Consider the following 71,466-nt stretch of genomic DNA (forward strand, 5'->3'; position numbering starts at 1 on the left):
GGATATATTCGCATATTTCTGGTTTGGCACAAACATATAGTTGATACCGACCCAGGGACATTATCAGCAACTACAAACACCAATTGTTTTTCACACTTGCCACTATCGGTTGTGTCCATGTGTGTGTGTGTATCTCCTTGCATAGTTGTGACATAACAACAAACGGTATACAAATCCACATAAACAAGCATATTTCTTCATGGCAAAGTCCTTGGGCATAAAACAAGCTACTTTAAATGCACAAAGCACTACTAATAGAGGAATGTCCCACGAAGAGAGAAGTGAGTGTGTTCCACAACAGCAGAGAACACATGTGTTCACACATTTGCATATATTATTCTCTGTGCATATCCCAAAAAACAGAAAAAAAAAATAAAAAACAAAACGCCAAGGAAAAAACGAAAAGAATTACAAAATATAAAATATGGCCAAAGGCAAGATGTCTACATTCTCATACAAAATATACATTTTTCTCGCACTCCTTGCCTCTTTGCCCAGTAGAAGTAGCAATAGGATTCTCTTATTGTTGCACAAGGCCATTTAGAGAAGACAACATGGGGCATATCATATGACGAATATTGTTTACGCCCCAACAGTGGCAAACTACATTAAGTGAAATTATACAAAAATAAGAAAGACAATTTTTGCTTTTTTGTTGCTGTTGTTGTTCTCATAACGAAATTATGGTTTCCGTAAAAGAAAAAGAAAAAAACAAGAATTAAATAATGTATGCTCCGCAGGCATTTTAAGAAAAATATGTGAATATAGATGCAAATCACTCTTACATGTACATTTAACGAAATCAAAAAAAAAAAAAAAAAAAAAAACAAAACATATTTTAGATATTATCTTTTAGCCGTAAGGTTTTTTTCTCTACAATTTTGTATGGAAGGATATGTAGTGGTGGAAAATCACCAATTTCATGATACACAAAAAGAAATAGAAAAGAAAACAGATGAAATAGTATATTAAAACTGTTAGGTCTTTTTTTAATCTTCCAATACGACATATATATTAAAAAATATCTAGTATCTCCTAATATTATTTTTTAAAGAAAATTCTTTTTTTTTCAGAGTGAACGAGACAATGTTAGGAAGAAAGAGTATCTGGAACGATGTTTAATATGAAATCTATGCAATATATGTTAAAGATTTATATCAAGTAATACTCTTCCACATATAGGAAGTCTGACAGGAATAAAACCCAATAGGACTAATTCGTGTAGAGGACTATAACTTTTTAATATTATAAATTATATATATTTAAAGAATATCTGCTACATGCAATATATGATCTTTAGGATACTTGTGGATTTGCATTTTATATTAGATTTTACATATTACAAAATATCGATCTCAATAAGAAAATCACATAAAGAAAATATTTGAAATGTGTTTTATAGTCGAGATAATAGAAGAAATATACGAAATCCACGAAAGCTATTTTCTCTGTGAGAATCTGCGAATCTTACAGAACTCCTGGAGCACTTTGCCAAAATATATGAAAACTTGTTTAACCGTGGAAGACTTACCCTAACGGCATTTTTTCTTTATGGAGAGATATTATGAAAACCCATAGTATTATTTTTTCTTTACTAGTAATTTTTTTATTCATGCATTTAACAAATTAAGCATTCCATTTCAAATTATTTTAGAATTGTATTGAATGCTAGAAATTCTTATCCCTAGCTGCATAAAACAAACTTATCTACTCTCTAACGTACATGACTAGCAGTTGCCTCCGCAAAAATATAACTTTTCTTTTGAGTCTTCTTGCTACGACCTCATAAAAAGGTGCTTTAAACCTGCAACTCACGTAAAATCTCTCGCGTAAATGCATCACAAAAACAGAAAAAACGACAACTTTTAGTTTTCTTGTTTCTTTTTCTGTTGTTGTTGTTGTGCAACTTCAATGCGACATAATGTCTATAGAGAGATTTATGCAAAAATTGTTTTTCTTTTTTTGCGAATTGAGCAACAGCAGCACCAATGACGACTGATGGGGAGGGAACGTGGAAGGAGGCGGAAGGGGTGTTGGGGACAACAAAGCTGACAACCACAATTGTATGCGGTTCGTTGTGTGGTCTACCAAAAGTGCCACAAAGGAAAAATAAAAACAACACAATGTCCTGATGTTAGACATGTTAGAACAACGACAACAAAAAACAACTGCTCATAGAGATTTGTGTAGATGTGTGTGTGTGTGTGTTTGGATGTACACAACATCAAATTACAGTGCAGTCAAACAAATGTACGGTCACATTGGTGTGTAAATGGAAATTGTGTTAGTTTTCCAAAAGAACGAACGAACCAAACAAAACAAAGAGAAACACCAAACATCGAAACATCTGTGGAATAAAAGGAAATAAGCGGCCTTGATGATTCTTAGTAGCCGACACTGTTAGCCCCAACATGTCCTGAAAATATGAATAGGAAGCTGTAAATAAAACAAAATAAACACAAACTTGAAACATGTCAGACTGGGACCAAACATTTTGTTTTTTTTTTCGTTTACCTATAAAATGTCACTGACGCTATGACTACGACGATGATGCTGATGATGACTTCCTTCGGCTGAAGTTGTGTGTGTGTGTTTGTGTTTTTTTGTGCTACACATATCTATTTTGTTTCCCAACAATTTTTGGCCATGAGGTACCATTACATGCTACACACAACTGACAACAGTTTGACATGATTTTTTGCTTTTTTTTGAACTTTGACATGCGTTCGAGCCAAGTGTTTATGGGTGTAAAACTACTCGTGTATAAAAATTCACAATTTCAGTTGCAGTGCAAAAGGGATTAACAACAAATTATTTTACAATTTTCAACGAAACAGATCTAGAGACTCCAAGGAACATATGTTGGTATCCGCACAGGTTTTATTGACAAAGTGTATAAATTTATTCGGATTTGATAGAAATATTTATATATCGCAGCAGTAAAATATTGAAAATATGTATTATATATTGTAGCAGTAAGGCAGTATTAAAACTATAAAATCCTTTAAAGACCTACCATGTCCAATTGAGAAGCAGTTCTTGATATTCATCTAAAATCTCATACCAAATAGTATTTTCTATCATGCCATTTCGTTCCGATATGGTTGTTCGATTTCTCGTTTTGTTTTTGTTTGAAAATATTCACACAACAACATTGCCCCAAAGGACATTCAGAAATGGGATACTAACTATACACAAAATGTCATTGTTATGTACAAAATGTCCATTACAGAATATTTGCATGTTCCTTGTTTTTTTTCGGTTATCATCCAGCTTGCCCTCTGTAGTTATGGTCTGCATATTCCCTTTTTTGCGTGCCAAAAACTAAACGCAATTTACTCACATTCTCCTCTTGCCCAGATTATGAGTGTTCATATTGGATTTTATGTTGTGTAGTTTTTTTGTTCGGTTCGGTTCAGTTCTGTTCTGTTCTGTTATCATCGCATGGGTATTTCATGGTCTTCATTTTGGTCATGTCTTGTCGTTGATTTGGCAAAAGAGAAGATATAAAAAATCTATTTTTGTTTTTTTCCTTTTGTGGTATTATAAGTGCTAACATTTTGAACTTTAATGTATTTAGGGATATTTGAGCAATACACAATGTTCTCAATTTATTCTCTCTATCGTGCTACGCATCTGTAAGATTCTGATCACCTTGTGTGTTTGTCGAATTTGAAAATGCATTTAGTTCTCATCTCTTAGCTGATACAGTATTTTTATTATTTCCTTCGTCGCTACCTCTTATTTAATTCTCGGCATTCCATTACCATTTCTAAGGGACTGAAAACACATTTTTATACATAAATACCGGCTTATTTTTTTTGTAAAGAATGTTACCTCAGTCCATAAGGTTCTCTTTTGTAATATCAATATATAGGGGGTCAAACGGACAAAGATCAAAGTGTATATACCTTCAATAGCCGTAAGATAGACTGAGGGTACAAATAATGTACATGTAAATGTAAATTAATATAAATCAATAAAATATATATAAAATACATGTTTGTGTTTTAATTTAATGGAAATGCTGAAAAGGTAAGTAAAAAGCTAAACGAAGTTACGTAGGTAGCTATTAAATGCGTTTAAAAGATCAATTTTTATATAGTTTTCCAATCAGAAGTGTTATTTTAAATTGCTCGGTATTTCGCTATATTTCCCTTTTGATTTATTAAAATTTGATCATTAGAAGCTACTCCCTTTCTAAAAACAAATCGAATGATCGAAAAAAACCTTGGTTTTTAATGCCACACAAACACATCTTATTGAAAAACATGCTAAAACCCGAGTTCAAGTCAAAAAAGGGTGGTTAGTTTGGCTAAGCAACAGGGTGCCTCGTGAAAAATTTTCTGAAAACAGGGCGATTCATACACATTTATTTTTAGTTGAAAATCGCCTTAGCATACTTCAAGGCGCCAGAAATTGCCAGTTACTGTCTATTCAATTCTGGTGGCCTGGTGTTTGGCAATTTTTCAGTAAAGCGCAATTTTGTTTGGAAGACTTAAGAAAAAAACTTGAAACCACCCCAAGTGCCGTTGAGCGAAATAGAAGCAGGCACACAACGATTTTGAGTGTTTTAAGAGGTAGATAGCTTAAAATTGATTCATTTTTTCCCCAACCACCAAAAATAGAACAAAAGTAGTTTGTTCCATAAATATTTTGTTGTAGTTTTTTATATTTGTCTTAACAAAACAATTAAATAAATGTTAGGACATATTATTAAACGAATAATTTATGTTTTTTGTAATAATATTCGTATTGAGAACATGATTTTTGTATGTATTATTCCTATTAATAATAAAACTTAATAAAAAATAAATATTTTAATTAGAAAAAAAAAATAAATAAAAATATGCATTCTTATTTATTTATTTATGTACACCTTAAAACAAACATAAAAGGACAAACATATATTTATATATTCTGGGCTTATTTTTTTTTAAAGAATCCATGAATATTTTCCTTTTGCATTTTGGAAAAAAAAAAACTGTTTGATTTTGGTGTCAATTCATAATTGTCAATTATCATTATTGCTGTATGTTCGTTCACTCAAGACAAATACGTGACCATAGATTTGTTCATCCGCTCTTCCCCTTGCTGTTGTTAATCAGAATTTATGCTTTCAATATGTTCTGCCATAAATTCTCAATTTATATTTTGTACACTTTCTGCCAATGACACCACCAATATCGCTGCGAACAAAATTAGAAATTATGTTAGCAACGAATTTGAAAATGCAATGACAATAACTTGATTTGAAAATATGCTGCGATTCGTTTATTTGGTAATAAAAATATGTCAACACTTGCCAAATAAACACATACCCACTCGTATGATTTAAATCGAAAGCCAAAAAGGATAAAGTCATTTTCATCACCAGCAGCAAAGTCATCGTGGAACAAACAAACACTCTGTTGAAAAATCCTAGTTAGACAGCAACGAGAATAGAGCTGACAGGGGAGATGGGTTCATGTGACGATGCTACCGCTTTTTGTTGTCGTTCAGTGATGGGAATGACATCAACAACAATGCTGATGCTGCTGCTGATTCTGTTGTTGTTGTTGATGATGATGCTGATGCTGACGACAACGTCAACAATGACAAGAATATTGTTGTTGATGTTTAAATGGCAAACATCAGTCAATGACAAAACCAACTACCTATTCTTGACGAAAAGGACATACCCATCAGAGGGTCAGAAGTGTAATGGCTAAAACAAACAGAAAATATAGTTAACACGTAAATACACACGCTCCAACGGACACTTATGGTACACATTCATACGTACCCGGCCACCATATATACAATACGTAAACCAACAGTTATAGCTCTAAATGAAGATGTATTCCTCAATGGACATACATATGCATGTATGTATTCACGTGACCATTGTGCTATCCTCCTTAGTCATATGGTAAGCAATGTGTGTCCGGCTGCAAAATACAAAGCAGGAAGGATGGCTAGAGAGACTCAAAAAGAGTGGGTACAATAAATTGAATTCTTCAGCACAAGATTCGTGTGTATTAAAGTGGGTCGATATGTTTCCAAAAGTTCATATTTTGAGACCTCGATTAAATATTTTTCATAATAGAACACGGCGATAAATATGTGTTGATATTTCACTGCATGCCAATCTTTCAATGCGATTGTCATAGAAGCAAACTGCGAATATACCCGTCGCTAACAATAGTTCAATTGTCGTACCATTTCTTTGTTTCGGATGACAGGTGTTGGACTTTCGATTTTATATATGATGAACCTTCTGAAAAATGATGAACCTTCTGAAAAATGATGAACCTTCTGAAAAGCTCGGCAGCGATTTCAAAGGAAGGATACGTTTGAAAATAATTGTTGTGATAGTACACCTCCGTGCAGTGGACCCGACCCATCTGTATATAATCCAGCATAACGACCAGTGATGATGATACTTTCAACTGAAAATGATAAAAATGAGAATGATGATTAGTTAATGGTACTTCTGAAAGATACATTTGTACAATAACGTTTTTTGTTTGTGTGTGTGTGAATGTAAGTAGTGTGTGTGTGTTGACTTTACATTTGTTGTTTGTATCTCGGTACAACAATGACGTTAAATAAGTACCTAATAGTTAACTTTCTGCCACATAAGGACGAACAGATCAAAAAGGTTCAGTTCATTTTGGTTGTTCATACCAACTGAGCCAACACTAATACCAACACACAAACGAATACTAACAATGATATAATTTTGCTCTTTCATTGAAGTCATGGCAGTGGTTTCCAAATGAAATAATGACTATTTTCATTTAATTATTTATCCAAACTGCAGCTGCAAAACCGACCAATTAGCTCCACATATGGTTTTGTGTTCATTAAGGCATTTCTGGATCATAACGAAACGTTGCTGTAAAAGAGAGAAAACAATTTGATAATTAATCATCAGCAATTGCAATATGTGTGGGTTATAATTTTTAAAAAAGATTGCAAAAAGATTGCAATAATAAGAATTATTTTGTAGCTTTTAGGTCAGTCAATGTGATAAATCAATTCTTTATGATATTATCAAATTTTTCGCATTCCCTTCTATATTCTTTAATTTGTATAAAACGTCTAAGCCTTTGCTAACATTGTTTAACTCAGAACCCGCATCTGCAGCCACACATTTGAGTATATAAATCATTCCTTAAATTCTCCATTTTCAAAGTCAACATATCACCTTACAAATGTCACTTGCAAAGGTTATGCCGAGGGAGAACTGCTATTCACACTAAATACATAAACAGACACAACATGGCCTCACAGACGTAAATATTTACATAGCTATTCCGATATATGTGTGTGTGTGTGTGATTGTTATGCTTTGTAAGAACCACTCAAGGCATGTGAAATTCTGAGAAGAGAAGAAGTCACAAATACTACAGTGAAGATGCCACACATAAACTATGGGTTAAGGATATATACTATCCTTCTATCACAACCAATCACCTGTATAATGTTAAAACAATGTAAGTTCCGTTCGGAAATTGTACTAGGGTTATACTATTATTTCCTTTTATGGTGTCCGTTATTTTATTTATATATTAGATTAAATTTATACAATTTTATTGTAATTAAAGGTAAGCTTTTCCTTTAAAATTTCGAAAATGATTTTATGTACCAGACCAAACCAACTATGATTTGTTTAGATATTATTTTAAAAATATGAGATTCTTGCAGGTTCTGGAGCAGAAAAATTTTAAGCTGCCAAAGAAAGTATTATAAAATTTAGTTTTTTTTTTTTTAAGAAAACATATATTTTATAGACATTCCAATTTGTTTTTTTTTTTTTTCAAATTGTACCAACAAAATATTAGTAGCCATTGACCAAAGGGAACTTTATAAACATTGAGGCCTTTTTTATGTTACATACTCATATGCGAGATGTATCATTTCACTTTGAAAAAAACACACACACACACAAAGACATAAATGTGTTCATTTGTAGTACAAAGACTGTATATTTGCTTATACTTACGACAATGTTTATCTTCTTCTGCAAAAGACTGGAAAAAACGTTCAAACAAAAGAGGCCTAATAAACAATAAAAAAGAAGTACTTTGTTTTATATCAGTTGCAAGAAATAACGAACAAAATATTAAGCACATACCGCCAAAAGTAGCACATTCGATACCCTTCTTAAGCAGTAGTAATTATTTTAGTTTGTGAATAAAAAGGGGAGCTAAAATGTGCGGAACTGGCATGACTTATTGGCCACCAACTATTGTTCCAAATTTGGATGTTTTTTGAACGAAGAATGTATTAAAAACGTAACTTATCTGCAGAGTATCGTTACCGTGAATGTGTTGTTGATCCATAAAAGCCTTAATTTTACATATATAAAATTAATTTAATTTTAAATATAAGCTTAAATTAATTTTAACTATAAAATTAAATTAATTTTAACTATAAAATTAAATATAAAATAAAATATAAGATATATTTTCAAAACAAATCCTATAGTATTACCCAATAAAAATCCATATTTTTCGAATGCTAAGCTCAATTTTCATTTTAACAATTAATGTGTCCCTGTACGTATTAGTGTTATTGTAATGTATACGCCCATCTGGCCAAAATATTTAAAACAATGCTTATTAAAATTCTCGAACTATTTGGAATATTACAAATTTGTTAAATAAATTCAAAATATTGCTCTCAAAAATGTAGGGTACAAAATATAGTCCTATGTACTCTTTGTGTATCTTATTTTATACATAAAGACATTCAAGCATATCTTTAGTTACTGTGAAATGAAAATTAAACAAGCGTGCCAAGAACAAAAACCTTTCTCATACCCCAATGTCATGACGGGGTTCTTGTTATTGTTGGCGGTTGCTGACTAGCATGATTTTTGTTGTTGTTGTTGTTGCTGCTTATTTAACAAAATAAACATTTATTCAGCTTGAATAAGTTTGTGTCGTAAAATACCTAGAGATATAAGTGTGTATATGTGTCTGTATAGAAATATAACTTTATGTATATGATAAGTAATACTGGTATGCGCTTGAATAGGCTTTAGTTGTGATTCTTTTAGGGCCTATCGACAAAGCAATATTTGTACCCTACATTCCTACCTATATATTATTTGCTTACTTACTTATATTAGAAATGTAATTTTATGAAAATAATTCAATTAAAAAATGTTGATCGGTCCCTACTAAAAATATCTTGTTATCAACAATTTTTTCCGAACAAACTAAATGCCTTTCCAGAAAAAAAGTGAGGCTGGCTAGGCTTTCTATTTTAGAAAAATAATTTTTCCTGTTGGTGGGATTATATAAGCAGCATTCATATGCTTTTTCCTTGTCCTTTTGTATACACAAATACACATTATATAATCATTTGCTGCTTAATTGAAATACAAGCTACTCTGAAAATAATTTAATAATCATTTCACCAATCATTATTTCAAAGCGTACTTAGCTGAGGTACTTAAGTACAGCTAACGTATTTCACGTTGAATGTCAGCGTCGATGAGTTTTTATTTCCCCATTCACATGATGAAATCTCTTAACGAAAAGGATGCCATTCTTTTTATCCCCTGCTACATTTATGCACAACACATGCACACAAACGAACACTCACACACACACACACACATGAAGATTTATACAAAAGTATATTATCATGAGATAGATATACATATTCACAGAGGTTATGGTATCTACAGCGTCAAATTGTATACGCGTATAAATTAGACAAATACTTTGTAATGAGCTTACGGATATATCCGCCATAAGTAAAAGAAAATTACTGACGAATTTACAAGGGATAAATTCCATTCGGTGGAGCATCTTTAAGTGTAGGTGAATGTAGTTGATATTACTTAGATATGTAGAGTGTTGGAAAAATATGTTCATTTGCTCTAAACGCACACACAAATACACATATGTATCGCCTTAAATGTCGTTGAATTTAATGAGATCTACTTGCAGAGCAATCTCGTTTGAACCTCAATGTATAACATTCTACTGTATACAATCATGTATATATATATTTGTATTAACAATGTAAACGTTTGCATATCCTTTTACTTAACAACAATTTTCAACAATCCTACATTCTGCGTAACATTGTTTACGCTTGCGAAATACAAATGATATTTTTCCCGTGGTTTCACATTCTTATTACGTAGAAAAACAAGTGAAGACAAGCAGTTTCATTTTACTTTTATGCGATTCGCTTAAAACACAAATAAAAAAACAGCAACAAAAATGACATGCAAAGGGGAACAACTTACATACTCGTATGCTTATCTTTTGATTTGAAATTATTTCAACAAAATTCTCTTCACTTGAAATTATAACCGGATTTTCCCATCTTTGAAATTATAACCGGATTTTCCCATTTTCCCATAATTTTTGAAAAACAAGTTCAACATTTTGGGATTTGTCGGGTCAAAAGCCATATATCTCCGATAAGCTAACCTACACAATTACCGGTGGGCTGTAACTTTCTGTGAAGCTAATTTCCGAATCTGGCAATATTTCCACAAATATGTGACGTCTATAATGGTAATGGCAATACTAAACAATAACAGAATTTTTAGATTACTAAACGTATGTTCATTTGGCCAGTTGACCGATTAAAATCAAACCAATCATAATTATTTATATATTTACTCCTTGGTCAGATACCACATACACGATTAGCGATGTTTGAGTCGTAATTGTGGTACCTAGAACGATTACATTTTAAACGATTATTACGAACTTCCGAACTTGCACTTTTGTATTTTCTGACTTCCAAATTCCAAGCAATTTATATTCGGTTATCCTGGTACTCCCAAACACTATCACTAGAAATGAAAACAAATGCTCATTATACTCGGCATTGCTTCGTCGAAGAAATGGGATTGTTGTTGCAACTGATAGCATAATAAACTGTCATGCTGACAGTTTATTTGTTGTTTAAACTTTGTTTATTCTCTATTGTTTTGTTGCTACTTTTATTATTGCCATTGTTGTGGATGATGATGATGATGATGATGGCATTTACGTACACTCACTCCATCGGATGTAAATGTTTGCTGTGTTAGTGTTTCAGTTTACCAAAAACCAAATATCAAAAATTAGTAGTATTTGGAGTGACAGCAGCTTAACTGCGAGCTCAGCACAACAAATTGGAGGAAAACAACATTTAGCATAGAAGTGAATGAGGTTAGAAATATGTTATATATCTGTGTAAGTGTACAACACACAATGCATTGTGGCTGAAGTGAATTTAATCCGGGATAAATTTGATTGTGGCCTAGTAAATGTTCATGGAGCTACCCACACAAAGACACATTTCTATAGTTCGTTATGATATGATATTAAATGTATTTGTAAGAATGCAACATGTTTTAGCTTCAGTTGAGGTTTTATTAAATAATCACACACCCACATACACAAACCTACGTACATTTCTAGTTAGTGAAACCTCAAGCTGTCTCTATTATCTCTTTCTTAGGTTGCCGTCTACTGCCATTTTGGGCTATAGGAATGCATCAGCAGCTCGTGGTCTATTTGAATTGTTAGTTCCATAAAATGCCCATGTTATTGTACAATATCTATTGTAAAGTGACGTTGTTGTTGTTGTTGGCACCACATATTCTTGCAAAATCACTTACACATCAAATACGAGGCAAGTTAATATGTCTCTGTTTGGGTGTGTGTGCGGATAATACAAAATGCATATGAGAACTGAAATTCAAATTACTTCGGTGGAAATTGGTGGCGATGCAGAGCAACGATAGCATGAAAAGGTTGTTAATGAAATGAAGTTTCATTGTTCGTCGCTTTTAATTAGATTTATAATTTGTTACTGTTCGCCAAGCACATTCTTGTAAAGGCCGCAAGTACAGACACTTGTGTGCACTTAATTAAAAGATGCGGTTAATTAAATAAACGAAATTGCAATATATAGTGAAATGTGTATATGGGCTTTGCATTTTATGGACAGTGCAGACAAATGAGGTTTGAAAACAGCAGCAGGAAAACCTATCAACAGAGAATTATCAATTTAATTATATAATTATTATGAAATCTATGGCCAGATTCAGAGAAATCAAAAATTTGTGTACAAGGGTCACCATGAACCAACATTCCAGAAGGAGTGTTCACCCTACTAAAATGAAACCAGTATTCAAAGCATTTATGTTTCTCACAATGTTGAGAAACTAGCAAACAATCCTGCCAACAAAATGAATTAAAAATACACGAACCTTATATGGACAATTTATTAAAGAAAATATTTATTTCTAAAACAGACAATTTTATCAAAACAACAATATAACTCGAGGAAGACATATTTTTCCAATAATAATGAACAAATCCCACACAGGCACAACACGTACAACATACTTCATTAAAACTACCACACTGCATTCTTTGGTTTGTTTTTTCTCCTCTATTCTTTATTGAAATATTTTCTTGTTCTTAATTGTATAAATTTTGTTTGGCTTAAAATTAACATCATTTTGTGTTCAACTTTTATGTTCATCACTTCCAGTTTTCTTACATTGTCTAATGGCTTGGCAGAGATCTTAAGCTATGCGAAAATTGAAAAACCCACAAAATAAAATTCAATAAAAATATATGCAGCATTTTTGTGTGAATATTTGTAGATGATTATCACATAAACACGCACACACACACACACGCAAACACATATACATAAGTCTGTCTATTAAAATAGCATCAGAATTGTTACATTCCCTAACAACAGGATATTGTAATTAAAGAATTTATGCTTTCAAAATTCTCGACGCAATGCCATGTCAAGATATTTGAGTACCTGTGTGTTTGGGTGTTTATGTGTAAATTTGATAATTTTTGATTCATTTTTTTTGTTTTGTTCTTGTAATCCTTAAATATTTATGCATGCATATATGTACGCCAGTATGTTTAACATTGATTTGATTTCGAGTTAATTCTTTTTTTCCAAAAGTTATTTCTATGAATGTACGAAGGTGTATGGAAAATATTTATTTGTTTTTTTTTTCGATTTATTGTTTATTCCTACAAAAAGATAAGCTTTAAGATTAAGCTTTATTTTGTTTGTTTCTTGTTACACTTAGAAGGTAATTTGTTGTTGTTGTTTATTTTTGTTTGCCTATTCTAAAGAAGCTCTTTTGTTTATGCGTTTGGAGTAGTAAATATTTTATGTTCTTAAAGCAAGAGATAAAATGTATTTCAAGTTGCTCTTGTTTTGTTATTTACTTTGGAGAGTTCACATTATATCGGTATTTTATTTATTTATTTTTTTTCAGGGCAATGAGGCAATTTTGTACATAAATTGGTAATGGCTGGGTTCGATATTTATAACTGTACTCGAAAATTAACATTTGACTTTGTAAGTTTTATTTTAGTAATAATAAAAAACAGAATTTTATCACTAGATATGCACGAACACAATCAATGCTAAACGGGGGCAAAGAAATCTAAATGACATTTCTTGACAATGACAAAAAAAAAACAAATACTATTTTTACAGGTACCTGACACTTAATTGTGGATACATATTTAGTGTTATATATGCATACAAATACATACAAATCTTATTATTAAATGTATAAGAGAAAGAAACAAAGGAAAATTTACTAATACCAAGCAATGTAGCAATAAGCCATGTATTGTTTACTATTCTATTGACTAGAGGAAAGTGATTTTTTAATTATAAAATATTAGAAATACATACGAACAACAGATTGACTACAAACTATTTTGTAGAACACAGATAAAAAATTTAAATTTTATTTTTTTTTTAAATTTTAATTCACTTACATTAAATGGTCTATACAAGGAATACTCATTTGAAGGATTTTGGAAAAAATATTTTTTAAAAAAGGCCAATATAAATTAATCAACAATTTTCCCTTGGTTATTCGGGAGTGGGGGTAGAGTCATAAACTGCCTTAAGTTTTTCATATTGTATTTTAATAAAATATAGTGAGAACCTTGAAAATACCAAATATAAAGTTGGTTCAAATCGGACATTTCATTCGCCTGATATTGGATTTATGAATATTGAAAATGTTGACCCTTTGTGGGGGTAGGTACCAGAAGGAATGGACCAATGGGTCCCACCTTCAAAATTGATCTAGGCTTGGTAAAGGTAATAGGTTGTACAAAGTTCGTTTTAAATCGGATAGTTCGTTCGCCAGATATTGGATTTATAAATATTGAAAATTTTGAAACCTTGTGTGAGAGGAATCAGAAGGAGTTCTTTGGACTTGATCTAGGCTTGGTAAAGATAATAGGTTGTGCAAAATCTGTTCATGATTTTATAAAATTAATTTTTAGCACAATTTTGACCATTTTTTGAACTAAGCTTGGAAGAAATAATAAGATGTGCAAAGTTTGGATGAAATCGATTGTTCCCTTCGAGAGTTATCGTGCACACCAGCCAGCCAGACAGACGGGCAACGGACTGACGGACATTTGTAAATCCGCTTCAAAATTTCTGAAACGAATTTGGTCCAAAGAAACATGGGGTCTAATACCAATATTTCGATGAGGCACATTTTCACCGCATAAAAGTGCATATACCCTCATTAGCTATAAGGCTGAGGGTATACAAATGTATTTAAAATGATTTTACTTTAAATTTTGTATTTCTCTGAATTGAAATAAAAATTAAAATTTTTAAAAAAAAAATACCTCCATTGATTATCTTATGTTAGACTGGCTATGATCAAAAAATTATGAAATATGTAATTACAAAATACATAAAAACTACATTTTTAAGACATCACATTACGAAAAAGAAAACAGCTAAAGAGAAACATGAAATACAAAGAGATTCTATTTACACATGCATACAAACTTACAAAATACTACAGCATACAACTAACTACACACTTATACACTAAACAAAGATACAAAGATTTCGGTAAAATTACTTCTATATATATATATATACTTCTTTTGTTCAAAAAGTTGGGTAATTCTAATTTTTTTTACGTTACAATTACTTGACTATATTTAAAAAATAATTGGAGTCGATTTCCGGTGCTTGTTTTTTTTCAATAAGTTTTCAATATTTCCTAGAAAATACATTGTTTTTTCTCTTCTGGTTGTTGTTACTGTTTTGTTCATTTGTTGTATACACAAAATGTAAGAGTTCTCCACACATACATATCGAGGAAAACAGTATGTTGGGGAAGTGAGTAGGGGTGGGTGGGTAATTGTGTAAAATTTGTTTTTGTTGTGATGGTTGTCAAACTGTTAGTTAGTTTGCTATGTATAGTTGTTGTTGTTTTTTATTATTTTGTTTTGCTTTTTGTTGTTGGCAGGCATTCATTAACAATTTGTTTCATATTTTTTAAAAAGTTGAGGCAAAAAGCTTACAAACTACTTATGTGCTATAGGGGATTTTAAAAAACTAATTTCTTTTTTATCAAAAAAGCCTGGGACGTATTAAGCATTTTCTGGAACAGCAAGCAGCTATGGTCAACTGCGATGTCTCCAGTAATTTCCACATCTTAAAAAAGAGTGTTTGTATATGTACTAAGTACATGTATGTATATATAGATTTGATTTTATATATTAAATATTTTTTTTATAATTTTTGTAAGCTACCGGTTTAAATCAAACTCCAACCATATGGACGAATTTTGATATAGTTTCTTATCTGCTTAAAAAACTTTTCCCTTTTTTGATTTTGGTTTGTTTGTTGGTTTCAGTGCCGGATCATTCAGTCAGTCGGTGTTGCTTCTGTGACGTCCCAATCAACTGAGTCTTCCATGCGATATTAATGCTATCTTTGATTTGGCTTATTGTAGACGACAGATTTTCGGGGGGTTTGCCCATTGCAGTGCTGTGTTCGGTCTTCGAGAGGAAAAGATTCTTTTGGCATTTGTTTGTTAAAAAGGTTTTATTTTGTATTTCTTTTTCAAGTTTTGGTAAATACACACAAAATATAGAAAATCAACACTTAGAGTTAGTAGTTGTAGATGAACATATAAAAATGTTTATTTGAAAGGCTAAAGATCAAATAAAAAATGTTTTCCAAAAAAAACAAGGTTGCCACATGTTAAGCTATGTTACACAAAAACACTTATTAGTAGTAGTAGTAGTGGTAAGAGCAGCTAGCTAGCAGTAGTACTTATCTAGCTTAGCAGCCATTCAGCCAAAGTCTATTGTTTCTGGGTGGAGTGTGGCATGAGGTGAGGTGAACAGTGTTGAAAACTTTGTATGCTAATTGCATTTGGGGATTAAAAATGATTTTTATGAAAACAAAGGAAACTAAATAAAAAGGCTTATAGTCAATAGACCGATATCGACATTAACGAAGGTGTTGGAGACGAAAAATATTTTTTATATTATTATTATTCAAATCTAGTATCTATTATTGAAAAGAGAACAAAAAACGAAAGACAAACAAATTTTTAAAGATATTGAAAATTGAGATTTAATTTTAAAGTAATATGAAATCCCTTGAAATTCTGTCAGATATTCTGAAGCGTGGCAAATGCTTTTTCATTAATTTTAAATTTTGCCAAAGTAGCTTCTTTATGACAAGCATACATACGCCTGTAAATGTGTCCGTCTAGCCACAATTCATCCGCAAGAAATCGTTGTTAGCAAAGAAAAAAACCCAAACCTACGTATGCTGATAAACAGACGCCGAGACATATAACGAGACATGTGCCTCTTTGTAGTTGTTTGAGTATGTGTGTTTGTCTGTGTGTGTAATTGTTATAGGAGTCTGGTAGACCCTACATACAAAACAAAAAAAAAACGCATGTTAAGCATGACTTATTTTGACACAATTTCACGCAATGCTTGACATTCGCCGTAGAGGTTTATATGCGAATGCCATCAGCTTGCAAGGACCAAAAGAAAAAACTCTCATACACACACAACAAGCGTACATCAGATGAAAGGACTAAATGCGAAATGTACACGAAATGCTTATTATGGTGTTTCAAGCGAGTAACGTCACATCAACGACGACAATGAGCCAACCAACAAGGACGACAACGCCATAACAACAACAGCAGCAGTAGCAACAACATCGAAATAATGTTTAAATAAACATTAACGTATTTTTAATGCTCAGATGCGATTTATTTAATATGTCTACAATATACACATGCTTACGCCAATATTCACCCCCAGCCCCCTATTGCCTTTCAGTATATTCGAAATGTTACAGCATCCACAAGGATATTTTGAAAAAAAAAATATCAGCAGTTTTTCTTCATTTTGTGGAAGGGAATTGTTGTGTCCTTTGCAAAGTGTAACTAAACGTCAATTTGACTGTACAACAGACAGTCTGAAATAATCACAAGGTAGTGTAAGTTCACATTATGTCTTCAGACTAAAACAACCTATTCATTTTATGTTTATATATATTTCCATAATTCGTTATCTTTGAAGTAAATGTCGAACCCTGTTTCATAAAAATCCGATCTCGGAAATAAAATATTTGAAAATCTGTTAAAGGTTCGTTAAGGCGAGCCTTTATCATTATGGTGTTGAATTTCAGGACTGCATTTTCCCCACGATAATTCATGTACCATCATTTGACACTAACTGTGTAACTCAAGAAGCTTACGAAAAGAAAAATTTACACAATCACACGCTTAAGCGAGCATAAGTTTATTAAGCTTAAAGCTGCAATTTGTTGCAATTTCTTTAGAATGTATTTTCGTAGTTGATCTTCAGGGTGGGCATTATTCTTGTGTCGTGTTCCGCACCGAACAAAAAAGAAAACATTTAAACCCTTAAAGGATTGAATTGGGTCTGGTGTGGCATACCGTTGTTGTGTGTGCAATTGAAATATTTGAAGACAATTTAAGTTCCAAGGATATATTTTTTTCTTTTTCCTTTCAACCACAAATCGAAGAATGTGTTTTCTAAAGGCCAAATGAAAATTGCATGTTGTGTTGCCATTTCAAATTTTTATATCGACTAGGATATCTTCATTAATTATTGGAATGGTGACAATATTTATTTTAGAACTTTTTAGGTCTATCAATTAGTAAAAAACAAAAAAGGCATTAATATTTAATAACCGTCTGAAACCCGAAATGTTCAAGAATCAAAAATTCTATAAGAATATATCTTAAATCTGTAATTTTATCCACACGATCCATACGATCTTGAGTTTACTTTTTGTTATGGAACGCCTCTAAAACTTTAAAAATACTCAAGTCAATTGACCAAAATAGCTTTTTATTTAGCTCACAACGGCAACACTGGCCTTAAGTGTGAAAAATGAGAGATTAAATTATTCAACCAAATAAAAAAAAAAAACACAAAAATATGTATTGAAATAAATTCAATAAAGGAAAAGTCAAGCAACTGCACAATGAATGTGTGTGTGTGTAATTGTGGCTTAGCATAAGAAGGACAATTCTTTGATGTGGTTTTCTGACATTTCCGAAATGGACTATGAAATTGAATTTAAAAATATTGAAAAAGGAAAACTATATAAAAAAATTCAGAAAAATAAAATACATACATACCCCAAAATAAAAACTTAGCAAGACGAAGCATAAAGACATGCATGTGGCGATGATGATGGTGACGATGAGTGTGTGTGTGTGTATGTGTGCGTGCGTGTGATAATTTCATATGTTGTAAGTTTATGCTCTGATGGCATTGTCTTCTAGCATTGAAGCTGTTTTCACTTAGATTTCATTTAACTATTCATCACTGGTAATAGTTTTATGTTCTGTTGCTTCTTATTGAAATATTGATAACTTAAGCGTTTTGTATATCAATTTTGCTGTTAAATGCTTAAATTGTATGTATGTATGTATATATGTTACCATGGACATTTTGATTTAGTTTCTAGACTTAACGACTATTTTTGGGAGGGGATCTTAAAGTGTAGTTCTTTGATTTTTTTCTTTTTCATTTCGTTTTCTTGCACACAAAATAGACATCATTCTTAGAATTATGCTAGGGTTGCTGTTTTTGTTCGCTTTGTTATGCGTTTTAGTTAAATTTACATCATCATTGTTTAGTTGTTTTTGTTGTTGTTGCTGTAAAAGCAATAAATATGCAAAATAGAAAAATCCTATTTAAATACTATAATTACGTTGGCTTTGCTGATGTATCACGACGTTTGCTACCACCACCGCCACTGCCGCCACAGCCACCACCGCTGCTGCTGCTGCCACTTGTACAGAACACACGGCTGGCTTTACTCGGTTGCGTTTGGGTGTGTATTAAGGACGGCCATTGACGTTTAATAACGGCAAAATGTGTCATTTGAAATGTGTTTGTCTGCTGACATCTTCGTTCAACGAAACCTGTCAGGCAATAACCCATGTTGTAGTCCTCCATGGAGATGTTTGAACTTAAATACAATTTGAATTCGTCGTTATCCTTTGAGTGTGCCGAAGCAGCGGCTGCAGCGGTGGAAGGTGACCTCCCTGACGATGACGTTGATGATGTGGTCGAGTATGTTGACAAAGCACCCGAATTCGATGCTGCCGACGATGAGGACGAGTCTTTGCTCCGGAAATGGCCAACTATCAACAAAGAACCTTTTTGTTCGAGTGATACCATTTTAGCTTTGGTGACTCGACGCTGAGTGCCAGCAAATTCTTCGATGCGACAACGATTTGGTTGCCACCAGCAAGGGGTTATAGTCCAATATGAAGAGGAGGCGGTACGGGCCCATCCTTCTTCGGGATAAAGTAATATCTGCAAAGGAAGAACGAAAGAAAATAAATATTAAGGAAAATGTCGGAAAGTGAATACAAATATTAAAGGTAAGATTCGTTAAAGTGAGGGGATAATGTCAATAATATTGTTTGAATACTCATTATGGCCTTTTGTCCCTAGTTTTGTATTTTCATAAATTATATTTAAAGTTAATTGGTTTCAAACCCCCCTTTCGTTCGCCAGTTCAGTTAGTAGTCATTAACAAAACTAAAATTAGAATAAAAAATATTAATAGATGTTCTCTTCTAAAAATAATTATCCTGAGCTAGAGGGTATTATTATTTTATATTTATGTTTAGTTGTAATATTCTTAGAATCATTTCACAAACCCTTGTGGTATATTATCGACACATAAATTATATTTTAGTGGATAACATTTTATTAAAATTAAATTCTCACATTCTTAAATATCTCCAACCATTTAATTTTTATATTTTAAAAATGATGAATTTTTAAAATAAAAAAAAATCTATTGTAATTTTTGCTGTTCTTTTCTTCGAGTCAAGAATATTTCATGAATATTCCTATTAATTGCAATCAAAATCATATTTTCATTTCCCAGCTTCTCTTACTATCCACCGCCCCCATTTTGGAAACTTATTTCCTTTTGTTGTTGATTCTTTGTACTTAAAAATGTCTGTAATTGCCATTTCAATAATTTTATGCGAACATTTGCAGTTTAATGGCAATTATTTTGTTCTCCGTCGTTTTTTTTGAGTTTTATTTTCTTGCATCCTTTGGATAGGATAAAGTTTCTGTTCGTCAGTTTCATCATCTTCTTAAAATGTTGTTACATTCATTTGACCAGTAATGCAACCATGATGGAGTTCATGATATGGATGGAAGAGGGAGATTGGAGGATGAGTTTGTAATCGATAATGCTTAACAGCAAGAAGATGGAAAATTCATTTCCATTTCATTCACAAATTGCATTAAAAACTTTCCTTTCTTTTTTTTGTGGTTGGAATCTACTTCGTTAAAAGAAATTTGATTTGTGTTGATCATAAAATGTCCATATAAAACGATGGTCCATATAACAACTGCAAAGAAAACGAATTACTTGGAACCCATACTACCCTTCATGTTTTATTTTTTTATCGTTAAGCGCCATATGAATTATTAATTTTCGATTCCGCTATTTTATTTAAAACTTCTACAATTTATATAATTTCATCATCACCGTATATTAAATTTTTAGATTTTTAATTTTGGTTTTAAAACATCCTTACTGCATGGCAGTATTTCAGAACCCACACTCTGGCGGATTTCAAGTAGGCGACCATAATTGATGGTTATGACATTTCGAACCATACTTAATAAACCACAAAAAGAAGTTATTTAAAAAAGCCGCCTTTGTGTGTGTGTGTGTGTGTGTGTATCTTTGTCCGTGTGTGTATTTTTATGAGTGTTTTTGAAATTGTTATAGCAACACCAACAACAAACGGCAGAAGCGGCAATAACAAAAGCTATCAAACGCAAATAATAATGATAAAAATGTGTAATTATGGCAAAAACCCCAAAACCATTATTCATAACATTTCGATTTTGAAGTGGGCTTGAATTTATTCCCTCTTTTGTGATAGAGTCTTCTTGTTTTGGAGTGATTTATTTCGCTACATTATAAATATTTGCTAACGAAGTCACGTAAATTTTAATTCTACACTATTGAATATTGGATCGAGCTGGATGCGGAACTACAGGGCCTATTCGAGTAAAATTCTAAAAAAATATATTGTTAATTTATCATTCGTTTCGAATTTAAGGAAATCATACAGTAAATCTCTCACCTTGCTGTGAACATATCTTGTCATTCCAAAATGGGTTTTCTTTTTATACAAAACCGCATCAATGATTCACTGTGGTGGCCTCAGTGTGCCTCCGCCAGACATATAACAGTATTAATTTGTTGCACAACACCATAAATTTCATTTGAATTGCTATCGCATTACAAAGTGTCCTTTGGCAGGATAAAATAACATCAAATAAAATAAATAAAAATTAACATTCGACCGCAAAATGCCAGAACAAAAATAATAACGCAATGCAAAAGCAGCAACAACAACGGCAACTGAAATCACAACCAAATAATAAATGCCACAATATCATTTTATGGACATTTTCAAGGTTCGGAAACAAAATGTGGTTGGATGGTCAAATAATATCGTCACCATTCAAAATGGTCAGATAGTGATTGGAATCGGATTTTAGGTTCAAAGGCATGTAGTTAATGATTGGGACAAACGGATGAAAATGGTAAAGGTGCGTGTCTTTGAGCAATATCCAGGAAGAGCTTTTAACTATTTCCAAATTTTTGTAGAATAATATATTTATAAAAAAATTAAGGAAGGTCCAATCGACTTGGCCTAACCGTTAAACAGAACCCAATATTACATTTTTATGCATCACCTCCACTTTCACACACCAACATTAAAGCTTTACTTTAAACCGTATGCTGGTAACGGACAAACAGCCACGCACTCATTTAGTAAAATATACAAAAATATGCTGATAATGTTTTCAGGCGGTTTACAATTGCAGATACTTAAAAAACAATAAATATGTCATTCGTAATAAAATGTTTTAATTAAAAGCGGCAATGGACGAACGACAACATAATGCGGAACACGCGAAACATGCGCCACAAATAAGACAAACTTAAATAATTAGCAAGGCAATGGCGGTGACGAAGATGGCAAACAAATAATTGTGAATTTAATTTAATAATTAAATGGCATTCGAAATGAAATTCACAATTCACACGAAATTTATGGTGATATTCGACTAATTAAAATTTGCAGAAATACGAATTCCAAATAAAAAATTATATATTAAAATATATATTTTGAAGTTAATGATTTCCTATAATGAAAGACATTAACTTACATTTTTCTTCCACGTTTCTCCATTGTCTCTGATTTATTTTCCCATTCCCGTGCTTGATATATAATAAGACAACAAATCAAGCAGTTAACTGGTATTTCATTTCATTGCCACAGGCAACAGTTCGTTAATAAATCGATTTGAAAAATGTACAAAGCGAGCGTTAAACAAGCTATCATTACCGTTGCTTTTATTTTAAAGAGCACACCAAAAAATATAGCAAGAATACAAACCACAAATAATCAAAATCATTAGAAGATTGCGAGGGAGAGGACAAATAATGGCGGCATTGAATAGTGGTAGATTACATAGAACCAGCACACATACACACACAATTGATGTTTTTTCCAAAGGAACTCGTTAAAATTTTGAAACGACTCCTTTTTTCTTTTTGGAAAATAAAACATTGAATCTGTTCTCTGTGCGATAACGAAACAAAAACCAAATAGGCGGAACTCAATGCTGACAATGATGGTATAAATGATGGAGGGGGTGAGTGATAAAGCACTTCTTTAACCGAAAATAAAAATCCAAAGTTAAAAAAGAAAGTTAAACTCCTGATATTTCTATAATCATTGCTTAAGCAAGCAGAGAGTTGTTTTTTCTGGCGTTCCCTTAAGATGGTAGAAATATATTGGCAAAATATATCTTTTTTTAACAAGTAACATGTTATTGGCAAATTGTCCCTCTAAGTTTGTTTGGGGAAAGCATTTTGTTTGTTTAAAATTAGAAATACATTTTTTAATTACAAATCAATGACTCTGTGAAATTTTCCAGCCAACGGAAATCATCGTCAATGTATTACACACAAATTTGTGTGGGAGGAAATTAATTGAACAAAATACAGGACATTACAACGCTCTAAAGTAAATAATGAAAAATGGAGAAGGAATATTTTGTAGTTGTCAGTCATGATGATGAAGGGAACTAATCGTTGTGAGAAGAAGTCAATTGGAGAAGTCTTTTAATTTGTGCAACTTTGAAATCATGACGATAAATCTATAATGATATGCGGATAAACGAATTTGTTTTCAGCAAAAACATAAAAAATTCAGAAATAAAGTCCCCAGAAAATCCCTGATTTGAGCATGAATATATAATCCAACAAGCCCCGCTAATTGTGTGCTACAATTTTATATAAAATTAAGAAATACTTTTAAAATACCTTGGGGCGCAAAATACAATTTTAATTGTTATTAATTACAGATTATTAATATAGTAAAGTTCACTTATATATTTTAGAACGACTGAAGTACATTTAAATTACCTATAACACAATGACATTTTTTCAACTTGAACATCTTGAACCACTGTACAGCACTAAAATCTTGAACCTCGACCATATATATTGTACAATTTTAAATAACTTACTCGTACTATTTGGAAATAAAAATAAATAAATAAATGAAAAAGTAATATTAATATTGTTAACTTCCTAAATCGAGTTGTCCCCTACAGACCTCAATCAAAATATTTCTTATAAAAGTCACACTCGACGAACTAACACACGCGCCACATTTACTTTGGTAATTTGATGGCAAACAACTTTACTTTTTTTTAAATCCCTAGAGGTGAACTTCTTATTCCCAATTTACCGCAAACAAGAAAAAATAATGATCTATTAATATTTAAAGGCCTGACTAAGTAAACAAAGTAAAGGTGGTGTGAAGAAAGGTCCTTGATAACAAACACAGCTCCGGGTCTCTCTCCTACCGAATAACACAAAACAAAGGACACCTGTTGTGCATTTACAATATACGAGTATATATGCAAAACCACACAACCACACATGCCCAGCACTCGTCCTCCCTACCCTGACAAGGCAACAAATTTATATTAAAAATTTATGTTCAGTCTGTCAAAGATTACAATGAATCCTGTCGGTTTTTTTCTTTTGTGCACAGCCAAAGACAGGTGATTGGGAACAAAACGATGGCATAACAGATGATGATGTTTAATCCCAGAGTACATTTTAGCAACCATATAATGTTGTTTGCCACAGATCACATACACTCCCACCAACATCCACATGTTGAAGGTACTTTGAAGCCAATAGCTTCCTAACATCCACACACACCATCATTTTGGTTGTTTTCCAAAGCAGAACCTTTGATGTGTTGTTTATTGTTGAGCCGGGGGCAAAATAGCAACAGCAGCCGGAAGAAGAAGAACGAGAAAATAATAATAAATACCTTAATAAGTTGTAAATTTGTGAAAGTTTCAATAAAACAAAAATAATAGCCCTCTCATGCTTAAGGTTATTGATAACGAATAGGGGAGGTTTTTTATTGATGTATGAGGAGGGTTGGTCAATTACAGGAAAATATTGAAATTGGATATTTTATAAAACTTTGGATTCAAATGTCATACTTTCACAACTAATGAGTCGTTGTACTAAAAAAAAACGCAATAAGCAACCCATTTTAATAAAAAAAATATTTTTTTAATTAAAAGAAACATCATCGCAGAACTACTCATTGACTAAAATTTAGTTTCCCTCCACATTTAATCCAAACGTTAAATTTATCTTAAAAAGCTCATTTTCGGAAATCTGCGTATTTTACCATACACGTATACCACCAAATTTAAATACTTTTTAAAGGTAAACTAAAAAATGACAAATAACCTAAAAAATATCTGTGAATATCAAGTCTTACTGTGTGGCAGCTTTAAAAAAATTGCACGCTCAGCACATTATAGTTGCCAACCTCGCCAAAATCATCTCCAACGTTTTTTTTTTCAATAAGCAGATACTCAATTCAGTATATGGTCTGACGTCCAGATATGTTAACACGTAATTCATATGTCTTGCTGTATTTAAGCACCTCTGTGTGTTTGTGAAAAGGTTAAACATACACAATACTAAAAGTCCTCCGCACACACATACACAAATATGGCTTTGCATGTGAAATGTTCTGTTATCAGATTTTAACCTTCCACTATATATGCACACTCATCCACATAAAAACCGCACACCAATGCCAAACCCAGCTGAACATCAATGTGCTTATGTGGCAAATGAATTGGAGTTTTCAATTCCACACAACCGCCTCCCACCCGCCAATCTTTTGCAAAAACGAGCCAAATGAGAGTGTGCTGAATAAATGTTTCAGGTTTAGGGCTATGGAAAATGTTTCTAACATTCTTATTTGGTCTAGCGCACACGAAAGGGTCCAAGTTCAAAGTTTGGTTATTAGGTAGCCACATTTCACCTGGGGTTGCAATAACTTTTAGGATTTTGTAAAACAAGACCCCCTCCGTCACGCCCTCGGCGTATTTGCCATAAAATAAAAGTTTGTTGTTACACATTGTAAATTGTCCATTAATAATATTCCCCCATCAACAATAACCGGGTTATTTTGGAGGGATCCTTAACCGAGAACGAGGTCATGGTTAACGAAAATTTAAACATTTATATATGTTTTACATCCACATGTGTCCTAGGTCGTTGTTGTTTTTGTCCTTTTTTATTTCGAAATTTAATTTTGTGCTCTTTATTAAATGGAAAATTATTTCTTCGCATATGTTGTTGGTGGATCTGCAGAATTTCATTTGTGAAATTGATTGCTTGGATTTTTATTGAATTTAAAAAGGTTTCCCCGCACACCGACAACACGCATTCTACTGGCCAGGTCGTATTAAGCTGGTCATAGCAGATCTTAAACTGACATTTATTTGCCGTACTGCAAATGTGTGATGTGTGCAGCTATCAGCAGGGACGTGGCCAGGCAATGGGATGTATTACCCAGCTGCATCCTTCCATGGAAATTATAACCTGGCAACGTATGTGTATGCGCTCGTATGTGTACATATGCAGGTGTGTGTAAAACTCCATAAAAATATGAAGTGGAATATCCAACGTTTCATATGAAATATTATTTTCAGTTTGTTCAATCACAGGACAACAAAAACAGGATATACATACATATATTCTCCTACTCATCGTGCCATCTCTCAATGCCGGTCGATCCATTGCAGGAGCAATAAAAGAGCATTGTCAACATATTTTAATCGGCATTAAAATAATGACCATCGCTGACGTTTACAAAGCGAATATTGCCAAACTAAGAAAAAACAACAACAACGTCAACAAAGGACACGTTACCAATACACATGAATATGAAAGCTGTCCATGAGATTTTCACATGAAAATATAATGTGAATAGGGTAATGACAGCGGCGGCATATAACGTGACATTGACAGGCTTATGGCCTGAAATGCATTTGGCTAAAGTGCAAAAAAGGTTTTCTCGCAAAAGGAATGAGGTGTGTGCATAGAGAATAAAAAGAGGAAAATACGCTAAAAATGGTTTAAAAAGACACAATTCGTTAAACTTCCTCAGAGACTAGTATACATATTTTTCGTTACATTCATATTTTTAATAAGGAAAATGGTTATATCGCCTATTTATAAAGAGGCATATTATATAAAATACGAATTTTATATATAATGTTTCCACATTTATATTTGTTCTTCTACTCATATTTTTACGGGCATATACACACATGTTTACATATCTTTGCCAAATTCATACTAACGACATTTACCGATTTTAATCTCAATCTTTAACCAAAATTCCACCTTGTACACTCAGAGTATTAAAGGTCATTATGCAGTAGCTTTAGGTTTCTTGTGTGCTGTTGGTATGGTCTGTCATTTTTAACAGATAATAAAGAATCATCACTTTGTTAAGGACCCGGTGTCCTTTATTTGTCTTTCAAGTTCTGTTCGCATTAAATTGGTATACAATAATAACCAACAACTGCAATCAGGTGATTGTTTTTTGGTCAACTCTGATCTCATTTGCAATAAAAACTTTATCAATATATGATTATGGCAGTCGATTTCGTTTTCCCCTCAGCCACTCTTCTTCGCCATCCTCCTGCGATTGTACACTTAATGTAAGTGTCATTAATTTATAAAATATTTACAATATTATGACCGAATGTTCGGTGTGGAGCTGCAGCATATGATGCCACGGCCACAAATGCTGCTGCCATCGCCGACGTTGCTGTTGTTATTGGTTGTAATACAGATACAAACTTTGGTTTAATATAATTGCATTACCTTCGAATACGAATTACAATTATATAAACTCCTCCGTCCCGACTCAGATAGGTGAGTAGGGATAAATAGCACCAAGTGTTTGGTTACCTTGGCGGCAGCGTTAATAGCTCGAAGGAGGGTTTGGGATGCGGATATGAAGCTTTGTAGCCATTTTCTTTAATTAATTTTGTTGAAATCTTTTTGAGATGACCTTCTTTCCATAAGAAAATGAAACACTTGCTTGTTTTCCTTCACTTAATTGGTGTATGTGTGTGTATGTGAGGGTACTTGGGATTGTGTGTGTATGACTGTGAGTTCTGTTATTTTTTTGCTTTGTACATCGAATAAGAAACTTTTCTAATTCACCTTTTTCACATTTTGTCGACTCAGTGCTAAAGATAAAGGCGTTCACTTTTTGTCGCAGTTTCGGAGGGCTGTGCGCTGCAAGCACAGGGAGAACGATAACCGTTAAGGAGTTCAGAGGAAGAAAAGTGTTTTGCAACTTTTGTGTAGCTTTTCAAATGGAACGACAGCAATTATCTTAATGAATCCAATGACAGGATTATTCAACACGCAATGGCTTTAGTTAAGATTTGAATAATACGAACTGTCGGCACTTTGTAGTATGCGGCGGATGTCAGCTATAGTGGGACAATATGTTAACATTGAAAAAGGGACAAGCACTAAACTCTCCAGCCCGATTTGATATATGAATAAGAACGAATAAATTAGACAGATATAGTAGTTCATTCCGATCAGGAGTTCAATCCTGCCTACTTCTGACAACAGTAATACTTTATTCCACTGAGCTAAAAATTCTGAGATCAACTGCTCTTTTAAAGATATTTCCCCGTGTAGTCTGTATGCAGCATTTCATCATACTCGGATCACTCCAATTTCTTCGTTGCCATCTGTTATCCCACTGTAACCAAAGTTAACTGGACCTGAACTAAAAAGTTAAGCATGTCAAGCTAAATAATTCCTCGAATAAAGCAGAACAAAATACGAAAATGAAACTCACAGAAACGAATAAACCCCCTATACAAATCATGAGGATAACGGCATCTTAAGAAAGCTTTGAAGAAGGATACGTGTAAATATTTCACCTAGCCATGATTCGAGTTGTTTGCCTTCTACTAGTATGGCATGTGTAAACGTATGCAAGCGTATGTTTGTGTGTATGTGTGTTTATATCTCAACATTAACTTGGCAAATTTTTCTTAATTAAGTGCGATGAGTACTGAGGGCTTCAACTTGACTGCAAGAAAATTGCGAAACTTTCATTTGTCGTTACATTTTTCTTCGTCCGTGCTTTTGCGTTTTTTGTGCTCTTTATTTTGCAAACAACAATTTGAAACTGTAAATTTATTTATTTCTCATAGAACGGCCCACCCTCTCCCCTAGAAGTAGCATTCCCTTTGAAAAACTCATTATCGCTAAAGTACTGGAGGACAATAGCAGCTACTCACCAGAGTTCAGTAGCTGTTGGAAAACTGTCGAAAGATAAATTTTCGCATTTGTTTTGTTAAACAAATGAAAAAAGTTTGTGTTTTTTTTTATGTGTTTGTACGATGGCGCACGGTAGTTGTTTTTTCTGTATTTTCAGCAATGCGAATTTTCGAAACCCGAGTGTGGGTTTCCATTCGCATTGTTAAACGTACTTCCCTTTCCGCCAAGATAGATGCCAGTTCACGTTTTTTACTTTCTTCGTTTCCTTTTGTTTGCTTTTTTCCGAGATTTCTATTTCCGATGTTGTGTTTGCCCCCTCTGAGCATTGTTTGTACCTTTTTTACAATCCACCTGGAAGGATAATTAAAGCTGAAGTTGAGTTGGTCTTGCATTCCATTCGCACTTCTGTTTATTTAATTTGGTTATGTGGCGAAATAAAAAAAAAAAACTTCAACAATGCCAAACTATCGACCAGAACGTCAGGAAAAAATTTATTTTGCAGATTATTTGAAGATAAAATGCATAGAATTTGGATTGCTAGTGGCAGGAATATAGAACTATGGGATTTCGTTCCCGATTTCATTTCAGGAATATAGAACTATAATTCTCAATTTGGAATATACAAAAGTGTATCGCATGCCAAGTAATATTCTAAAATTGAAAACTTTTATTCCAACTACATATTATGTTCTTGGCAATGATGTCCTTCCAACAGTTCCGCCCACAAAATGCCATTGGAGAAATACGAAAGGGGAAACGGTAAATAAACAAATTTACTGAAGGTATTAAAATTTCAAAAACATTGCCAGCATACAAAATTGATATTGACATTTAAAATCCCCTAAAATCACGGAAAGTTGTCTTTTGCTTTCACCCCTCCTTCTCCTCTCCTCCTCCACCACAGAGACAGACAAATCAATGATACGCAATATCATAGACCATGAAATGATGATAAATTCGGTTGGCGGGCGGCAAACGCAACACCAAAACGGCATTACAATAAACCGAATCATTTTGTCAGCTGGCGGTGCTTATTGTTGGTGACTATTGCCTCTGTTGCAGATAATAGCTGTAGGGTTCTCGGCGCAGTCTCATATAACCGCTATCTGTGGCCCATTCAATAACAAAACACTGATAGAAATGAAGCCAAACCTAAGCATTACAGCTTCAATTGCTTGGAAGGCCAAAACGTAGTTCGTTCCCCAAGAAGAAGAAGAGCAAGATGATGAAGAAAACAACGAAACGTAACGTAAACATACTCAGTCAGCATTCAATGGCTTTTACAGCTCAGGGATTTAACAAAACTGTCCTTTCAAATCAGAGAAAAAACTGAGGGCGAGGGGTGGGCGAAGCGAAGGAGGGCTTACCGGCCCCCTTTGACACACATAATTGAAATAGTAGGAAAACAAATTTCAAAAGCAGCCAGCAAGCGATTTCTCAATTCGCAACCAATAAAAATCAAAGTCAACAACCAACCATCCAACCAATTTTATCTGCAACTTTAATAACAAAAAAAGTAAAAAACGGAAAGGCATCGAACAACGAATGCAAACGGATGGAACGAATACAAGAGGAGATTCGTTTACTTTGGCATTAACCTCGTCACAATGTAAGCCATAAGAAGTTTCTATTAGGCGCTATATTTCAGCCGGATAGGTGGGTGGGGATGAGTCCGGCGTTGGCACCCAAAAGACATGAAATCAAAATACCGATTTTATTTTTTGCAATGCTCAGCACAGCATAGAAATGGGACAAATACCATCGATGGATGGATAGATAGATGGATGGAAAGGCAGTCAGATGAGCATCTTTAATGCCAGAGAGACAACAAAGCACCAACTCAAGGATAGATGTGAGGTGGTGGGGTGGGACTCTGATGTGCCGCACTCACAATATGCTTTCTAGCCTCAGTTGTGGATGTGACCTATTGATGGATTTTGTTTCTTTGTTTGTGTGTGTGTGTGCGACTAGCGCCTTAACCTCTGTCATGGCATTCGCCGCACATAGCACATGTCCTGTCATTTGTTAGAACTTGTCTATGGCACGTTGATGTGTCCTATCTTGAGGGAAATTGCTCTTTTTTATCTTCCTGCCACTTTTAACACGTTCGTCTCTCTTTGACTTGTTGGTTTTTTTTTGTGTGTGTTCTTCTCTCCGACAACAGATTTTTTTTCGTGCCAATTTAGTTGGCCTCAATTTTCTCGAATTTTGGCAACAAATTCCAAGTTGTTCTTGGTTTTGCTATTTGTTGGTCGTGATTGACTGAATGAACATCAAAATTGTTTGAACTGTAGTTGTCAGTTTTCGGTATACAACAAATTGGTCAAAAAAGACAGCATAAATGGCCTCTTCAGTAGGAAAGCCAGAATCGAACAAAAAAAAAAAAAACAGGCCAATGTACATGATTGCCGTTTATATTGTTGCTGCCAAATACAATGTAAATTTTTGGCATGTGACAGCAGCTTTTGAGTATAGAACGAAAAGGGACATATGAGTCCTTTGAGGAGAATAGCCTTATTATTTGAAAGAGTTTTTAAAGTTTAGCGTATTTCGTTCATACGGGTTTTAAACTATTGCGAATCATTATCTATTATTCCATAAAGACAACCTTTAAACAATAAAATTTCGTGTTTTTTTTTAATAATGCAACTTTTGAATATTTTTAACTAATCACTTAATATTGATTAAATTATTATTTTATAAAATACAGACATAGATGAGAGAGAAAGGACAATGAAGACTCAAAGAATATTTATTTTTATAAATGATAATTCGTTATATTCGTTTTTTTTTTATAAATTATGACAATATATTAATGTAATCCTATCATAAATGTATGACCCCTCTCATAAAATAAAATTCTTAATAATTTTTTGTTATTACGAAAAAATTATGCCCTTAAAAACTTATTTAAGGATATTGCCTGGCAAACCATATGCTTTTCATTCCCACACAGCAGCAGCAAGGCAAGAGATCATAAAAACTGTGAACGCTAGTCCTTTAATCCCACTCAAAATTCACCAAAAAAACACAACATGCACACACACACACACTAACATACATGTACCAGCCAAAGACACTGGATAATGGCTTTATAATAAAAGCGGAAGTTACATTATTTTCATGAGGTTCATAATTTACCAAAATATGATAAAAAGAAGCTAGATGGATGATAGAGGAAAACGATGAGCAAGCACAGCAGCCAGGCTATCATCATGACGAAGGGGAAAAAAACTTAAAGATAAATGTGATAAAAGAAAATGAAAGATAATCAGCTGGAGTAAGGCCTATGAGTAGTGTGCTGAAAGCTAACTCCCAACAACCACGGCCAAGGGAAAAATAACTTCCTGCAGCCTTTTGTTTTAACTGGTTCCACACATAAATACAGGCGCGAACACACACTGGCACACCTACCCACCCACCAAGGAATAGACTCAGACTCATCATTTATGCATATTTCTTCGCAACTCTCGCTCGCTGGCGCTCTCTCTCTCTCTCGCCCTCTCTACTTCATTGTCCTCTGCTGTTGTTTTATGTCATTATAACCAGAGTAATGAAATTATTTCTACTTCGCTCGAAGGAAAACCAAATGCTTGAGATGAACTGAACTTAACTACCCAGTCCAAACAGCCTAGCCAAAGTCATGCCAGTGCCAAGGAGTGGTAGAATACCTTCGGTACCCGTAACGACCATCTCTGTTTAATGTCCTTTTTTGTGTCTTGTGTTTTCGTTGAGCTTCGCTTACTTAACCTAATGGAGGCGGTGTAGACGATGCCCGAGGAGAGTGGCATTGTTAAGACCCATAATCAGTTCTAAAGCACGATTATCCTCTTTACTTTAACAAAGTTAAGTGCTGCAGCTAGTTGAGGAATATATTAACAAAGTTCGGTAGGATAACAAAAGGGGTATTAAGTTTGCCGAAAACGACGAAAGGAGAAAATATTTATATTTTTGAATGGCAGATTTGAATGTGTGTACGTTTTTTTTTTTTTCTTGTCTAAACAAATAGAATATGTTTTGATTATGGCTCTTGAATGACCTTGACAGGTGTATGTGTGTGTGTGTCTGTGTTCAGCATATTATTATCAGGTCCATAATTTCATTTTTATTGCAATTCTGACTTATCTCATTTAGAAAGTTCCGCAACGTCTGTTTTACTTATTTTACTGACAAAGTTGCTGGTGAAAGAGGATTTTCTTTTTTGCAAATGTCAGCGTAAATATTTCGTTTATTAGCAAAGTTTCCATAGTTACGTTGTTGTACACACTTCTATTGTGTCATTAAAGATATTACACACATATATAACACTGAGATTGTGATATTAATAGTAATGTGACTCATGATAATATATAATATGTGAGAGCTATATCTAAATCATTTCGATTTAAACCGAACTTGACAATCGCAAGTGTAAACTCTAGGTTCGAACCGATTCTTACTTATTTGAATTGAGGTCGAATATAGATGAATATTTAAAATTTATTGGCTTGTATTGTTTGTCACAATGTCCTATACCACTTTGAGGTGTGGTTTCAATTAACAAAATTTATGATTGGCATATCTTAAAATATTTGCTAATCACATGTTACTCCTTATCGTTCGTGAGCCACCTTAATGCCCAAGTTCATGGGAATTAAGTAGCAGTGTCTGCGACAAATATACTATGCCAACATATCATCAGGAGGATATAATGTGAACAAAAATGTTTATGCATTCCTTAACAATTTTACGACAATACCTATATTTTATGCTTCTACCTCCCACATAGTTTTTTTTAAGAGAAACATATATAATGTTGTTGGTTTTTTTTTTCTTTTCTGCCGAATAAGGCAAAACTTTTTTATTGTAATTCAGTTGTAGTTGTTATTGTGTGCTTAGTGTTGTGCATGTGTGTGTGTGTGTGAATGTTTAACATATAATTTCAAAAGTTGCAATTGTGTGTTGCAAGCATGTTTCTTGGGTGTATATCTAAGCAACAAAAAATATAACAGAACAACCAAAGATAGCAACGGAATTAGCAGTGACAGACAACAGCAACAACAACAACAGCAATGCACAAAGTTTAAGTTACTGTTAAACTTTTCGTATTACACAAAATGCAATATTCTTGTTGCGATGAAACACAATGCTGACACTCCCAAACTATGAAAAGAACTAAAGTTCGGTGCATTGTGACATGTTAAGCATATCAGAGCGTATATTTTGCTCCCATCGTTGTTGTTGTCGCTGCTGTAGATCGCAAATATTAAGCTAGAGCTGAAATAAATGTGTAAAACCTGTAATTTGAAGACATTCCACATGTCGACACACGCACTAATGCAGCGCAAAACACTGCCACGGAGCGAAGAACACAGCACAGCATGTGAGGATGACATGTGCGGGATATTGAAATGCCTCGCACCAGCCGCAACATTTCGTTGTATGCGTTCTACGTACTTTTTGACAAGTTGTATTGCGTAACACCAAAACTGAAATATTTCTAGAGAAGTGTTAATTGTGAATTGCATAGCAAACCGAAACAAAACAACCGATATTCGGATACATTTGAATTATTTTTAATAATTATTATTTTATTGAAAATTGCATGACTCGGGAGTCAGTTTAATTTTCATTTTGCACCGCATGGGTAACATTTTTGAAATATGTATATTACTCTCAAAAAACTCAAATTGTCTTTCATGCTTATTTTCTGAATTTAGAATTAATAAATATATTTCGTAGTTTTCAAAAAATAAATAGGAAAATATTCCCAAGCAATTCGAATAGCACGTGACTAGCATATATAAAACATATATAAATCAGCATATACAAAAACATTAAGCAAATCTCCGTGTCAAAATAGCATAGTTTCAAATCAATTTCTTATTTTTTTCTGGTACGTTTTGGGACCAATTTAAAATAAGTTCATAAGTTCAAAAAAAGTAAAAAACACATATACATATCGTTAGCTAAAATGCAAAAAGGCGTAACTAACAAAAATTTGAAAATTGACTTTTTGAATGAATATTGTGAATGTCAATAAACTACATGTGTTGACAAAGTTTTACACATCTGCGGTCAAAAAAGGAGCTTCTATTAACAAAAAACAAAAAGACGTAACTACAAGTTGGTTTATTTGATAAATGCAAAAAGGCGTAACTAACAACAAATTCACGTTTTTACTTAATTGTTATGGCTGCCATTAAACTATATAACTAAATTTGTTAAAAAAAGTGTAGTCTATTGTTCGTCATATGCAATATCACCCTGCCGGGCATACTTTTTCATTTCACATGACATGTTTATAGTTTTCATACAAAATAGTTTTTTGCTTCTCCTACACAATTATGCTTTTGTTAGTTACGCCTTTTTGCATTTTAGCTGACGATATACACCTTGACACTAACAATTTTTTGGATTTGTATATTACTCTCCACAAAAACCCAAATTTTCTTTTATGTTTATTAGATTTTTTGGAAAATATTCGAATAGCATATGACTATTTCACAACACTAACAATGTTTTGGATTTTGAAAATGTGTAACCATCTCTTGCAATGCGCGTTGCAAGCACATAATAAACTTTTGACAAGCAAAAGTTTAATTTTCAAGTTGTCGTTTCGTCTATTACCGGAGGCAAGAATTCGCATTTGTACTTTACATCGTACATACAGAGATTAGGATTATAAAAATGCGTGTCACGGAAGTTTTGAGACTACCGGAACAACAGCGTACGAATTGTTAAAACGAACAATAGGTGGATACACTGAAAACAAAAGAGGAAAGAAAATGACCAAAGGTTACACTGAAGAGAACCAACCACACACATAGTTGTTAAACGCTACGTAATAGGTGTACAGACCTAATGTAAATAGGTCTGGAACTTAATATAATGGCTATTGATTTAGCAGACTTAAAAAGGCTGAGGCAACATTCAATTTCCGAATAAGAATCGCAGACCCACGTTGTGAAAACAATAAAAATATTCCTTATGAAAATTCGACTTTAAGATTTATCACACGACGATACATGTTTTTTTTCGGATTTAGCCATGATATTTCGAAAATTCTCTTCCCGTTTGCGTAAAAATACTATACTTCTGTTCAAAATTCTGTACTACTGATTCTTACAGTGTACCTACTGTTTTGTTAAAGTGTCCCTATGGTATTGTAAGTAACTTGAAAATTTAAGTGAGACTTGTTCTTCTTACCCTGGATTTCTTTTGGCACAAAAAAACTATCACATAACCTGACATTTTTGGAATGGATCGAAATACAATTTCTTGAGAAATTTAAATAACAGAAAAGGAATTACTTTGGAACACCCATGTAGTCATGCTCAATACAACATTTCCAGCAGTTTTTAAAATAAAAAACGCACTACGATTTTGTCGATTTACATTTAATGTTTTATAAAAAAACGAAACCACACACAACTAACAATATATCATATCATTAATTTTCGTTTAAGTCAAATCCAAAGAACAAGCTCATTATAAATTAAACAAAATTTAGTGTTAAAGTTGTGCTACCCACTTCAAAAAAAAAAAGATCTCTTTCTTTTTTATATTATCTACCTTAAATCGACGCCTCCGAACCATAGTATGCTAAGTCGACTTAGCATGTTTTAAAGTTCTTTACGTTTTTAGATACTACGGTCCTTAATTTACATTCACTGAAATTTTGGTAATCATCGGTCAATCCAAACCAAGGTTATAAGCAAAAATGTACTTAGCATGGCACGTACGATTAAAGAAACTTCCATACTTTGAAAGCTTCTACTGAAAAACTCACTCTACTCACATACTACGGTTCGGAGGCGTCGAAATGTTTAAATCTAAATTACACAACCAAAACATATATCAATATATATTTTTTATACAATCCCGTCATTTCATTCTAACTTTTTCCATTTGGCAATGATCACGAAACTTGGCAATAACCTGCAGCGGTTTTCTGATTTGTTCGAAATCATTGATGATAACGTTTAATTATAGTTTCAGTACTTGTAGTCGGCAACACAAATACCTTTTGTTAATTTTCCATTCTGTCAGCGTAACAGAAAGTCAATTACACCGCAAACTAAACTAAACGAACAACAACAACAACAGCGTGAATTCCCACAGTAATCAGGGAAAAGTTTTGCAAAAATATTTAAACAGAAATGGTGACACCCTGATGAGGCTGGCTAACAATAACAAGGACTTTACAGTCATTACCGCTGTCACTTGTCAGCGCCAGCCACTACCACTGGACTACCAACGAATGCCTCCCTCCTTGGCATGGCCAGCCACTGTTCTTGTTCAAACTATTCAAAATAGTTTGTAAAAAGTTGTAGTTGCCACTGCTGCCTGCTGCTGTTGTCTTATTTTGCTCTCGAGGAAAATAACTTTGAAGAAAAGTTTAACTGTTGGAATAATGACAACTAATTTCAACAGTAATAAGGAAACTAAATAAGGTACATCAGCCCCCCGCCCCAGTCCCCAAAACATGCCATTCTAAACCTTTCATACAGAAGAATGGGCACTTGCAAGGCGTCAAGGCATACGTAAATTGAAGCCTAAAGAGAGTGAGTGGTGAGGAGAGAGCAAGGGAGGCAAAGTTGTGTTGTCAGTTCTACAACTCATTAACATGAGAATTACAACAAACCATTAAATGGGGAAGCACGAAAACATCTGGAAGCTTAAGAAGATGCAAACAACAAACATACTTTGTTATGTTGTCAACTTCCGTTTCCGTTGCACTCAAATGCAATACACACCGCATCACTAGCACAAAAACACACACACGTATAAAACAGTGCCCTGTATTAAAGTTAAGCCTCAAACTTCCTACCAAACAGTTTAAGACAAATTTTTTGTTCAGTCGTTTGTTTTTCACTGCTTATAGAACTGTAACGAAGACACTGACACACTGAAACAAAATAAAAAGTAGGCTCACAAAATATACGAGTGAGTACAACAAACACCGAAGATCTTGCAAATGAAAATGTCAACAAGAATTAAGAAACTACAGAAATGAACTTTTCTAGTTTTGCTGCTACAAAGCAAAGTTTTATGACATGGAATTGTTCATGTCAATAGGGAGGAAACAACCCAAGTTTTTATTTTATTTTTTTTTTTTGTTCTTTAGTAGGCGAAAACGAAAAAGAGTTTTCTTCTTCTTCTTCTTCTTCGCTTTTTTCTGCAAGATTTTCGTATCAAGGACTAAAAGATACCACTTGATATTTTTCTTTGAAATATCATAGGAGTGTTTTTTCCATGGCAGTGCCTTTGGAGGCAATCTGCAAAAAAAAGTAATACAACATATATTTTATTTTTATTCTAGTAGCCATTGAAACATGACATTTATTTATAAATGTTAGCAGTGGCGGTACAGCATCTTGGAGGGATATACTTATTTGAGCAAAGTATTTGCAGCACAAGGAATTAACATCGTTAACTGCATAGGCTGTGCGTATAAAGTATCAAATTTTTAGTATGGGACACATGATTGATTCAAGACCATCTGAATAAATTATCAACTCAAAAACAATATTTGTGAAAAAAGAAAATTGTGCGAATGTTTTTCACCCTCAAAATGAATGTAATTAAATGTATACAAGTGCAAATTTAGTTCGACTTCACTAATACTAATATCAGTTATTCTACTAGATTTTTTTCTCTCATGAGTATTTTTATTTATACATGAGTATGATTTTCAAATAAAATTGCCAACTTATTGTCATAACGACTTTTTGTTGAATAACAAAATGCCATAAACCTGGGGAAACATATGCAACAAAATGATGTATGGAAGAGGTCCCATCCATTCATCCTTTGGTGTTTTGAAACAAATAAAAATTTAATGTTACAACAACGCCATATTGAAGCCATTTATTAACAAAAAAAACAAATTGAAATAATAACAACAATAAAAGTCCACAAACACGCATTCCAACAAACATTTGGTGAATAATCACCGTGAGTGTTGCTAAAAGAAGGGAGGCGGGTGTGAGGTCTTCAGCAAATATTCAAATTTACATAGAAATTTATTTCTAAATGCGTTAGTTAAGGAATTTTCTCAAGTTCTATAAATTTAATTCAAATTGTTGGCATTTCATAATAAATTAAGTGAAATTTACAAATGACGCAAAGAAATGTGAAGGACATACGGGAAAATGTGATTAATATTATTATTAGAATTACTAGATTAAATATTCCCTTCCATTTTAAATATTAGCAATTTGAATGACTGAACTGAAACCTGTCATTAATTTATTAGAAGAAAAATTTATGTATTTTTATTCAACAAAGAATTTTATTGGTTCATACAACCGACTGGTTTACAAGTTTTTGAGAAACATCATGCGCCAGTTGCAAAAACACCATTTAGGGGAAATCAAATTTAATTTTTTGAAGAATTTTAGACATTTTAAAGGACTTTCTTATAAAGTTATAGCTTTGAATTTTGGGTATTTTGGGAATGTCGGTTCATAATGTTTTATTCAAAAAAAAAATATATCACAGAATAGCACTAATTTGAGTTTCTTCTAAATATAGTTAAGATGCAATTAAATTTATTCTACATTATTCTAATTTGTCCAACAATTCGATTTTTTTGTGGATTTTTTTAATCGCCTTCTTGACATTATTTCCTATTCGCTGAACTATTATTAAGAAGATGTGACGACTTGAATTGATGCTAAGCATAACTTTCGATGCCAAATTACCAAAAGTTAGAATCTTATAATTTAGCTTCCAATTTTCAAAACATACCAAGGAAAAAATATTAAATGCAATGCTGTTTGGGGAGGACACGGCTGGTCTAATGACTGGGAGTAATGTAGGAAGCTTTAATAGGGTTTTAAAGACACTCGTGCCACAATAACACCAATAATCATAACAAATGCCTCAAACGTGATTGGAATTTCCAAATAGAGCGAACAAAAAAAAGAAATAAAGAAGAAGAAGAAGAGGAGAGAAAAATAGCTGAACAAATAAAAAAACACAACAACAGTAAAAATGATAAAGAACAATTTAAAATTTACTGTTTTTGTTGGTAATTTTTTCTTTCTTCTAGTTGTTATTGTTATTTTCCTTGTGGTATTGTCATATGGAGCATGGAGAAAATATCTTCAACATCTGAGAGCAAAGATATTCCGATAAATTACAAACAATTTATGCAAAACTAAAAACAGAGGGGAAATGATCACACATATACTTTGCTGTGAGTTTGTGTTGTTGTTGTCTTCCTTGAAAAGAAAAACTACAACAACATCAACATATGTCTGTCTATTAAGGACCAAGAAAAAAATTAAATAAACCAAATGATGGTTGGGATGTTTTCACCACTACAGCTACTGTGGTAAATACAAGTTTCGCTATGTGGGGGAAATCATATCCAGGCCCTTCCTTAGACGCCTTTTTCATGTTCACGGGACCCAGATTTGTTTCCCTTTCTTAAGTGGTTTTTGTTCAGGTCATTGCTTTATTGTTGTTGTAGGTTCAATTTACAGAAACGGAAAGTGCCCGAGAACCGTCTTTCATTCTTTGTTGTTATGTTTTCAGTTTATTTTCCATTTCAATTGGAAAACATTTCCATATTGAAAAAGACGAAAAGAAAAACAAGCTTCTACTTTTTTGAGAAAAACAACGGTGTTCTTATTTTGGAATGATAGAAATTTGGGAAGAAAATAATAAGGAATTTTCGCAGCATTCTATTTGAAACATTTATATTGACACACATTCGATTCTTATGCGTTCCCGATGTCAATGCAACAGATAATCCATAATGTCTTTATATTCCTGATGAAACGGCCAGTTCGAATATTGCGACAATATTTTGCTGGGTTGTATGTCAGCCAACCCAGCAATACATTGTCGCGACTTTAATACAATTTATATATATTTTAAGCTTCACGAGATGGAGCGACGTTCGACATACTTCTCATGCCGTTCAGCAAAATCATGTCATTGTCGAACACCCTCTGACTGTTGTTTTTTGTCGAGCCTATATGCTATGTATGCCCATTTGCTTATTTTGTTTTAATAGCTTTGGAAATTGGTTTCTCATTCTTTTTTATTTCAGGTTTCGTTCTCAACTTTCGTAACTGTGCTGTTTGTCATTGGACTAGACTTTGTCCGCTACAGTACGAGAATAACAGCAATAGCGACCGTGGCAGTCAGCCGAAGTTGATTCTCAACATTGGACTCGGTGATAGTATCATCGCCATTATTTGCTTTATTGCTGTAGCAGAAGCGGCAACGACAGCATAAATCAAATGGAATGAAAATGAACCCCTCTCAACATATGTGTGAACACAGTGTCCGAAATTGTTTACATTTCCCTACAACTCAGATAAGGCATATCGAATAACCTATAGACAAAAATTGGTTATTACATGTAGAACTTTAAAGCAGCTCTCTCTCTCTCTATTCTATAACAAATTTCCAATTTGATAGAATTTTCACATATGCCCTAGTTTTATATTCCGCCCTGTGGCATTGCAGTGCTACTGTATCGCTTTTATGTTCGCATGACTACCTATCGTGACTCTACTCCTTTGCTAAAAGTTAACTTCGTTCTTGTTTTGTTGCGGAGTTCATTTTTTCCTGCGATTCATAGCTGTTTGTCTTCCCATTTAGATTTGCTCTTTTGTTCATGGCTTTTGAAGTGTGAGTTCGAGTGTGTGTGTGTGCGCGCGCACAATTGTTATTTTCGTTCGTTTGCTGTGACTCCATAAAAAATGATATGAAGTCTCCACAATGCCAGTCTTCTACATCTCTGCATGGACCCAGACGACAAGCAACATTGTAGGAGCGTTCGCTGTTGTCAATTGTTATAGAATCCTTTGGGGACCGCTAAATAACCAGTAGGGGATTCACTAGCTGTAGTCATGCTGGAGCACACACAGGCCAGTCAGTACAGGAGCTACCGTTTGCTACAAATTGCTGCTAGTTCAAACAATACAAGTTAGGTAGGAAGGATCCACACATCCCAACTGCAATAAATGCTAGTTGAAGTCACATAGCTAGCTAGCTATGTGGCAATCATACTCGTTACTACTCTTATGTGTGGTGCACGCCACAATGTAAATGCTTGCAAATCTTGTAATCATTCCCCGGCAGTGGCCGTGGCGTGGTGGTGGCAGGCAACGTGTGTGGTATTCCAACTGTGAGAACTTTTTTCATTATCTACCGGCAGAATGATTTAAAATTACTTAATTATCGTTTGATTTTATTCGATTAAAGACATCGAGCACCAGCAACGGTTCCCGAAGATGTGGCCTACGTGATCTAGAAAACGTAACGATTTGAGTGGGAAAACTAAATGACAAAGATTGTCACGTCTGTTTTTCCCACACCGCAGTAATTGAATGATAATTTTATTACAATGTTGAAGGGTATCATTGCGGAATAGAGAGGGCTTGCCTATTGCAAAAAATACAAAAACTAAAGCTGATGTTACTCCAACTTCAGCGAAACTAATATTGCAATAAATTAGTTCTGCGGCCGTTAATGAATACAATTCTGGGAAATAAATATTTATTTCATAGCGCCAGAGGGAACCAGTTAGTAAATGCTTAAATTTGAACGGCTTCTCTTTTCCAATTCCCTATAAATAATTATGTTCAATGCAGTTGTCCTTATAGAAATTATGCCAAATTTTATCACAATTGGCTAATAAATGCTATCTGCACTTTGATGGACAGACATAGGTTCCACAAAAAATGCATCTAAGCTTGAACTCAAAGTTAACTGTGTACCCGTTAGTATTCCTGTATTATTGAAAAAAAAAAAATAAAAAACCATTGCTTTATTAGAACCTCTTTGGAATTATATCCACACGGAAGTCCAAGTAACAATTTTAACTAATTCTAAAATGTAAATGCTAAATTGTTAATAAAAATTTCAATTTAGCGCATTCAACTCCATGGCGATTGCTTCGAATCCGAATAAAATTCCTATTCACTTTTCGTATGATAACTATGTTTCCAAGTAACTTTCAAATCACAATTTTCGAAATTCAGCCAAACTAAATTCCAATTGACTTTACCTTTATTCCACTTTACTGCATCCCACACACGCACATAGCATTCCCAACACAAATACATATACTATTTCCCCTTCCGTACCACGCCATGACCTCTCTCCATGGAATTCTCATCCAATATGTGATGAGAATTCCATGTTAACTCATTTAAGTTGTCATCTTTGGCTGCCTAATCAATTGATGCGACTATGATGACATTTGATGCCTGAGCTGCCTAATGCCTGAATCACATACGACAAACATCCGGTGCCAATCATGTGCTGAGGCATGCCATGGCAGGGGAGCCAGGCAATAAGACAGCCGATGCAAATAACATCGATGACAGAGTGTTGGGTGACGATAGCTGGCATCGGTGAAGATATTGACAAAGATATTAAATCTGCCACCAGTCGGCTATGCTTTCAGACGTGAATTCGTGAAATTCACGCAGAAAGCCACCCACCCAAAATATGATGGATGATTTCGCAGAGGTCCTTACTGAATGTTATTTATGAGTGTGAGTGTGCGTGTAGGCCAGCGAATGTTGGCAGGATGTGTGACATCCACATGCCGTCGTGTCATATAAGTGTGTTTGTGTATGTCCTCATACATGTAACATTTATTTTATAGGTCGTGTATGTGTGTGTGTGTGCGCCTGTTACATTTCGTGTTAGCACACCCATACATTGACATTAGCAAAGCAAGTACGCGTACGTGGCATTGGTAATTGAAAGATTGTGAACCAACGTTATTTGAATATTAATGAATGCCAATGCCAACGTTGCTTTCGAGAAAGTTTTTCAGAGTCGATGAGGTCTCAGTACAAGGCGTCGCGTCTCTAAAACAAAACAAGGCAACAAAATCTCAATGTAAAAATCCCATAACATCCACTTAAATTCAAAACTCGAACTTAATATTTAATAGAACAGCCATAAAATATCTAATTTTGGTAACAAAATAGGCACTAAATTTAAAATGCACTTTAAATCATCATTAGTCGAGGCCGGATACCCAAGGCGGAAAGAGAAGTGATGGCAAAGAAGATGAAAAAACGGTACATAGGCATTCAGATGGTTGCTAGCAAGATTTTATGGCTGTTCAATTATCGTTAATGGTTTCATATGTAGCATATTTTCCATCAATTTTTACTTGATTTCTTTTGACAGCTGCTTTTGAGTGTGAGTGTGTGTGTATATGTGCATGGTTGTGTTTATGCTACGAACATTTACAGACTTTTAGGCATAATATCTTTTTATCTACTGTTTGTGTTGGTGGAACTTGCTGGCATATCTGTATCTTTTCAAATTCCATTTCAGAAATATATTCTGTGGATACAGCGAAAATGGACTGGGAATAAAGGCTGAAAATTGTTAACATCTGAGCCCAGTGTTTATTTATCGAAAATAAAAAGGCATGTGAAATATGAAAGCAACATGTTAAGAAATTATCTCTCCAATCAAAAAAGATGAAGCTGAATGAACAGCAACAAGGGAAAGGATCAAAATGGAGAAACCAAGGGTTGGGAAAGTCAGAGGCCATTAAGGCTATCACAATATCAATAGAACCCCAACGAATATCTTTTTTTCTAATAAAATATGAATCCAAACACTCACCCACAATGCTTATTTTAAAGGTCAATATAATTTAATGGTCTTTCCTGTTACATATAAATCAATATTAATGTTGGCATTTTTATTACTAAATTTTTATTGCGTTGTAACAGAAAAACTTCAGCCCAATGGGAAATAAAAATAATACATTAAAGGTAAATATGTTTGATTGGGTTGTAAAATGAGTCAATTATGGTGTAAATTATAGTATTTTAGGGATGAGTTAGGCATCAATGTCTAAAAATTACATAAACATTTATATTTTATGTCTGCCCTCAAAAAGACAGTTTGGCATATTGGTTGTGTTTCATACTCATAATCATATCTTCCATGGAGCCTCAGACCAAAGACAGTTTGTTATTCTTACTCATTAAAAAATAAATAAAATTATTTTTCCTCTGCTATACAATACTATAACTGGTAGCCATCTGCAGGAAAAATTTAATATATATTTGTTTCATTACTAAAACAATTCACAGCATTTGCTGCAAACTCCACCACCAAACTCCAAATGTTTTATCTTCAGCCTACACTGGCCATTTCGGCGTGCAGTTAATGTCTAAATTTACAAAGGGTCCTTTCCATATCGACAAACAAATAATGAACATTGAAAGTATGTGGGTTCTGATGTGTCCACTCACATCATTGCTACAGTGATTTTTATGAATTGCAATTCACTCATCCATCCATTTTGTTTGCTGTATTTTTATTCGTTTGCAAATAAAATTCAAATACTAATAATAATTCCATTATCATCATTCATGTCAAATATTTCCATGAAAATTATGAAGTCCTAACTTAATATATATTTTGATTATGTTCCAGCACCAAATGACTGCAATGTCGATGTACAGTGTTTTAAATCGTACAATATAGATAGCTCAAAAATGCACTTGAAAATGGAAAGGTAATCGAGTATGTTTCGCAACTAAATTTTACATTTTATTTGAAAAATCTATAAAGTCCTATATGAAAGGTTCAAATTGCTACGATACTTTGATGTTTCGGTTTGACATTATGGCCTGTTTATAGAGACGAATATAGCCGAATATTATTTCTCATGCATTAGACACGTGTATGAAAGCATCTTTCAGCATTTGGTTTGACACATTTAAACACTGTGCCTACGCCTGTTTACCCTCCTCTCTACAATTACAGCATATCTGAGCCTGTGGCTGTCCCTTTTTTTACATTTGTCCCATTTGACGAATTTAAATTATTGTTATCATAAACTTTTAAATGAAAAGAAAAACGAATGTGTTTTTTATTATATGGATATTTTTATGATGGCATCGTAAAAAATTATGTCTATTCAAAAATCTACAAAAAAAAACAAATTCCCCTTTAAATGATATACTATTCAGGGATATATCTATATACATATATATATATGTATATAGTTGCTGCTAACAACTGTGAAATGAATTTCCCGCATAATAGAATTGAAAAACTGCTGATAAAAGCTGCTAAAAAATATTTTACAATTCAAGGAGTTAAAGGACAAATAAACTCTGATTTTCTTGGTATATATTGAAATTCGATATTATAAAATTTGTATAATAATTTTGCTTGTGCCCCCTACTACCAGCTGGTTTGAATCGTACAGGTTAATAACCACTTCGGCCTATAGCAAAAAAAAAAAAACAATCTAACAACATTTCATTTTCCACAAAGTGACCCAGATTTATTTTTATTATTTTTTGTGTGTTCTGACAAGTATAAATAACAACAACAAAATAAATCTGTTGCAATATCCCAACAAATTTCGCTTTGATGTCTATAATAATGCAACACAAACCAACATACACGTGTGTATATATATATGTGTGTGTGTTTTGTTATTAAATTGTATTAAAATGTATACAATTTTATGTGTGTGTGTGTGTTTGTTCCATTTTAATATGACACTTTCAAATTGGCTGCAGTTCAAAATTGTTAAACATTCCGAGAGTAGCAAATAGAACCGAAACACAAAAAAAAAACAGCAACAACTACAACAACAAAAACGAAAAACAAGGTACAAAATTGCAGGATATGCTGTTATGTATGGCACGGCACAGCACGTCGAACAACACGAATACAACACCAGTCATGTTATGTGAATTTTCGTCTTCCAACCAGACAACCAGCCAGTCAACCCATCCATTCATTCATCCACCCGCACTAAACTGCCAAACATAATGTGAAAAATATAAAAACAATGTTTTAACAAAAACAGCAGCAACAACAAAATCGTTTAGAAACTCTTCACACAACTCACCGCCCATCCCGACCTACTCACATGGCATATGAGTGGATATAAACACAACACACACTTAAGTCTAAACACAGAACTTAAAAAGAATAGAAGAGTTACTCGAACTTAAAGTTGGAAAAGGTGTTGTTGCGGATGCCAAATGTGTGTGAAGCTCATTTGTTCTTTTCCTAGCTGCTGGTGTTCTGAATGTTAAATATAATTTGCCAAAAACGAAGAAACAGTTGAAACTGTTGTCAAAAGGAAACATCCAATGTTAGTTGGCTTTCACCTTGTAGAATACTTGCAGATATAAGATTTCTCGTAGGTGTTATTTTCGCTAAGAAATCCATACAACGACACATGTCTCCACCCTATTTATTGTTTATAACTTTTTCGTATAGTAAACAATTTGCCTGTACTAGTAACATAAATATATCAATAAACCACTAAGCAAAAGCTATAGTTGTGTCTGCCATGTTTCATACATCAGTATCATGTTTGAAGGTTCTAATATTGATAGATTTTCATATAAATGTCAGTAGTCCAACTTGTTGATATATTGAGGGGCTTACAATATAGAGTCTATACCAGAAAAGTCTTGAAAATGTTTAACTCAAATAATAAGATTAATTCTACCCTCTTAGAGCTACTTCGAATCATATCATTTTATCATTAATGTGGAGAAAATAAAATAATACAATCATTTCTAAGATAACAATCTGTTTCGAGTTGTTTTCTAGTGCAAAATGAAAATCCGGACAAAACTCTAGAGAAATGACAGATATATGAGAAATATTAACATTTTCGGCTACTTCCTCAAGAGATTAAAAAAATTCGGACGTTTAATTTTGTGAACAAAACACACAAAATTCCAATTCCCTTCAGATTACTCGGAAAATAATCGGAAACCAGAATATCGAAAAAAGCTCCTCGTGAAAAATAGAAAATCATCGTTTTCAAAAATTTACATAAACACTTTGTAAATATCCCTAAAATTATTTTTTGCGAAATTATTATATGTTGTTGTTCTTGTTGCAAATGTCAAATGTCAATTTGCAACTGAATGTGGGTATTCTTGAAAATTACGTGTTCTTACATAAAACAATTTACTATAGCAAACAAGATGAGGATGATTTAAAAATATATGAGGGTTTGAAAATAACATACAAATTTCGAAAAAAAGAAGGACATTTTATTTGTGTGGGGGAAAAAGGTTTGTGTCAGCCAATTTACAAAAACATTATACATATATGTAAAAAATATCCACCCTATATTTAAAAACATGTCAATACTAATTCAAAACGTAGTGGGGTGGCGTATACGCTACATAATTGATAATTCTATGCAGTGCATATACGCCACCCATATATTTGTTTGAGCTCTTAGCATCATCGATTTCTAATTCAGTCACACATTCTTAGCTAAACTATTCCCACTTGTTAACTCACCAACGGCAGCTGCAGTGCATTTGCCAAAAAGTGTTGTTGATGACAAGACAAGCCATGCTGACAAACAGACAGACAGTCAAACTGACAGAACAACATACAGTCACAGCGCTAACTGAGACATTAAAAATACATTTGGGAACTGTAGCACCAATTTTCATTGTCGTCTCAACTTTGCAACTAAGCTCTCTAACTTCCCAGGGTAACTGGGCGACAATAACAAGCATAATCAGGCTGTTGGTGATTTGTTGAAATCTTGAAATTTCTATTGGCCATATGGGAGGGCAATGAAAACAGCCATGAATTGTGAAGTGGAAAAACATTACAGCAGTCGAGGGAGCATCAGTGGTAGTAGAAATTCGTAATTTATTCTAATGGTCAAAGCACACATTTTTTTAAAGAGCTCTTGAACAAAAGTCATCTGTTTGTATTTTCAAACATGAACTAATTTCTATGAGACCATAAATTTTTTTATAATGACGGGCATTTTTGCTTCGTCAAAATTAATATCCCCACCTTCAATCTGGTGTATTAATAAGTCATATTATACGACTGTCAAATTTAATTGATCAAAATTGAAAAAAAGCGTATTTATATATTTATATATATCAATAACCAAATTTCACCACTGTGCTATATACATATATATACATTAGTGTCCACCAAAATATTTCAACAGTCAACCTGTACATCTGTCATTCAAGTTTAAATCGTAACTCAGAGTTTACCATTTGTTTTGTTTTGTTTTGGGTTGGGTTGGAAAATGATGTTCTCTTTTCCTGTCATTGCCCTGCCTCATAAACCGGACATCACGTATTTCATTTTGCCCGACAAATAAAATGTGCCAAATAAAAGCAAATAAACTGAGATTTTCTTATAATGAGAGTTCAACATTTAGTGGCGACTATGACACAAAGAAAAATTGACACAAAAACTCACACGCACACAGAGAAATAATCACAGATAAAGAGAGTGTGCGATAAAATGAATAATGCCGCAGACACAAAAACAAACAAGCAAACGGACGAACGAACGAACGAACGAGTGGACGTCACAGACCAGCGATGAATGAGATTTTCTTGATGTCGCTGCTGTGTGATTCCCTGTCCGAATATTAAACACTTGTGGCCAGGGCCACAAAACAATGCCACACAACAACGTCGAATGTAAGGTATACTACTACCACCACCATCACCATCATCGACATTGGAGATAAACACACTTCCAACTGAAGCCATTCATCCCGACAGTTGAGCTATTCATTCGACCGTTTAAGTGTGTCATTTTGGTTTTAAACAGAAACACCCAACCCAACAAGGAGATCAACAAAAAAACCCCTACTTCCCTGTAAAAGGACTAATGTAAGGACATTTAAGTATTTTGCTGAGTGTGGCCGTAGAGAATTTATTTACTTCAAGCTCAGGCTCATTCTCTTACACACGCACACATACTCAACAGGGATTTTTAAAAATAACTCCACATGTATACAGTATCGTGTGTGTGTGTGTGAGTATGTGCAAGAATCAACAGCCAAAAAGCATTAGCCGGACGCCTATCCATGCCAAAACCACCAGGACTTGCCAAGCTTTTCAAAATCGCCAGGGAGCTATGGGAACGGTGCTAACCAATATCATTCTTTAACACCACATGCCAACAGAGTTATTCAGGCAGACAGGACATGAATTCATTCTCTGGATACAGATGTGTGGCTGATGCCAGCCATTTTTGCTGGTAAAAGTCATTTCACATTCAATGCACTTTCCAATGAACAGCATCATCATCGTCAGCAGCAACAGCAACAGCATCACCACCACCACAACCATCACCATCTGCTTGCTGTACACCAGCAACAAGGACGTTTACACAGCACCACATCACAAACTTAGTTGTCACCCAATCGATGAGCGAGTAGGCAGACAGGAAGACCGGGTGTGAAGTTCCAATAGAAAGGCCAACCAACATTCGCCAGTCGTTAAGGATTATTTGGCCTTTTGGCAAATACCTGCTGTGGTCTGCAATTGCACATGTGTTCCGCTGTTGTGAATGCACAAACCTTCACCCGACCCGCCTCCGCATTTCCTCATCAGACAGTCATCAATGAAGAATAAGCTTTTTAGCAATGATATTCATAGCCAAACACCTTTTCCTCTTTTTTGGGTACGTTTGCCTCGTCACCATCCTCTGCATCGTCACTGTGTTCATCAGAACGAGGCGCAGAGGCAATCTCTTGTAAAAACTCTGTTCGTATCTTGAGTAGAGTTAATGGCTTTTGATTTTTCCTTCACATTCCATTCCGTCTTTTTTCTTCGCTTTCAGATTGCCTCACATTATTGCAAATACGTCAAGAAAACTGAAAGATAATTCTATTTTTTCTTTCTTTCTCTCTCTTCGGTGTTATCTTGGTCCCTGTGTGAGTGTGTCTTCTCTTTAACACTCTTTGATCTGGTGACATATCACAACATCAGATATAAAGCTACGACCGACTACCTCAATTAGAATGCCGGAGAACCCTTGGCATGGCGAACGCAGTGGTAGCGAGGGGAAAGGATATAACCAAGAATTGATGTGATGGCCATCGATATGGGTCAAATTAGTTTTTCATTTTCTGTATTTTTCTTTCAATTTTCAATTTGGCTTGCATGGTCGCATGACTATGAATGCTGATGCTAATCAAAATGACTTTCCTTTTGGCGTTTTCTTTTCATTTTTGTTCTTGCTTTGCGTTGCTTTTTCCGATTTTCATTAAGTTAATTTTCTGTTTTTTTTTGTTTCTCTTCCTCTTCTTCAGAATTGATGTACTACAATTGTGTGAATATAATTTGTGACCTTTAGAAATGAAAAAAAAGAATTGAATTGAATTGGCATTCAATGCAGCCAATGAATGGAAGAATGTATCCGCCAATAATTATTAATAAAAAATATGTTTAAAATTTGAAGATATCGTTAGAACTTTATTCATACTTCGGGAAAGTCGTAAATGAAAATAAACACCAATAAAGACTATATTAAGCATATATTTGGTGTATAAGGGGACAAAATAACAGTAGAGTATTGTGGAGCAACGTTTTGCCTACCACGGGAATCCTACGATACACATTGTTGTCTGACAAATCCAATCCAAGATTTAGTGTGTTCAATGTATACCATGAATATCACTCTCTTGGAACAGTATTATCCCATTCACAACAACTTCGATGTGAAAATAAGGTCGCTGAAATTAAAATATTTGTATAATTACCGAGTCTTGTATACATAGCGAGATGACATGCTCATTCATATTCAAATGAATTCAAATCTAAATTCAGATTTTTAATCTGGTTAGACAAACATAAATAATCAAATGATTGTCAGAATTTTGAGAGATTTTTGTTGTATGACTTATAGAATTACTTTACTTCAGCGACATCTATTTAAAAATAGATGAATCTTCCACATTTTGCAAATTCTATTTGTTACAAACAGCAAAACTTTCTTCTTCGACATCTCAAGCAGGCTATTGATAGATGAGTGTCCGTCTTGCTGCTTTGTAATCACTCTCTTACTCCTTAGCCATTCACATTTCTCCATTCGGCTACATGCCTTCATGCCTGGTAGAAAATGCACTTTGTCTGTTGTGGAATTCCTTGTAGTTTGCGGTTCGGTTTTTTTCTTCCTATTTCGTCCTTTACTTTTCAGTCGTCTCCACAGAAACTATTGGCGACATAGCGACAACAAACAATGGAATTAAGGGAATAAAATTCCATTGTTGTGAAATAACAAGGAAAAGAAAAAAAACAACACAAAGGAAACAAGGACGCCACAACAACAAAACGTACTGTCCCGACTGTCTGTCTGCCTCTCTGCATGCGAAAGACCAAAACAAAAATGTCAGACTATGCAACAAAGTACTGGGCCAATAGTGATGTATGTGGCATGATGGCTGCGGTTGTATTTACGAGGATTGGAGTATCTAAAATTATAGTCGAAATGATTTATCCATATCAAAAATATAAGGATATCGAAAATCAAGAACGAAATCATTATAGAGGAACCAAACAAAAAATGCATCACTTTTGACTTTCAAAATATATTTCAAATCGGCGAAACCGAATATATGTCCTATGTCAAAATAGTGTTTTTATTAAAAGTTTCGGACGAGGAAGTCAATACAAAAGTACAGTCACTTTGATTACAAAATTATGATAGGGCGTTTGGGGAAAAATTGAAGTGTTTCTAATGGAATGACACATTTAATATGCTCGACACTGCCTGACAAATCTCCTACAAAATGAGAAGGTTATACGATTTGGTTAAAATATTAGACATCTTTAATGGCGTTTTATATCGGCTTATTCACATCGAGGATGAATAACTACACTCGTCCACTCCATAAACGTCTCACAAATATTTAATAGAGACAAACAATAGTTCTTATATTTCCGAGTTGGACCAAATTGTTTTACCTAACTTTAACGAAGATCAATGACTGCCTTCATCTGCCACAAACTGTCAAAACTTGTACCGGTCGTAGGCTAAATTGTTTTTAGTTGTATTTATGTTCCTTGGCTGGAGACTATAAATTAAGACCTCTTACTTTCTTCGTTTAGACCTGTCGACGGCTCTTTAAGCAACACAGACATGTTATGTTTTCGAAGCAGACTGGGGGGTGGTAAACCCCTTTCCCGTGGTACAGTCGACTTCTACATCATTTCTCATCCATTCATTGCTTCAGACGTGGTTTTGTTTCTGTTACTCTATGTGGTCGTAAATAAGTTTGGTTTGTCTTGTTATTCAGTTTTCCTTTTTTATGCATTTACTTGCTTTCTCCATTCACTTTTTTCTTGTCCAAGTCTGGGTCTTTGATTTTTCCTCCTTTTTTGGGCCCAGAATATTGTTTTGCATTGAATGACTCACATGAATGGCTTTGCCTGGGAATAGATAGAGGATTGGTGAATGAATGAATGACATCGCTTAAGACAGGACACAATAGACGGACGATATGGGAGATAGATTTCTATGTACGTGAATTGAAAGGAAAAGGGATGCTATTCAAATGTGGAGGAAAACAGCTTGAATTGATTGTGTCTCAACAGTTTATTGCTCCCATTGTTTCAGGAGTTTCCACTGCGAATGTGGGTAATGGATTTCAATTTGAATTCTTATCTGTTATCTATTTTCAGAGATGATTTTGAGGGGGTTTTAATGCATTTTATAGAATGTGAGTACATATGTGGTGACTATCAATTGCAGTGATAACAAAATGTTTCGTTTTTTAAAGGAATGTAAAAATGACAAAGCTATGAACAACCAGTTTTTTTCGAGTTCAGTGACCTTCTCTTAAATGGTGAATGGTAATTCCTACTGAAATCATTTCCATATGTCTGAGATATACCTCAATTCTGTACAAAAAATATTGATCACATTGGGGCAAATAGCTCTTCAAGACCCTATACAAGCACATTAAATCGCTCATAATAATATGGTGCTATATCGTTGAGCTAATATCGAACTGCAATTAAATTAAATAATAAAATATAACCGTTTTTTATAATTTAGTATAGATCCTAATTTCTAAACTACCTACTTGCATTAAATTCAAAATAATTCAAATCTCCATAGTGCTATAAATTCATTTGTTTTTTATACAAAAATTAACTACAAAATAATTTATATAATACCCTTTTAATGGCATAAGACGATAAATTCTAAAATAATCTCCATTCAATATCAAAAAAATGGAAAACCCGGCAATGGCAATAAATCTCAAAAGCAATCACAGAATCAGGATAATTCGTACGCATCAGTGATTTCAGTTCATCTCAAATGTGAAGCAATTATTAGTTAATTTAAAAGATCTCGAAACCAAATCTAACAACAAAGGATAGCTCCAATTATGAAATGCCTGAAAAACATGTGTAAACAAAAAGTAATTTATCTTCTTCCAAGCACATGCACACGCACACACACACTCACTCATCCACATATATGTACACTAATATAGGAACAAACAAAACTAAAGTTTCATCGGAAAGGAACCAAAGGGAAGAAGAGGTCCTATAAGATTTAAGCCCTTCAAAGAGAATGCCAATAAAAGTCAGTAAAGCAATAACAACAACTTTAGGTCACAACGGATGGTACAGAAACACGTTAACAGCAACAACAACAACACCAATACGAAAAAAAATAATACCAGACCTACACTAACACCTGAAACCGAAATTCTCCAAAAATTTAAACAAACATTCATTCATCCATTTCAAGAAACTGAAAACACAGGTAATTGCATTTCATACACGCATGTGATTGTGTGAGTGTGTAAACGGTCCCACGAGATAGAGAGAGTGTGTGTCTTTGTGTGTGATGTGCTGTGCTGTAATAGTTGTGTTGGAGTGTAAAACAAGGCCTTTTTGGTTTAACCTTTTTTGTGGCTTTTCCATTACAAATGACTTAACTTAGCAAAAGATACCGATACAAATATATATGTATGGGTGTATGTGTATGATAGCAACAACACTATTAACACACACATGCTGGCACTACTACACAAACACACATCCTTTGAAATTCTGTTACACATTGATGGTGTTGGTGTCGAACATCCTTACCTTTAACATTGCACGAGAATTTAAATCGAGTGAACAGAATCGAATTGATTGCTAGGAGCAGAACTGAGGTATACGGTTCTCGGTGCGGCATGGCACCTAAAGTTCTTTTCGTTTTCATACTCTACTGACTTTGCCCAATATGGTTTGGCCTTTTGCCAATGAAGTTACCTCCATAATTTTGTTCAACCATTTATGTCCTCTCGGCCCGTTTAGCCCAATTTACTGTGCAGTAAATGTAGGACCGGTAGGAGGAGTGTGATGCCCCATTGTCTGTAGCAGGGCAGAGAGTGAAATAGTTCAAATCGACACATGTATTAACGATGAAAACATTGAAGGCCAATGAATGCTCCAACCAGCAGGTAATCTTTTTCATTGCTCATTTTAGTCCTACTCCCCTCCCGGTAGATGTAGTATTTTTTGATCCGCAAACAATAACAATAGTGTTGATGGTTTTTTTTTGTTTTTGTTGTTATATCAACGAAATAAAATAGCATTCATTGCCTCATGGCAGATACGATGTTAAATAATGGCATCTTAATGGAATATGACTTTGTCCAAAAGAATGGGACATACATTCGCACATACTCGTACAGTTAGGCCCCAAGAAGAGAAAGAAGTTGATAAATGGTCCATGTTCCTATGGAATGAGTTATTTATTTTCACATTTATATTTGGCTTTTCCATTATCTGCTTAAGTTATATCTTAATGTATAAAAATAGAATTTATTGTTATTGATAAACCTTAACATTGATTAATTGATTTACTTCTACTGGCATTATTCTATTCGAAGATGTACAAAACAAAAAACGGAGGACAATCGGTGGGGATGAAAGCGGGTACATTTATAATTACCAAAATAATTGAAATATACAGTAGAACCAATAAAAGGAAATCTACTCCTTTATTTATCTGAACTTTTGAGGTATCGTATTTATATGGACTTAACAAATTTAACCTATTTACTGCAAGGTCTACTATAAGAACACGTAAGCTGTTCTTATATTATTTCATATTTTCACCTTAAAGTGTGATAATGCCAATACTAAACCGTATTACAACCCATAGTAAACAATTTAAATTACTCTGCATTTGGATCATAGTTCCGTCAAATAGATATGGCGTGCTAGGCGTAACTTAAAAAATATATTTTCTTTAACAATTCCTCAATATAATTCATTTGCCTCCCTGATATAATTTACCTCAATTGGTTTTGCACAGCCACAAAAAATTCTCGAACACACATAAATAAATTTCCATCAGAACACCCTGACTGGCATTGCTCTCACTTATTTCCGGTTTGGTCTGGTAATGGCAGGGATAAATATCAATATGTTTATGTGAATATTAAAATTATAAAAACGCACACACACACACATACACACAAATGGAGAAATGAAAAAGAAGAAGAATGTTGAACAAATTCTTGTGAACATTTTTATGTCCTTCATGTTTAACCTTTGACAAGAGGAAAAAGGAAACACCGACATGTGAGTGTACACAGATTCATACAAGTGGCTCAACACCAATGTCAACGCTGCCAACAACAGCAACGCCAGCGATTCGATATGGCCCACTCACACTCAAGCACACACAATAATAATGATAATACAACTTGGTGCACACAACTCTCACTCTTCAGAGTGTGGGCTCCCCTCACAAAACGGAAGTTAAACAGACGTTGACAGGAAGGAATTTCAACTGTGAACAAATGTCACAGCATAAGTAGCAAAGCAAACGAATGAATGTCACAAGTATTGCACAAGGGGCGAGCCAGGGAGGGGTACGGGCCGAGACATATCTTTTGAATGAATATTAAAAAATATTTGCATTTATATTTCAGCAGCATTCCATTATTCGCCTTTTTAAGTTGTGGCACTTCACATTACTCCTCTTTCGCCCCACGAACCAAGACATAAATGCTTAGCAAGCAAATGCAACAGAGTCGGTGGCAGCAACAGCTGAAATTGCAAAGCAAAAAAAAAACGCTTTTGGTTGCCGCTTCGCTTAAACGGAGATTTGCCACTTGGTCGACATTGCATCGCAGCAAAGAAGAGGAAAATAAAACAATAATAAAGACAAACAAAGGTATGCAAGTTGCGACTTTAAGTGGCATGTTGCAACATGACACCCATCTTGCCAAAGAAATAAATGTCAGTTTTCATTGTGTGTGTGTGTGTGTGTGTGTGTGTATATTTCTTTTGTTCTATTTTCATTTCCACCAACTAACTAACACCTTTTGCCCACTTTACTCAGGGATTTCTCCCTTTCTTGCATTCAAAAGTGAGCAGCATTGTTTTAGGTGTTACCCTAGCTAGAAGAATCTCCATTTTGCTCCGCCTTGGAGCTATGTGTTTTCGTTTGCTGCTAAGAAACTATTATCTAGTTGTTAGGCTAATTTAAAATAGGGGCTTATTAATCGAAATTATTACTTGGTGGAGTAAAGTGATGAAAAGTCGATGCAGACAGCATTGTACAAAAATTCCACATAAAAGAAAAATTATAATTTCAGATATGACATCATTTTTGGAAATATTATAAAGTTAATTAAAGCAAATAAACCGACTTCACGCCAAAAGTCCAGTATGCTTGCAAAAAACACTTAAAAGTTTCTTTTTCTACGAATTGGAATTAGGATTGAAAATATATCAAGGTGTACTTCCTGTTCAAATCCTGTATCAAAGTTAAATCAATTATCGTAAACGGTTTTTATGCATATCGAGATATTCCTCGTACATGGATCGCCCTTACAGAGCATCCCTTCCAAACACATCTAGAAAATCCTTAGATTTGCCATATGTTAACATCTTTCTATAATCTTTTCATAAATCTTTCTTTTTTCCTTTCCATATTTAGAGACGCACTCATTTACTTTAGTATATATCAGAGTACACACTCTCACACACACACATATACAGAGATACGCATCACATACGGGCTTATATAGGCATGTAATTGTATAAGTACATAGTTTAAGTATTTCCTTTTTAATTTGAATGATTCCAACGATGATGACGATGTGTGTGTGCGTGCGTTTGTTTACACTGGATTGCGGGAGGACGGTATGGATGGGTGGATGGCTACAATTTTTGTGCCAAGTCATCATTAAAATAAACATTCTTGTACTCCATATTCAAGTTGTGCATTGTTCGTGTGGTTAAGTAGGACAATAAGGATAAAGAGGGACGTTGCTTTAACATCCTTTTGACTACATTCATGTTTTTACATTCTTCTTTTTTACAACAAACAATGTTACAAGAATAAAAGCAACAACAACAACAATATGCATACATGTTATAAGTATATCAGTCTGTGTGCCTGTGTGTGTGTGTGTGTTTGCCTAAGTAGCGTCTCTGATGTTTGTCTAACAATAATACACTCTCGTTGTCTTCGTTTGTTGTCGTTATAATAAAATCTGTTCTAATGCATTATCCTGATGCATAGATGATGTTATTCTCTTTTTTTTTTTGGTTGACTTCTGGTGGTTGGATTGCCAAAGTTTCCTCCATTTCCTCACTGGATGACTCACTGCAGATGCTGTGGTACAATTTGACCAGCCAGCCAGCTTAGATGGTCATGCACCACTCAAATAAAATTGTTGGCCGCCCCTCCGCCTGCGGTATGACAGAAGTGCGAGTACATAATGAGGATGTTAAGTAAGACATTCTCAAACATTTGTGTGTCCATCTGTCTGCCTGTGTGGGGGATTGATAGCAAAGAAAACTTTTACGGCTGGCAGATGTTGTGGTTACGCTCGACGAAAGTGGTTACATTGTACAAAATTGCAGATGTTGCACAAATTGGATGGTGAACTTTTAATTGTCAGCAGGGAATTTGTTATTGTTTTCTACTTGAGTAAAGTGTATTGTATTGGTGAAGTGTAACCGATAGAAATGTCAGCTATGCCCTTAATAGACTTTAGCTATTAAACTGCATTTACATTACAACTTTTGTATGGTTAACCTACTCTATGAGGATTTGACATATAATATATACAATGGAATTGATAATATAGATCTACTGGATTTAATAAATCCAGTACAACGCAAACGTACTATTAAAAGAGGCAATGTCAAATACAGTATGAAATAGTTTTAATTTTTTACTGTGGACTAATAATAACAATAATCATAAGTAGTGGCGATTGAGTTCCGATTGAGAAAATATAACAACATCTTCAGGGTAGTATACAATCGACCACTACGCAACATATCAGTTCGAGCAGAAATGATTTTTGTTTTGCAAGAACATCGTAGCCAATGTTTTCCCTTTGTGCTAGATATATTCCTTTGATAGTAATTATAAAAAATATATTTATTATTTCCTACAACCATTGCTATACTTTGAATTATTCATTCATTCATTGCTTATTTTTTCGGGTGTATTTTTAGTCTACATAAATAGGGGTAATTCTGAGTACATTAAAATTGTTGAGATTATAGATTTCATAACAATATGCTTACACTTCAGTTAAGAGGAATATTCTATTTACGTAGATGGAGAGAACGGAAGTGTACAAAGGAAGAAGGTAGGAAAAATACCAAAACATTAAAAAAGAAATGATTTATAGACCTGTAAACTTAGGTAATATAAATACGTACGTTTACAGATTTTTTGAAAAATAATCTACTGAGTATACGAAATATTTTTGCTGTTGTTCCCTACACATTCTGCTAATTTTTACTACGAAGCATACGAAGATCTCCATTTAATTATAAAGTATTTGCTTTATATGAAAAAATACAAATATTGTATATTATAGTTGCGATTCTTCTCAATACTAAGCATGCTGCCAACTAGTGTATCGAAACCACAATGTGACTACGAACCGCCATTCTTGAACACATCGATCGGCAATACACCATCATACAATTCATATTTATTTCTCTTATTCTGTTAAGTGCACCTACTCCCTTGGATCCTTAGGCATAATACAATGGAAGATAATATCCCATTGTACATCTCGGTATAATAATATCAAACAAAAACAGCTTCTTTATCCTGAACTGAGAATCTATTCATAGAATTCTAAGCTTTGTGCATACAAAACGTTTGCGTTGTGTGGTCGGGAATATCTAGATTTTGTTTTCTTCCCAATTCCCATTATTGTGTTGTTGTTGGTGTTGGTGTTGTTTCACTTACCTTATTGGAGTTACCATTGAATTTCAATAGCTTCTTACAGGATTTGCCACGACTCTCAAAATAGATTTCTTGTGGAGTGCGACGATGCTGTTGGCCCTTTTTCAATAGATTCGCATAGAGCGGATTTGGTTGTTGGGTTGTTATACCACCACCATAGACACTATCAGTGGCATTGAATGGAATTGTGTTGAAGTCAGCACTGGATGTAGCCGTCTTGCCACGATTGTTGCCGGAGGAGTATAATAGACTTGAAAAAATACCACAACAACCAGGAGTTACAGCAGGACCTGATGTTCCCGGTGGTGGCGGTGTTGCTGTTGGTGAGACACTGCGTAGCAGTCCAGCCTGCCGATGCTGCTCCTGCTGCTGCAGCTGCCGATGATTGTTGTTAAAGGAGTGGCTGTTGTTGTTGTTGCTACTGCCATGGTTGCTACTGGTGCCACCGTGACTATAGCTGCCGGCCGAAATGGTCTTGAGCTCTATAGCGTTTGGTGGCTTATGAAGATTTACATCGATTTCCATTGTTAAATGTGGCACTTTGTATGCATTTCCGTTCCCACAGCTGTTATGAGATGTTTCCGCTGTACAACACTATGTCCTGTTTCCTTGTAAGTTGAGCTGATACTCAGGTTGTTAGAGAAGTACGTGTGTTTGTGTTGTTGCTGTAGTGGTGGTGTAGTTATTGTTATTGTGCCGGTCACTGCATGAATTGTTACGTGTTACACCGTTTGTGATGTAACGTACGTGTGTGGGCGTGTCAAGTATGCCTGGCTATGCAGATGTGAATGTGTAACTTCGAACTTGAACAGTTATATCCGTTTCCGTTATCACCAACCGGATGTATGAATTATTTGCAATAATTGTATTAGTTGTTGTTGTTGTTGGAGACTTACTGATCCCTTTCCAAGGGTTGTTGTTGCTTTCGAATTGTATTCAACTTGTTTCGGTTTATTTGTTGTATTCTCGTTTGTTTATCTGTTTATTTATTTGTTATTAACATCCGTTGTTAGCCCCGCGTCATTTGTTGTACAGAATTCATATGCAAATCACGGATGTTTGTATTTTTCTAAGCATATTAAAATATTTCCCCATCATATCCTGTAAATTTGTTTTATTGTAATGGGGAAGAGTTTTTTTTTTAATAAATATGCTGTTGTTGTTTCTGCTGCTGTTGCTGATGTCGGGTGTGTTTTTGGTGGTTTCATATTTGATCTGAAGGGTACCCAAATGAATTGTTTAGACGCCAATTTACAAACATAATGGAACCCAAATTCGCTTGAGAACTGAACAGAAATGGAAAATTGTGAGTATTAAGGATTTATATTGCTTTTATTGTGTCCCGATATTCCAAGTAATCATATCCCGGTAATGAAGAATATTTATATTTGACTAACTTACAACAATATGTTTCATATTGGAATACTAGGAAAATTGTCCGATATATTTGATGCTTTAAAACTATAATTTATTGTGACAAATACTTCTTTTAGTACCATTCAAACATATATACTATTCTACTACTATATATTTTGTTCGTTATTTTCTAGAACCCGTATATACCTACAAACAGGCATAACTCTGCAAAATAGAGGGTTAGTCATTTCGTGGTTTCAAAACTATGGGACTGAAATTCGACATTTGTCAAACTATGTTGTCAAACAAGTGTATTCAATTGATAGCCTGCTTCTGCGCTCCTTGGTCTGAAGGTGCCAATCCGGACCGTTATGGTCATATGATAACCGATTTTTTTGCCTATGGCCAACATATTAATAAATTCATAGCGAAAATATAGTCTTATTTAGACATATATATATATATATATATTATTGCCCAAAAATATAGAAATATATAGACCCATTTTTTAAGCTGAATAAAATAATTGTTCTACGTTTGTTCATTACTTTGCCTTTGTTCTGTCTGGTTGTTCCATTCTAATTGCTGAGCACTTGTTGTTGTTTTCTTTAGTCCTTTTTGTTGATTGTTTTATTACTCTTGTGTTCGTGTGTATGTGTTTGTTTAGCTTTACAAAACATTTTTTGGCGGCATTGTCTCAATTGGCCTCCAAAATGTTCAAATCCTTCGGCCGCTGTCGCATTTACTTTTTAAGGATTCTTTTTGATCCTTTTCATGAATTGCTTTCGTTCTTTGTGTAAAGCTGGGTAGACTTTTCTTTGGCTGTTGTAAGGGAACAATTTTAAATGCTCCTGTCATCACATCTGTTAGTCTTGTTGCTATTGTTGCTTTTGATGTAGCAAAAAGCTTTTGTCTCTTAGCACTCAATTTGAACAAGTTGGGCTTAATTCATTAGATTTCTGCCGTCGAAAAAGATTTCCAAATTTCCATTTCACAAACGAGAAACATTAATTAAAAATTCTTGAAAAGAAACAACAGTTCTTGGAAACTAGCCGACCCAAAATGCAAAACATCTAAAAAGAGATTTCCAAGAAATATTTTCATTTCACTGAAGCAGAAAAGAAGATATATTTATTGTCTGGTCTTTGACGTGGCGACTGTATTTGTGTCATTCACCTTGTGTTTGTTTGCTTGTTGAATGTGATGGGGAGAGAGGAGAGAGGAGAGAGGAGGTAATCCTACGCAGTATATTTTAGTAAATAAATCAGCACTCAGAAATATGAAAAACAAAAGACCAACGACATTTCAACATCTTGATCAAAAAATATACAATTGATTGGTGGAAAATGAATACAGAAAAGAAATGGAGAATGGAAAATAATTATAGCTCGCTTTTGGTCAAACCCCGACAGAACAGAGTTCTCTTTACTTTTTCAAAAACCAAACCAAACTTGAAATCCAAAAATATGAAGCAGGCTGAATCGGAGTAAAAAAATATTTCGAGATCTTCTCTGGACAAAATTTTTCTAAGCTTATATAGAGAAGCCATTCGTTTTGAATCAAGGCTTTTGGAAAAATACCTGTAAATAAGAGACAAATCCTTTAACCATTTCGACCTACAATATAAAATCTGGTACACTTGTTTAAAACATTTTCCAAAGCAGACTATACCGGTTTAGAATTTTAAACCGATGAGATGCCACAAAAATTTACAAAAAGCTCTGCAATCGAAAATATTATCAGAGCATATCAGTATGTGGTATCAGTAGTAATAGTATTAGGATTCGATTATTTGCACAACTATTTGAAAATTTTAATTTGATTTTGTTCCAAACGTTATATTTTAAAATACGCCGACTCTACAGTGATCTTCCTTAGATTTCATTTATTTTCTTTCGATTTTGTCTATCCACGTAATTTTCTTGCCATATATTGTAATATTATCTACACTTTAGTTTCAATTTTTTAATTTTTTCCTCCTTCGCACTACCCTCCTACTAGCTGCAGACAGCAGCAGAAGTTTTTAGTTATAACGATATATAATTTAACGATCAAAGTTTAGCCGGCAAGTAACATCGCACTTGCATCAAATTGCGGTAGCCGACAGCATACATACGAGTGTATACGTGTATATAGTATAAGCATCCATTAATGTATTGAGCTGTATACTAGGGCGTATCCGGAATTTTCAATGTGATGAAAATAAACCTATATATGCTGTCGTATATCGTATGGAGTATAGAAACATGCAACAACCATAAATTCTACTTATTGGATACATCAGGTGCAAATAAAATGTAGTTTTGAACCCGTAACCAAATTGGTATTCTAGAGAATATCATGTAGTATTTATTCACTATTTTACAAAAAAAGTATACATATCCCTATATTGCTGAACTACTCTAATAGATACGTACACACACCCCCATATACATTTAGTTAGTTTGTTTCGGTAGTGAACATTGCCAAGTAGAAGTACTTATGTTTCATTTAAGTTTTTGGTATACAAGAATAAGAATTGAACAACAACATCGAAAAAAATTACAAAAAAAAAAACTCACGAAAACTTAAAAATAAACGGCAATTTATTCGATAGATATTTTGGAGTTAAATTTTCAATTTGCGAAAGTTATAAAAAGTACGACCTTTGAAAAAGATACCAACTAATCTTTAACACTAGAAAGACGGGAATTTTGTATATACCTATATTGCCTAAAATCGGTCAAAATGACTTCATTCTGAAAAATTTTTTATTGTGTAAAGAAATTTTTTTAAACTATTTTTTTAATATTTGTTACATTATTTACAATCATACAAAACGTTGTTATTATTTGTTTTCGGTGGTAGGGCTCTCGGGTTTCCCCTTTTGAAAAATAAGAGCGCGACAAAACGTTCGAAAAAAGAGGAAGACTTTACTCTAAGAGTGAAATCGACTGGAAATATAAAATTAATTTTTCCCGATTTGTGTGTTCGTATGTGTTTCTAGAGTAGCAAACGGGTTTCGATGTTGTTGTACCGATCTGGTCATATAAGAAATTTACTTTATACAGTAATATAAGTAGTTTGATTATTTAATATTTCAAAAAGGTCAAAATGACCGATTTTAGGCTATTTAGGTATAGCACATGTGAATACGGGGAATGAAAGAGGGGAGGAAGCAGCTACTATGATTAATAAACGTAGTTCTATGTGGTAGAAAAAGTCACCAAATTTTAAAAAGCTGAGTCATAATATATACAATTGTTTTTGTACTTGAAATTTAAAAACCGTCAAAATGACTGCTCTCGGCAATCTAGTGTTAAACTTTAACTTTGTATTCAATGTTCGTTAAATTGTTCTTATTGAATGTTTATGCAGCTAAAAGGGGGCCTATAATAATGGAAGCAACTTGTTGTAGTAAAATATATGAAATAATAGAACCATTCAATTAACGACATTCTAACATCAAATAGTTCTCAAGAACATCCAAACATTAGTACTTATTTACAATAATTGAAATATATCCCAGAAAACAAAATCTTCTTGAAGTAATAGATATAGTATTTTTCGCGAATATCCCGCACATCCGAAAATAAGAAACATATATGCCATATGCGAATTATAAAATAGTAAACAAGTGTATCTTTGCAAAAGTTTTAGAAAGCCATTTTCATATAGCCATCAAAATAACACTACCAATTGATTTTAGGATAGAAAGCCCTAGTCTCATTTTCCAACCAAAATAAATGCGGTATTGTAGGTAATGCTCAACTGAATTTCTTGCACCCCATTCAAATTTTTATGTATGGATTGAGTAAATATTTAACGAAATAAAAACTAAATTGGGGTAATACTTATCTAGAGTTGGCGTGGATATTCTTTTCAACTTTGAATAAGGAACTCCACATGGGAAATGTCCGAATTGCTAATGCGACTTAAATGATTGCGTTGAAATATAACATTCATATAATATTCTTATGAGTCAGTATGTTGCCTTTTCCTTTTGATGGCGAACGTCAACATGAAAAGGGTTTTAAGATGTTCGGTAAACTAATAACTATTAAATATCCCATTAACTTTACTATAAAAATAAAGGGATACGATTAAATATCCCATTAACTTTACAATGGGTGACATGTAATAACGACCCTGCAGTTCGTAACATGCAAAAGTAGATAGAATCGCATAATCTTATACCATCCACTATATTCCCGAGAGCAACCTTTAAAAAAGTTGGCAGTATCGCTCAAAATACAAATACCTCGTGATTTGATTTGTCATTAGTTTTAAATTCTACCAAATTTAAAACTTGAATATCATTGTTTACGGATAACAATTTGTATTATGCAAAATAATGGCAATTTATTTGTAAAACTCTTCTCTTCACATATATTAGTCCACTAATATTAAAAAAAAAAAACATTTGAAATTTATGAAAACATTTCCCACTGTGCACTTTAAATTACCAATTTCATTCAAAATCCATTACACATTCATAGTTCAATGGTGAACGACAACAACACAGCGCCACAAACAATAATAGTAACAACAACAAAAACAAATCTCCCAACAAAACACAAAAACACTTCAGGTTATTCATGTTTTATTAAAATGAAGACTCGGAATGAGTAGACGCGAACAATTTACTTTTCCCGCCGTTTTAATATTTGCCATTATGCACTCCCTTGCCAGACAAATAGCGCAAACCAATCTTCACACACACACACACTGGTACACAGAGACTCACAGTGACACATGTGCTAGCTGGAGTACCAATAGTGTTGTTTTTCCACGCACACACACAAACACGAATGGCAAAAACAAGAACAAAGCACACCTATAAACCACGAGCATGTGGTAATGTGTGTAAGCATGATCTTTTGAAATCAAAAAATCACGTCATCGTCATCATATCACATGAACACACATGTACACCACCAAAACAGCACCAGTGATTGAGTCGCACTTCCTCAAACCAGACACGGACACACACCAGCACCACCGAAACCGACCAGCACCGGTGACAACAGACAGCAAATGGAAACGAAATACGCGCGCTTTGCAATTCCTTAAACGGAAAATGTGAAATACCGTTAGCGAGTAACCGTTAGCATTCAGCTATCACGAGTAACTGATAGCACAGCACAAGGTGTTGTCACCATGTAAACGTAAACACAAACTCTGTTTACTACAACTGCTACTCTGCCACAGCCACAGCACTCAGCAGCACGAACGTACTCACTGCTGAGTGCCACGCCGAGTGTATGAGTGTCTGTGTGTGTGTGTGTGTGTGTGTGTGTGTTGCAGTTCCTTCGTGATAATTTCATTTGTTGTTCACTCTGTGATAATGCCAATGCTGATGATGACGATGGCATATATTTTGTTGAGAGGGTACGGGAGGGATGATTCGTTTCATCACAACATAGTCGGCAACTACAAACCGACCGATTTCTATATATTATGAAAGAGAAATGTCCCTCTAAAGAGAAAGAGCGCATGCCCTCTGCATCGTGGACAGTGGATTAAAAACGTTTTTGTTTTCATCTAGTGAAACAGACCAGGCAACAGACCGCATGAATGAATGAAATTTCATAGTAAAATTAATTATTCAGAGTAATGAAGAGAAAATAGTGTTGGGAACATATAGAGAAAGAGAGAGCGAGAGGCATTCAATATTCATAATTGATGACAAGGTGTAAATGTTCAAACTGTTTGCTTGTAATGGAAAGGTGATATTTTCAAGTGAAATCAAAATCACATTTTGGGATTTCAATATATTTTTGGATAGAATTTCAGCTAGTCGATTTGATGAAAAACTGCACTAATTTACTATTGCCCACCTAAGTTTAGACATCTTACTTTGAAAATTATAAACCCCAAAATTAAACTATTTGCATTATTTTACAGGTGGCCATCGGAACGTATGACTATCGTTGTAACGTGTTCGTAACTATAGAAAATAACAAAATTTATCCTTCTTGTCTATAATATCATACTAACATTATTCTCCTCACTAAACCAAATAATGTTTTGTTTTCTTCAATCCTTCTCCTCTAACCAAATTCCAATTCGTATGATTTAAATAATTACAGTTCTGCCCCCACTAAAATCCCTTGTGGTTGTACAAATTTGTGCCTCTTGTGCCCATTTGTTGTGGTTGCTCAATTATGTCATGTATATGGTATCTTGGTGGGGTTTCTGTGTTCGCCTCTCGGAAAAGGTTTCATTCATGGCCCAAAGCAATTTGTGTTTATCGTTTTCGGTGTTCGGTTCCTTGTTGTTGGGTCCTTTTTTGTTTTGTTGATGTATTAACATAAGTCTTTTAGTAATTTCTTCAAAACAACTTTTGTTCAAATAGATTTTTTGGTAAAAGTACGGATTGTTGTTATTCGTTAAGTTTGTGAAATGGTTTGTATGTGTGTTTGTATAATTGGCAAGTGGTTTTATCGAGGTTTCCTTTTTACAGATGTGTATAAATTAATGTACTCTTCAAAGCCTATGAAAATTTATTTATACAAATGCAAATTTCATTTTGGATATATATCGAATAGATGTGATTATTTGAAATGGTATACACTACATATACTAACACAAACGCACCATAATCCATCTATGCTGTAAAAATCTACACTAAAAAACATTAATTCTAATGTTAAATATTCAAAACTTCTTACCAACTACCCTCCATCAATGTTTCCCCATCTCTATATCTCCTTTAATCTCTATCAAGTACAAAATATCACAAATATTGTGGCATCGTTGTTGTTGTTGTTATTGTTGATTTGTTTATTTTCAGTTCAAACTAGTTTCATATAGTCCAATATGATTGACAACAAGAGCAACAACAACAACAGCAACAACTAGAATAGTTGTATTAACTAAAGCCAAACGTTGCTTCAAACCAAACGAACAGAGCAACAGAGGCTAAGAGTAGTGGGAGTCTATCCAAATTCATATGCATAGCAAATGATAGAGTATTTACATGAAGATATGCAGACAAACACACGCACGCACACCCATTCACACACACTCCAATTCCAACATAAACGGGGACGAAGGATGCCTGGAATCACACATAGAAGCACTCAATTTTTTATCATCTCCCAAAGTTTATGAAGTAAAATTTAATTACGGAATAATAAAGTTGTTTTAGATGCTGTGGTATGGAGCGGTGTCTGTGTGGTCTGTGTGTAGTGTTTTCAGGATTTTGTAATGTAGTAATCCTCCCCATACCTCAAAGATGGGGATAACATTCTATTTCTTTTTTTTTTCAATCATAATGCAAATGAAGTAAACAGTGCGGTACGATAATAGAGACCTCTGTTTAATTCAACAGAATCGGTGGAAATATTTTAACCTAAACATCGAATGGTCGAATTTTATAAATTTAGATGGAATAAGAATTGGGATATGTGTTCGGTTGTTCCAGCTTCAATTGACAATTGGTGCGTATGATCAGCCGAGCGATTAATAGAACGTATACGCACCCCATGCGTATTATTATCACTACCACATGTGTACCAACTGTGTATAATATTATTACATAACCTGGTGATTTGTTTTTTGAATATATAAATATATAGTATAGAACTCTAAATATTCGCCTTAATCTACACCAATCTGACATTTGCGATCTTGGATATTAATAATAAAATAGTTAGGTGTTTATGAAATTGGTTTTGGCCTAGCGTTGGGATGTATATATTTTTGAAATCCGTTCCGTTACAATGCCTAATAGTTCCACAGCATTCCCCATTGGCATGGCAACAAGTGTTAGCTGATGCCGCTGCTACTATTTGCAACAACGACAACAATATTTATAGTCGAACAACCAAAGGTCATAATGTCACTTGATGTATTCCCTTCCTTTCGCTTTTCTTTGCCCATAATCGACCGACAGTCTTTATACATTTTGTTCTTCCTCTATTCTGTTGACGTTACCTGAAGAAAACAACAAATCTGACTTTGTCCCTTCGTTACCAAAGTTATATAAAATAAGGAGAGTAGGAAAAATAAAAAAAAAACGATAAAACTTTCAGGGATACAAAGATGAGTAAATAGAGGTGAAGTATGACTGCCACTTTGGTTGTTTGACTTGACTTGTCTTGTTATGTTGCATTGCACTGAATTCTTGTTGTTGTTGCTAGTGTCACTGCTGCTGCTGGTGCATCTGTTCCGTACTCCTGGGTAAAAACAAAACAAAAAATAGAACAACCTGATGGCAGCTAAAAGGTGGAAAATTGTTTTCGAGTAGTGGCATTTAAAGTTGCAAAGGCAAAAGCAGCGGCAACTGAACAGCAACCCGAACTCGTAAACCTTTACGGCAATTTCCAGTTAAGCAGAGATTTTAATGCTCTTCACAGTGTTTGTCTTTAATCTCTTTTGACTTAGGATGCTTGTTGTCGTTGTTCGTTTCAAATTGTTAAGATTTTCCAAAGGTTTTCCGCAATTTCCTTTGCCTTGGCATAGCTTTGTTTTCCACTCCATGTGTCTGTCTGTCTGACTGCCTGTCTATAGTGTTGCAATTGCCAGCTGCGGGTGGCTGCTTGTCTTGCTATTGGTGTGGAACTTGTTGTGAATGCTCCAGATGTTATTTTTGTTGTTATTGCACCAGGTATTGGTTTAAGGATATTAAAACGCAAAGCAATTAGAAATTTCGTAACAAAAGATATTTTGCAAGGATATTTCTTCAAATTATTGTACAAAAGATGTGGAAGTAGAAAAGGCTGGTTGGACGTGAATTCAATTGCGGCAAAAAAATATGACGTCGTAACTAAGGGGGGCATACACTTCACATCAGATGTATTCAATTGGTAACCTAAATAAATTAAGAGTATAGTAAATGATAAAATAGAAGACGTATTACTCTTTTAAATATAAGATCCATAGAGGGAAATATATATGTGGAAATTTTATAAAACCAAATTCTATCTGAGTTTATACAATTTCATTCTTTGAACTGCAGACTTACACAATTCACTCACGTCATTGCATTCACCTCGGTCGAATGTATTCAACGGACACAAATCTCAAGCAAAATCGTAGAAAGAAAACATTCTTCAAGAGAATTGAGAAGACAATGATTTTAATTTCAGCATCATTAATTTCATGGCATGAAATGTGAATTCTCCTTTCATTTCATGTCCAACCAGAGGACAAGGAGACAAATGTAGAGACAGTTAAAGAGTAAACTACGAAAGTTAATATATCAAAATTATGTATCCTATTCTTCTTCGTCTTCTTATTCTTTTGCACATAAAGCAATCCCGAGATAAATGAGTACGGGTGGCACATAATCCATGTCTAATATTTCACATCCTTGTCACCATTATAATAATTGTCAAGTAATTTAAATCAAACGAACAAGAATGCCGTTCATTGTCCCTTCCATTCTTTAGCATTTACTTGTGTCGTTGTCATCATTCCATCCAATACCAATGCCATGATTTATGACCACGATTTGCTTTATAAAACTTTTTTGGGTCTGAGGGGGGGAAAGAAAAGTGTTCATGGAATTGAGGTTTCGAATAAAGATGGTCTAATGCAAATTTTAGGGTAACATAAAAAACAGCGTTAAATGGTTATAAACTATAATGTATCGGTAAATAAAGATTTTACAATAAGAATTAGGGGACCATTGCCTGTAAGGGCCGAGATTAACATCAGTAACAACCAATATATTGCATCGAAATAGATTTGGGTTAAGTGAGTCATTACTCAAAACTTTTTGTTTTTGTATATTATAACTTTTTCACCATTGCATATGCCGCGTTCGAAACCAAAAGTTCCAACGGATTCGAAAGAAAGAATAACTTCTGGTAATTGTGACCTCCCACATATTATAGAAAATTTTTGAAATATAAGAACGCCGCCTATATATATATATATATATAATTACTTATGTTATATATGTATATAATTACTTATTTTGAGTGTTTTTTTCGACCTTTTTTGTTGATATTCCAGTAATGAGATTCTTTGAGCTTGAGGTCTTTTGTTAAATTAGTTTATTTATTCAAATATTCCCCGATATTTCGCAATTATCAAATTGCATCTTCAGGGGTGATCTAT

General features: G+C 34.0%; 1 protein-coding gene across 1 annotated transcript; it reads right to left on the minus strand.

Moving 5' to 3' along the window:
* Positions 1 to 18,939: 18,939 nt before the first annotated feature.
* LOC133335616 (uncharacterized) lies at positions 18,940 to 60,709 on the minus strand. Its single transcript, XM_061543926.1, has 2 exons — positions 60,064 to 60,709; positions 18,940 to 19,661 (listed from the first exon to the last, which is right to left on the minus strand). The coding sequence occupies exons 1-2, from the start codon at positions 60,583 to 60,585 to the stop codon at positions 19,047 to 19,049; spliced, it is 1,137 nt and encodes a 378-aa protein (XP_061399910.1). The 5' UTR covers positions 60,586 to 60,709; the 3' UTR covers positions 18,940 to 19,046.
* Positions 60,710 to 71,466: the final 10,757 nt, after the last annotated feature.

This window comes from Musca vetustissima, unplaced genomic scaffold, assembly GCF_032173495.1.
Source record: "Musca vetustissima isolate MV318-11 ecotype Yass unplaced genomic scaffold, APGP_CSIRO_Mvet_v1 utg8222, whole genome shotgun sequence".
In the NCBI taxonomy this organism is placed as follows: Eukaryota; Metazoa; Arthropoda; class Insecta; order Diptera; family Muscidae; genus Musca; species Musca vetustissima.

Excerpts from the sequence above, each read along its gene's own strand:
- LOC133335616 (XM_061543926.1), bottom strand. The coding sequence starts at position 60,585 with ATGGAAATCGATGTAAATCTTCATAAGCCACCAAACGCTATAGAGCTC. Across the intron at positions 19,662-60,063 it reads TCAATGGTAACTCCAATAAG|ATATTACTTTATCCCGAAGA; the intron begins GTAAGTGAAACA and ends CTTCCTTTGCAG.